The sequence below is a fragment of the Cibotium barometz genome, chromosome 57, assembly GCF_041138505.1.
Source record: "Cibotium barometz isolate CiBa-2024 chromosome 57, ASM4113850v1, whole genome shotgun sequence".
Lineage (NCBI taxonomy): Eukaryota > Viridiplantae > Streptophyta > Polypodiopsida > Cyatheales > Cibotiaceae > Cibotium > Cibotium barometz.
The window spans coordinates 9030939-9103027 of NC_141102.1; the positions used below are offsets into that span (position 1 = coordinate 9030939).

The 72089-nt window shown below is 43.6% G+C and overlaps 1 protein-coding gene across 1 annotated transcript; it reads right to left on the reverse strand.

The window, feature by feature from the left end:
- Positions 1-9006: 9006 nt before the first annotated feature.
- Positions 9007-44631, reverse strand: EMB3011 (RNA helicase family protein). Its single transcript, XM_086791713.1, has 17 exons — positions 44516-44631; positions 44195-44322; positions 43811-44032; positions 43633-43697; positions 43407-43545; positions 43030-43230; positions 42711-42856; positions 42409-42509; positions 42211-42319; positions 41949-42126; positions 41611-41840; positions 41228-41407; positions 41002-41073; positions 11244-11420; positions 11063-11124; positions 10817-10969; positions 9007-10732 (listed from the first exon to the last, which is right to left on the reverse strand). The coding sequence occupies exons 2-17, from the start codon at positions 44316-44318 to the stop codon at positions 9139-9141; spliced, it is 3753 nt and encodes a 1250-aa protein (XP_086647839.1). The 5' UTR covers positions 44319-44322; positions 44516-44631; the 3' UTR covers positions 9007-9138.
- Between the last annotated feature and the right edge of the window lie 27458 nt (positions 44632-72089).

Here is a 72089-nt window from a genome sequence, read left to right on the forward strand (position 1 = left end):
CCTCTTACTCCCTCTCTCTCGCCCCTCTCACGTTCCCCTCCCCTCTCACCTCTCTCACTCGCCTTCTCTCTTCCCTTCTTGTCTCCCTCACTCGCCTTCTCTCTCTCCCTCACTCCCTCTCTCTTGCTTGCCTCCTCTTTCCCTCACTCCCCTCTCTCTCTTAACCCTTCAACAATCGTCGTCTCAACAAGCGCACCAGCACCGGTGTGGGAAGCGGTCTCAACAAGTGCGCCTCAACGGTTGGAACGTGTCAAAAGAAGAGTTCTCAATCATCAAATTTCTCCATGTGGACTTCATATGGATAGCATAAGAATTTCAATAGCATCATATGTAATTGTAATAAAAAATTAATGCAGTTTAAATATTAATTTAAGAGATAATTGCATCACATGTTGAATAACAAAAGACTAATTTAAGAAGTATTGATGGTAACTTCATATGGATAGCATAACAATTCCAATAGCATCATATGTAATTGCAATAAAAAATTAATGTAGTTTAAATACTAATTTAAGATAATTGCATCACATGTTGAATGACAAAAGACTAATTTAAGAAGTATTTATGGTAACATGGATGTGTATTCAAGACAAAATGCCTCCACGGACTCGTCTGCAAACAAAAGGGTTCACTGGATCACAAGATGAGATCATTCTCTCGCAAGATGTGGGCATATCCCAAGTGCCACATCAAGCGAGGTGACAAACACCTCACAATTGCAGCTGACTATGGAAGTTGGTTCTTCAACGGCCGCCGACAATTGTGTGGTTACCAGCAGTGCCATGATTGTAGAAGAAGAGGAGTCTGTGAAAGAGAGTTTCGGACAAGTGGTTGATCGACACATCTCGACAAATTGGGTAGAGGACCACTTGGTCGACAATCAAAACCGCCTTCCTAGAGTGCTGCTTTGTTGCCTCCTTGCAAACCCAACAATTCGCACGAACAAGGATTCTATCGAGGGGCTGATCAGAAGCATCGAGGAGAGCAAGTACCAATCGACAATGGTGGCATTCATTGTCTCAGAGGGATTCCTAGGCAAAGCCCCTATCTGTCAAAGTGCAGTCGGCCACGATCTATCATTGTCAGGTGAATTTGACATGATATTGGAGGAGACCGAAGGATGGAAACACATGGTTGGCAAGATGTTCATTGTTTGGGATGGTAACCATCGACTCAAAGCTTGGCAAGAATGGATGAATACTAATCGAGTCAAAAAAGAGAGGATTCCCAAGGTGAATTGCAAAGTGGCCCAATTCCTTGAGGAAGAGGAGGCTGAGTTCTTGTCAGTGCTACGCATGATCAACAAGTAAGTGCATTGTACAATGTGTATATGAAATGAAGAAACATTGTGTATGTCATCTTTTGCCTTGTTTATAATGCATGCAAATTTTTCAGGGTCACCACCATTCATGTGCCGAGCACAATGGCACATGATATATTCATGATGCAGTGTGTGGGTCTTGTTGATCCACAATTGTTGCTGTCAAAATTTAGTGATGTTGATCGTGCATGGGCCCACAAAGTTCTTACTCATCAGGGACCCAACAGATCCAAGTGGTTGAAGCTTCCCATGGCACTCTTGTCACAATTAGTTTTCAAGGTGTGTGCGCATTGCAGTATGTTTTGATTTCGAAATATATTTCTTAATGTTTTCAATTCAAAGTATGCTTCTTAAATAATTATAAACACACTGCAGTCGGAATTCGATGCCACGTTCTAGGCCAAGATCAGTGGCTTGCCTGAGCAAGGGAGTAGATAATACATGATGGATGCAGAATTGTTCAACAAGAACTATAGGGATGCCCTAAAGGAGACGGCGGCACTCTTCACTAAAAGGGGACATGAGCTGGCAGCACAAATTGCCAATCTTGACTGTGGGAAAGAGTTCTTTAAAAAAGTGATCTCGTACCAAGGAGGGTGGGGTGAAAAGGCTAGCAAATTCACTACACCGAAGCTAGCCGAGAATCCTTGAGCACATGTTTCAAATGAAGAGTAAGATCTTCAGCTCTCTTGATGCATTAAATTTTTTAAAAAAGTTATTAGAAACCTAATGCTTGTTTACAATGCACGAAATGTAGGCTGCTTGACATATTGGCTGGTGGCGAGTTTGCTATGAGGGATGCGCAGATTCCACCATCCAACAGAGCCTTCTTCATGTGGATCCATCATCATGTGTACTGGTTCCAATTGACCGAGTACAAGCTCAAATTGTACGCAAAGCTAGAGGCGGACTCACCTGCAGTAGCTGGCATACATGAAAGAGACATAGAAGACTCTGGAGTAGGTATCACAGATGCCCTGAAATCTTACAGGAAGTCTCATTTTGAGAAGGCATTTGTTAGGTGGAAAGAACAAATGCGTGCTACCTTGGATCCTGACCAACAACCACACCTACCATGCACATCACGACGCCTCTTGTATAGGTATAAAGAACCTTAACTTTTTTTCTTTCCCCCTTGCATGGTTGAGAAGCTCTCCTGCTTCTTGTATTGGTTTCTTAGACCTTTCTAATCGCTATGTATTAGGTGGTGGAGAAGTAGTGTACGTGATCGAGTCTACATTCCCGAGCACCCTTAAGACGCATGGGTGCAGTCTGAGGTGGAGGAGACAGGATTGTACCCCGAAGAGTGGATCGACGAGCTTCGGGGCAAGGACACATGGATACTTTGTCTATGGTGGTTAGACTACCCAGAGGGGGAGTTTCCTCTCCAGAGGAGGCAGAGCAATTTCAGAGTACATTTCCTTGTGCTCAGTATTTAATTTGTACAAGGTATGAAGCCTGTTTTTAGCCTGTTTTTAGGGAGTTTACAGTTCTAATGTTGGTTGAATGCAGTGGCAAAAAAGGGCAAGAAGCCTACCATCGAGCAAGAATTGACCCTCGTGAAGAAAAAAGGTAAAAAATCCACACCTCCATCGTCCCAAAAAAGGTCACGACCAAACTGGGAAGGGGATGACTCAAATGAGAAATCTGAGGACAACCATTCCAAGGATGATGAGCATGAATATGAGTGGCAGTCCCATGCACACGGCAAAGAGCAGGTGACCCCTTTGCATGGCCAGACCCAAGAGTAGGATTCAGCGATAGGAAAAGCTTGTGAGAAAGCAAAGAGGGATTAAGCAAGGGTGGGATAGAGCATCTATATGTATGCTCCATGCTATGAAAGCTATATTTCAAGCAAGTGTACACATGTTTAATGAAGCACTATTCATGGTGTAACAGTAGTTGTGAAATAATTTAGGGCTCAAGCTATCCAAGTGATGAAAAGAGACCAGCATTTTCAACTTCATACTCAACCATACAAGCCACACCTTCTCCAACAACATAACCCCTGGCTTCTCCCACAACAGCCACGCACTTCAATTGGTACAATTAGGATTGTTTCCAAGTACATTGTCCGGATAGCCCAATTGCCACACCACCCGCAAGTCTAACAGTCTAACAAAAAAATCTCACTAAGACCAAACCCAAACCTGCTTCCTTTCAACCAAAGCCTAACAAGCTTTCGGTGTGCAATCAACCCTCTTCACATACAATCTTTCACCACCAGTAACACTTAGGCACATATGCCCGGACAGTCCTCCCCACCTTGTGATCTACTCAGCCTACATCCAAAACAACCATTCATTTTGCTCCTCACACCCAACCAATGGTCTAAACCACACCTTATCAAGGTACTCCGACACCAAATCCCACTTGCATGCAACATCCATGCCCCTTGCAACCACTCTGCATGTTTGCCTTCAATCCAGTTGCCTTGCCTTATCTTCTTGAGTCTCGTTCTTGCTGAAATGAACCCTTTTTTCTTCAATGAATTATTATTTCAGCGTCTACACACTTGCAAGGGCTACTAGGCTTCCATCTGTCCACGGCATGTTGGGACTTCATGAAGATGCCACCGGAGAATTCTCCATCTTACCCAATCACCTAGGCATCCTAATCACAGTCCATGCACACGTCCTTTTTTTCTCCATGAATAATTATTTCATGGAGATGCCACCGGAGAATTCTCCATCTTACCCAATCACCTAGGCATCCTAATCACAGTCCATGCACACGTCCTTTTTTTCTCCATGAATAATTATTTCATGGAGATGCCACCGGAGAATTCTCCATCTTACCCAATCACCTAGGCATCCTAATTATTTCAGCGTCTACACTCGCAAAGTCTACTAGGCTTCCATATTCCCACGGCACGTTGGGACTTCATTGACGATGCCACTGGAGAATTCTCCATCTTGCCCAATCACATGGGCATTCTAATTGCAGTCCATGGATTCGTCAAATCCATGCACCTAAATGGCAATCTTCACACATAAGAGTGATTCAATCAACCATGCTTTGCATATCCCTCCAAGGCACAAAAACTTGCTTATATCCATGATAATCAAGAGACGTAGAGATGCGCAAAAGGTCAAAGTACCGCCGCATGTCCAAGGTTAGCATTGCCTGGCAAATCAACAATTCGCCTCAAAGTCAAGCAAGCTCTATAATTTATTACTTCTTTTCACTAACTTCGCTATGCTTCACACAAGGGAGCCCAAGAAGCACATGTCTTATTTACTAGCCTTCTTAGACATCTACTACCAAATTCCTATCTCAAACCCATGGGTAAGAGTCAAAGAAAGAATTGTGTTAAAGTTTTCACCAGACGAAGCTTTCCACCTTTTGCCCATTGCCCATGCACACCACTTGTTGTAATATATCCATGGGCTCTACATATAATAGACACATAGGCATTGCTCTTTCATGAACCTGCATTAAGCCTCATCATGGACAGCTCTCTAAGTACAAGGGCTTCCATCTCAAAGTGAACAGGAACTTGAAATTAAAGGTGAAGTTAAGACATGCATGATTCCATTTAAAAAACCTTTTGTACTTCTTGAAGAAATAATTAAAAACTCAAAAATACATCAAAGATTAAACCATAGACTTGAATCAAATTGATATGATTGAGCGTAGCATAGCATAAAACAATAGAAAATAGAACAACATCACCATCAAGACACTATTAGGTGCAATCTCTTGCCCTCATGCATGTAGGGGTCATGTGTTACTCTATGCTACGCAAAATGAGGTCTGCATGTGGTGTTGAGAAACGTAGGGGAGTGTGATAACCCTTAAAGAGAGAGCGGTTGCCTATCACTCTAAAGAGAGGCATATAGGAGTGCAAAAATCTACTTCCGTGTAGTGTTTTCAGTCATTAAATGCAATGAATTGTGAGTTCCATGCTTGTCTCTTTTATGGACTTTCATGTGTAGGTGTGTATGTGTATGAATGGGGGAATGTCAAGAGCGCAAACACACTAAAGCCAGGATGTGTATGTGTGACAAAGAGATAGACCACTATGTTTTCTTTTAAGGCTTTACCCAATCTCATTCCCACTTGTCTTATCGACTAGCCTTGTTACACATCAACTATCAAATTCGTATCTCAAACTATAGGTAAGAGACAAAGAAAGCAGTGTGTTGGAGTTTTCACCAGACGAAGCTTTCCACCTTTTGCCCATGCACAGCACTTGCAATATATCCATGGGCTCTGCATATAATCGACACATAGGCATTGCCCTTTCGTGAACCTACATTGAGCCTCATCATCGACGATAGCCCTCTAAGTACAAGGGCTAGCATGTGAAATTGAGACATCCATGATTCCATTTGAAAAACCTACCAAATTTTGGCTAGATTTTCTTATGGGAGAGATTGTTCCAATGGAAAAAAGTGGTGATTAGTCCTAAAGCTAGTTACATCATCGTGTCTGAGAAAACTTGGATATCCTTGGGACAACCTACAAACTCCTAGACACATTGATGTGATAGATGCTAGTGGAAAATAGATGGAAATTTGGGACGATTTCACTATTCTTATTGAGAGAATTTGTCACAAGACCTTTTGTACTTCTTGAAGAAATAATTAAAAACTCGCAAATACATCAAAGATTCAAACATAGACTTGAATCAAATGTATATGATTGAGCATAGCATAGCATAAAATAAGAGAAAATAGAACAACATCACCATCAAGACACTATTAGGTGCAATCTCTCGTCCTCATACGTATAGCTTCACTTCCACGACATGAGTATTTTTTAGAATTATATTCAATATACAGCCCAAGGAGCTATTAATAGTTGTGCGTACAAAATTGGGCTTTCTTTTTCACTTTTACAAAAATAGCTCAAGTACTAGAGCTTATTCACACATTAAGTGTAAATAATCAAAACTCTTCTAACTTATGTGCTAGGAATATAGCAACGCCACATACAAGCGTGCATAAATAATATGTATAAATATTTGATAATAAAAATAACTCATAAAATAACCTTGTGCATATTCACATATCTAATAACCTCGTGCACATTCGCACATTCCATTTATTAAGCTGGTTTCTACACACATTTAATCAATCATATTTTTCTATGATTATTATGCATCAAAAATATGATAAAATATAACAGTCCTCCCGTTTGAAAAAACAATTGTCCTCAATTGTGTAGAAGAAAATGCTACAAGAACAACATCGTGCTCGTTCGCTATCGACGTCATAACCTACAAGGTAAACTCAGAGGTCCGAACATTGCTCACAGGTTCTTATGGACATGGAATACCACAAAGAGACTCAGAGGTTCATTGATCGAACATGGATCAAAAGCACAAAGGCATGGCTCAAAGACTAGGGTGAACATGGACTCTAACAATAAAACTCGTGTGACACCTAAATCGGTGACCCTCGCACTCATCATCAAATCACAAATAATAATACAAAATAATATGATATAGACAAGAGCCCTTATGTGCGACACGCGCACTGCTCATCACCTATCTCTCAAACCTAAACATATTAGTTGTTCCAATTAATTGTCCTTCTCTATATTTAATCCCAATATGAAACGTTAATAAGCACAAACACAACATACACTTACCACTTGTTTCACTACGATGAGAGTATCATTATACACATCATCTAACATGGAGTGTATTGCCACTTGTTACACTTTCAATTAGCATGGCACATCAATTATATAAACCACTTGTTCCACTTCGACCGTGTGCAATTGTCTAGCATAGTCCACTTGTTTCACTTTGACCACAATACAATTGTCAAGCATGACACTACTTGTTACACCTCAACAACACACAGCCATCAAGCATGGTCTCAAGCTATACCAATAGCACTAGAAAACTAGTATTTATTGTGGTGTCACCCACGATACCAACTCACTAGGATGTCACACTAGTGTCCAGGCATCCTCGTACAACTGAAGGGTGGACATTAGTAACATCCCTCCTGCTTGGATAAGTAACTGACCTTTTAGTTGCGTGTTTTCTTATTGTGAGTAAAGAAGATCAATTGTCGTATAATATATAAATTCAAGTATCTTCTCTAATTATAACAAAATACATTGTATTAAAGACTTCTATGTGTAATAAATTCTAGTGTCCCATACCACGAGAAATTCTCGTATCTCATACCATAAGACTAATACATAGTGAAAAATTCATAAAGTATAGTTCAAGATGGAAGGACAAATTTCTCCAAGAAATTCTACTTTTGATGCATAAAAACTCTCCTTAAAATTTACCCCAAAAAAAAGTCTTAAATAAAATTTAATGTAGAAATAATCCAATGAAATAAATATGTTACCTCAAGAGCTGAGTAGACGTCGTGGTAGTCTTGTTCTCATCATCATCAATCATCTTTATTCTAAGTGTAATATACTTTGATTTTCAAGAAGTTTAGACCTGGATTATCATAAATACCTTGATGTTGAGAATTTTCCTCTTACTCGAAAGAGAAGTTGTCGTCATCATGGTTGACTAGTGATAAATAGCAACCCTTGATGAAATCTGTAAAAAGAAAACCTCGACAAAACTTTTGAAAGACTCATGTTGCTTGTCTTGGATCTTTGGAATCCTTTGAATTTAGTTGGAGAGATGCTTTTGAATGGTTGGGGGTAGAAGATTCATGATTTTTTTTTTTTTAAAGATGTGAAAAAATAAAGGTTGTAAATTTTAAATATAAAAGTGAAAAATTTGTTGAAATAATGACAATACTTAGCTTTCACCCGCAATTTGTAAGAAGTTGGAAGCTCGTATGTCGAAGAACAAGTGGGAGAAATAATATTTGTTGATGTCAAAAAATCAACTCGTTGAAGATGTTAAAAAGGTTCATAAAACCTTGTAGAGGCACCAGCGTGTGAGTCTTCCGCAATTGCTAAGTATTTGCTTTGGTAAAACTTCCTTTCTTTTTGTAGGATAAAGAAGGCTTTGAAGCTTGTGTAAATATGAGTTTTTTAAAACTTATGTTATAGCTTAATCAATAAATTAATCTCCAATTAATGGAAAGAAAGCACTGTCGCCTTGTTTATTGAGAAGAAAAGAAGAGAAAAAAAATCTAGGAACACACAAATACATAAGTATTTGGGTAGAAATTTGAGATGATAAAGTTGGGTGTAGTTATAGAGATGCAAGTCCCAAGCGTTTTGATAACCTTTTATTGATGGTCCTAAAGTCTGGACCTTGGATTGATTAAGGCAGCCTTGCCAAGATGGATTAATCAATAGAAAAAATAGATGCTAAAATATGCATGTCTTTCTTGCTGCTGGGATAAAGGTGCTTGGCTTTTCCTAGAAGCTTTGTGCTTCCCTTGACTGTCTTAAATCAGAATCTGAGTCTACAATACAGTGGTATAAAGATCCAGGAAATCAACCAGACCTGTGCATGCCACTGACTGCCGAAAGCTTAAAGAGAGCTTAGTGAGATGCTACAAAATACCTACTCACGCCATGTATTGGAGTGTTTGTAGATCAAACAACACATGCTCGGTTCCTATGGTAAACGCTTTTAGCACCAAAGAGCAAAGCCAATGAAGTGTAGTCAATTTCCTCTCAGGATATACATAGTACATCATGGTTCCCTCATGTGATGCACAGGGAGGCCTTCGTGTATGTTTGCTCCTCTAGAGCTTGGCTAAGATGCACGGGACGCGACTTCTTATGTTAAATCATTGTTAACTTTGCAACTGCTAATATTTTTTACCACTTTGGTATGGTGCATGACAAAATTGTGAATGATGTAAAACAGTCACACCAATGTTCTAGTGTACAACATATAAGGGGGCTTCAAGGCTATGAAGTGTTTGTTACAGTCCAAACTTCTTTATTGATGGCGTTCTATGTTGCTTCATCCCAGGAGTGACTATGGACTGCCTTTGCTTAGAGCGAACCGCCTTTTCTTTCTCTTGCTTCTGTGCCAGCGCTTCCAACTGTTTCCTGCGAAGCTCTTCCATTTCCTGCTCCATAACTGATTTCTCTTCTTTTTGCTTGCGGCGCTGCTCAAGCCGTGAAGTATTTGAGTCTTTGATGGAGAAAAACATTGGTCCAAGCTCAGCCAACCACTGTGGTTCCACTGCAGTTACACACTGCATGTATTCCTTGGTTGTGAGAACTAGTTCATGGTAGACTATGTGTTCGGGTGTGTAGCCAAGCCCATACAGAGCACTGCTCGGATGCAAGTGGCAAGGCATGCCCGTTCTGCAATTGACATACTCCCCTACACCTTTCAACCGAGCAGCATTATGAAAATATGCAGAACAAATGGCCTTGCGTATAACATCCCAGTCAGACCCGCATGAAGAAAGAGGGATCTTTTGAGACTTCAGAATATCCAGGAGCTGGGAACGCACCTCACGGGCTTTCCTTAAACCTTTAACATGTAGAAAATGGTCATTACACCAGTCGCCCCGGTACTGATTTGCCTTCCACTGCTTGTATACATTTAATAAAGTGAGATGATCACTCTCTGGCACAAAAAACTTCTCTCTAGCTGCATCACTCTCTTCAGCTCGATCTTTAGGCCTGAAAAAGACAGAAGGTACCGACAGCATCGATACTATAGTCAAAACTTCATTCAAGCACTGAAGCTCGTCTCCCATTAACAGCATTTTGGCTAGAGGGGGGTCGAGTGGAAACTCCACCATTTTTCTTCCTAGAGGGGCCAAGCCGCCTACATTATCAAGGGCTCCTAGAACCCACAGCTGATACATGGAGTTCAATATATTATCCTGAGGTGGAGGGTCCATGAAGTCAAAATCCAAAAGATTGTCTATGTTCAGGGACTTGAGCAGCAGGACTACATTTCCCAAATTTGTTCGCTGGATTTCAGGGACAGGGTTGGGCAGCATTTCATTCAGGTAAGCAGTTTCTGTGTACAGACGGTAGCAAGTACCAGGTCCTGTTCTGCCTGCCCTGCCAGATCGCTGATTGGCCGCTGCCTGACTACAAGGAAACACCTGAAGGGCATCCATTCCCATGCGTGGATTGTAAACCTTGAACTTTCCATACCCAGAATCAATGACAAAAAGAATCCCATCAACAGTGAGAGAGGTCTCAGCAATATTAGTTGCCACAACACACTTCCGAACACCCTCTTCTGCCTTCTGAAAGATCTTGGCTTGCAAATCAGATGGAAGCTGAGAATATATAGGGAGAATCGCCAGAGGAGCTGCTGAGTTTTTGGCACTAGCCTCCAGCTGTTGCATGCGTTCCGCTAGAGCATAGCATGCCGTTTCTATCTCATCCTGCCCAGTCATAAATATGAGGATATCACCTGGGCCACATGTCATATGAATAACCATGGCTTGCTTTACAGCAGCATCAACATAGTCCTCAGAGGGAGTCTTGCTAAATAGGATATTCACAGGAAATGTTCGCCCAGGTATGTGGAAAACTGGGACACTGCATTGAAAAAAAAAAGGGGGCTTCAGATATCAACCATTTACTCTTGTGTAGTACTCCACAGAATGACAAATAACAACTTACCTTCCGAAGAAATCTGAGAATTTCTGGGCATTAAGAGTTGCAGAGGTCACAATCAGCTTGAAATCTCTGCGGCGGGCAACCACTTGTTTCAGAATCCCAAACAGGACATCTGTATTCAGAGACCTTTCATGTGCTTCATCCATAATAACTGCACTGCAAGTTTAGCATAGAAAACCTATTAAGCAACCAGCTCTTGCCAAAGGTCTATAGAATCCTTGCAGAAAAAATAAAAAGCAATAACATCACCTGTACTGATCAAGTTCAGCTTCTCGTAGAGTTTCACGCAGAAGAACCCCATCTGTCATATACTGTATGACAGCATTTACTCATAGTTTAGAAAGAACACATCACGATAGAGCACAATGTCTTACCAAAAACCACTCGAAATCAATATTATACAGACAAACTATGAATCAGCATGACATACCTTGATGATGGTGTTTGGACCGGTGACATCTTCAAAGCGGATGGCATACCCGACCTTATCACCCAGCTCACATTCCATCTCTTCACTCACTCTTTTTGCAACACTCATTGCCGCCACTCGACGCGGCTGGGTGCACCCTATCATGCCATAGGTTGAAAGTCCATCCTCGTGTAAGTACTGTTTACAAATAAAGATGAGAATGAGTGCTAAACTTGCTCATTCAAACCAATCCACGAAGCAAAAACCCATCAGTCTAGAAAACCAAAAGATGTCCCACAACTCTGACAAGCAAGCACATTAACAAATGTAACGGAAGGGCAGCTGTAACACGGAAATCTTATCAATCATGAAAACTGATTAAACACACAAGCATGCCAGATAAGAGAGAGAGAGATAGCTGCTCTGCACAATACACCACACTAGGGGCCAGAAGATGGGCTGAAACCCCCCCTCCCCCAGCGCGCTCCTTTTATACCAAAAAGGAGTCTGCTTCAGATACAACTTTGCGGTGCCCAAGAATTCTCCAATGGCTAGCACCTGCTTCTTCCAATACAATATGAAAACAAAAACAAAGCGTATGCTGAATTTGATGTCCCTTCTGTAACTATTTGGCCCTCCTAGCTCTTGTTCACATGATGAAACCCATGCCCGGACACCAGACACGTGGAAGAAGACACGGGGACAAGGTCCATAAGGTTTGATTAAGAAAAAGCACCAGTTTTGGTCAAAAAGCATGAAAAAGTAAAAAGTCAAACTAGGTTGACTGCGAGCCAAGGACACCATTTGAAAGAGGACACTTAGCCGGACCAAAAAGCTAAAAGCCGCTATTTCAAAAAGCAGGTCCAGGGCCAAAAAGCAAGGCCCTAAAGCTAGAAAAGCAAAACAAGAACTTTTGACTAAAGTTGAGTAATATTTTACTATTAAAAAGACCAAAAGCAAAGTAAAAGGCAAAAGCATCACTTTTTGGCAAAAAGCAAGGCTTCCCCAAGTATAAAAGAAGCATGAGCCTCTCTTGAGCATCAAGTTGAAGAAGAACCTCTTCATCACATTGCCATCTTCGTTGGAGCGTGGAGATCATCATCTACTTGATCATGAACCAAATCATGGAATTTTTCATTGCTGCCCACTAATTCAAAGCACCCCATCAACTGCAATGCCACATCATCTTCTACCCGTACGGTTGTACGGATTTGTACGGCCGTACGGGCATGTACGGGCCGAAAATTTCAGAAACCCTAAAAACTGCTTTTTCGAGATTTTATCACCCGAAAACCATTAAAGTAGGTTTTATATCAGTTTTCTTGCCAAAAAAAGCTTTTCTATGGTTTTTTTCATCAACAAGGCTGTAGGAGTTGTGGAGATTACTCATGGGATGAGCGAGTGACTCTTGGACTTGGATCTGGACTTGGACTTGGATTTGGACTTATCATTGGATTGGACTAGAACTTGGACTAGAACTTGGATTGGAACTAGAACTTGGACTTGGACTTGGACTTGGACATGGATATGAACTTGGATTTGGATTTATTGGACTTGGATTCATTGGATTTATTGGATTCATTGGATTTATTGGACTTGGACGTGGATATGAACTTGGATTTGGATTTATTGGACTTGGATTCATTGGATTTGGATATTGGATATGGTACTAGCCCGGTGAGAGATACTTGTGGGTCATCCTCGTGGTGTGCTCAACATCAGAGAACTTGTGCCTTGACATCGACTTGGATATCCCACATCGGCATATTTGTTTGTTTTGTATTCATTGATTGTATTGATCCTGGCCAACATGCACATGGATTGTTCTCGAATAAATTCATAAAAGGGGACAGGGCCTGTTCCCCTCTCAGTGTGGTGTACTATGCAAGGTCCCCATTGCTTTTTTCTCTCTCCCCTTTCTCTCTCTATCTCTTGGATATGTGGTTGAGTCTATCACGGCACGCCCCGCTGGGCTTACAGTGGTATCAGAGCAAGATTTCTCTTGAAGAAACTTTCTTGGGGTGACAGAGCCATGTCAAGAGAAGAGGGAAACCAAGGGATATCTACCAGATTTCCAGAAAGAGAAGAATTTCCGTGCCCCGGAATCACTCTCTACCAGCTTCCCAAGTATAATACTGAATAGACTGCAAGGGTGCAAGAGTGCCCCTACAGAGACAAGAGGGCCACGAAGTCTTTCCACACGCTCATGGTCGCCTAAACTAAAAGTAACCTCTTTCGAGGCGCAACAATAAGACGAGGGCTACCTCAGAATCCCAACCTTCTCTCACGGATAATGACTCCCTACAGCCATATCCAGCATCGTATAAGGCACAAGCTTTGTAGAAAGCCTTGCTCTGATACCAATGTAAACGGAAGGACAACTGTAACACCGAAATCTTATCAATCATGAAAACTGAAAAATACACATAAGCATGCCAGATGAAAGAAGGATGACAACTCTGCACAGTACACCACACTAGGGGCCAAAAGATGGGCTGACACCCCCCCCTCCCCCTTTTTATGGTTAGATTACCAAAAAGGAGTCTGCTTCCAAATACAACTTCACGGGTGGAGTTTGCCCAGGGATTCTCCACTAGCTAGCACCTATCTCTTCCAGTACAGTATGAAAGCAAAACAAAAAACATATACTTAATTCGATGCCGATTCTCAGCACGAGAGCATTCCCGGCATCAAGCACAACCATGGACAGCCCATAGCACTCCCACATCAGCCCGGGACAACCCTACATCTTCACCTTCCTCCTGTATGGCTCACATAGCAAGTCGACCAACCTTGAAGGGCTGTTTACAGCAGTCGACCGGCTCTCATTAGCCACAAAAGAAAGCGACCAGCAGCAGTACACAAGCCTGAAGGTCTCGAATCAGTAGAGAATCTGTCCAAATGAATCGACCAGCTCTTCTCCCTGTTGTATGACCTGACCAGCCGCTTTTCAGGGCTGTTAAACAGTCGGCCAGCAGTGGGGAAGCATCCAGTAGGAGTCGGCCAGCATCTCCCATACACTTGGTGGGTATCTGTAGTGGTAGATGGCTGTAACAACCTGTAGAACCAGTTGACCAGCTCCCATGCACACAGAAAAGCATGCGCCTACTCCAAATCTGAGTTTTCCTCCAGTAATAGAGCTTCTCCGCTGAAAATAGCTTAATCGTGTGCTTTATTGGTCCAAAAGGAGGCACCTACAAGTGGTTGGTACAAATCAGGTCTGGTGCCCGCCTTATGGCTGCCACATGTCTTGAATAAGTCCTGTCTAGTGTGTACAACTTATAAGTTGTCCGGTCACTTATAAGTGTGTGTGTGAACTTGCACCCATAATTATTAGTATGTAAAATCATAAAGCTGTAAATTGGGTTTTTAGGGACACTTACCACCTACAAAACACACGTAAACCACCTGTCAATCCCAAACAAGTGTGCACATACATGTCCACAGGGTGCCCAGGTGTCCCCGGTCCCATGGACAACACAAGCAGTAATCACAAGCATTGTCCATGCAAACAAGACAAGTCATCCAAATATAAAATCAAAGTCATGCACACACGAGTGCAACTAGACTGGAAGAAACACCCATCTACTCAATTGTATCAGCTAAAATGTCCAGGGCTCATGATCCTAGAACATAAATACAGAAGATCTCCAGGTTAGCTAGTCCCAGGGAATCACATCATGTCAGGCTCCATAAGCCATACATGTACACCATGTAGGCCCCACAAGCCACACATGTACTATCATGTCAAGCTCCATAAGCCATACAGACACACCATGTCAAGCTCCACCAACCATACATGTATGTCATGTCAGGCTCCATATGCCACACATGAGCAGTTGAAAACAGAAACTGTGAGGAATTTTGTGACAGCTCGCACAGAGATTAGATCCATACAGGAGAGGCGGGTGAAGTACAGGTATCATGACAGGGCCTCTTTTTGGACTCAGGTAGGCGACAAAGTCACAGGGGATTTCTTTGAGATAGCTGGACCCCACAAGAGGAGAGATGGTATTTGCAGGTTCCGTGGCCAAGATGGAGCTATTGTTTCAGATCCACGCCAGGTGAGAGCCATCGCGCACGGACTTTTTTTGATCCCTCCTCACTAGTGCCCCAACATCTCACGTGGTGGACGCACGCGAGAGGGTCTAGCGGCATACGATGGAGGTGGTTCCCCCTTCTCTTGGGTCATTCTTGACACCATTTACTGCTGAGGAGTTGGCGGAGGCATTGATGGCACTTACCAAGGGAAAATGCCCGGGGACAGACAGGCTTCCAGTCTCCTTTCTTCGCCCGGCTCGGCCGCAGGATCCAAATGCCAGAGATAAATGGCACACCGGCAGCAGCAGCACACTGGCAGTCTCAAGGCCTATCACAGCGCTTCCTTTCAGATTTCTCGAAGAGGCTTTGGGATAGCTTTCAGCTGCATAGATCACTCTTTTCCTTTGGCTGACGGCACACAGGAGTCTAGCGGTGGGTGGCAATCGGAGGTCAATCAGCAGCTTGCCCGAGGTGCGGCAAACCCCAAGAGTCTCAGCGACATTGCCTTTGGGATTGCCTGAAGGCTCAGCAGGTTTGGCAGCGGATTCTCCGCAACTTCGCTATGGACAGGGCATCGACCCGGATCATTACTTGGGGTATTGTCGCTTGGGCCACCGAGGCTACAGTGGTCAGGACTTACGAGGAGGATGGGGGAGGCCTTGCCCTTCATGTTTCCCACCATCGTATTGCAGTAGTACCAATCACAACCCCACCTGCAAGTGTCTAGCGACCAAGCTTATGCCAGCGATGGGAGATTTGCAATAGCATAGCAACCTGGCACATCTGGCATGCTAGATGTAGCGAGGCCATGGAGGGTACCCACACTCCGCCAGCTAAGACCATCAGGAGCATATGGCTCGACATCATTCACACCCTCCGCAATCAGTGGGGGAAGCTACAGGGAGGTTCTGACCACATGCGGCAGCGGCGGGAAGCCTTCTTGAGACTTTGGAGGCCTGGCCCTTTCCTCACACATAGAGGCGGCGACCCCATTTGGCATTACAGACCACCTGTGTGGTTGTTTCCCCCCCCCCTCCCCCTGCATGAGAAAGCCTTCTCCTCATAGAGGAGCCAACCGGAGAAAAAGCGTCTTTTCCCCTTATGATCACTTGTTTCCCGCCCTTATATGAGGCGAGCTTGTATTTAGCCCTTCGTGGTTGTACTTAGCTCTTTGTGGCTGTTTTTTCTTTAACGAACTGAAGTATCTTTTTCTCGGGGGGAAAAAAAAAGGAAAAGATTTACCAACAAGAATGTGAAGACCAAAATCGCCGAAGGGAACAACGTGAAGAAGAAGCAAGGCAAAGAAGAAAAGACGACGAAAGACGTGAAGAAGAGTATTGGAAAGAAATAAAGAAGCTTTTCGCCATGATGAGTCAAAGTACTCCAGTGGAAGCAAGTGTGGTAAAGACCAAGGAAGAGGAGAAGAGTACCACAGTAGAAGAAAGGACAAAGGGATACCAAAGAGGCACTAGAAACCGTGTCGGATCTGCAGGTCGAGGTCAACCAAGAGGTACAATTGTTCGAGCATGCAGAGCCACAAACAATTCCAGATTCCTTGTGAGTTCCCGATATCATCATAGCCATCGAGGAGGTCACAATTTGCGAGGTTCCCACAATTATCTCCGAATCCATTGACGAGAAGGAGAAGACAAGTACTTCGGTTGCTAATGTGTTCATGGAGTCTACCATGCCGATAGCGCTTCCAGAGGCAGAGAGGCAACTTCAATTGCCCACAGTTCTCGAGGAGATAGTGATGGAGACACCATATGGGAGATCCCGTCCCTAGTCAAATCGACAGCACGGAGCAAAGGCGCATCATGTGCACCCCAGCTCCATTTAGCAGGAGGGAATGTCACGTGCACACCTTAATCCGGTGCCACGTAGACATGATTATTCCTTACAATCGCCTTAAGGGCAAAGTTAGAGGTCGTATATGGTGAGTTTGGAGCCGATTTGGTGGCCCTATAGGTGCCCAGGACATGCACCAATGGTTGGGACATTATGGGCACAATATGAACACATTTTATGACATTTTTTATGACTTTTTATGACCTGAAAAGCGAAAAGCGACCTAATTACAACTTGTTATCACTTTACTATATAAAGGCAGCTCATGGGTCATTCATAATCATTCAAAGACAGAGATTGCAGAGCCAAAGGACATGCAGTCTAACACTTTGGATCAGCCAAGTACATCTCCAAATCAGCGTTTCCATTAATGCACAGTGGAGGACAGTAAGCATAAGTTCATTCATAGCATTCATAGTCTAGATCTACATTGGATCTATGACAATCATTGTAATTACTCATTCAGTAATATATAGGAGGAGTAGGTTAGATCAAGAGTCTCTCTCCTCCTCCTCTCTACTTCTCTCTGTCCTCAACATGTGATTAGCGTTGATCTTTATTGATTTGCGTTAACCATCATTAAGCATGCTTCCACATAGTAGTCATGTTACACATCAAGATCCAGCAGCCTAGCCGCACAATATATGCAAAGATGCAACCACTGAAATCCTCTAAGGGAAGCTCGGATCTCTCTAATCTGCCATGGGATCTAATAAAAAAAGAGGGCAGACCACTCCCCTCATCTACTCCGTGGACCGCCACGAGAATATCATGTCTGGTAGGCACACCTAGCCACACTGGGAGGGTCGGGTCTGGCATAGGAGTCAGCCACTCTTGAGGGATAGCTGAGTCAATGCCGATGCTAAGCCTGTCCCTACCCTAGATCCCTGTCAAGCCTCTCTCTTGCACCTTCAGGGGTAATTGCCTGAGTGCGATCCAATCTCCAAGGGACCTGGCTGGTCCTATGCTCAAGGCGCCCCATGATACATGCGGTCGGGCCCCCAACATGTGGCCACTGGGTAAACAGATCGGGGGGTTCCAAACCAAAGGCTGTCGAAGCCGCTCCTCTGAGGCTGCCAAAGCTATCTGCCTAAGGGCCAGCCTGAGGTGATCCCAAGCTCGAAGTAAGCTGGCTACAAATCTGTCCTCAAAAGCTAGACTAAAGCCGCTGGCCCACATCTCTGTGAAGATCCATCTGGGGCTCTGCGGCCAAGGGCCCCCTAGACTCGAGGTGCAGGCTGAAATCCGGGCCAAGAGGAAGTCCTTCCAAGGCTCACCACTGGGAAGGAGTCCTCTAACGATCAACTTGCCCAGTAGGGCACGCCTCTGAATAGTAGGGTCAATGAGGCCTGGCCCCCTCTACGACGTGGCTGAATGATCACTCTTTATGCCACCTTACTCTTTATGCCACCTTGGCCCTAGCTGGCCTCCTGTCTCACTGCCGGCCCATAAGAAGTTTTGGATCAATCGATGTTCCTAGCCAATACATGCCCAAGAGAAGGCCCAGCATGAAGTGATGTACAACATGGTGGCAATAAGAACTTGGTTCGCCACCACCACTCTACTTGCTAGGGAGAGCCTCATAGAACTCTAGTATAAAAGCTTCTTCCGAATACTCAGAAGAAGTGGGCATAGTAGCAACGAAACTCATTTCTGTCCATTTGAAACGACTGAAACGTTTCATTCTTTGAAACGCGTTTTTTATGTATCAAAAAAAAAAACATCTTATCACATATTCGCCCGACGTGTACTTTCACATAGCTGCACACGTTTCGACTTTCGAGCTGTCGGCTCTCGTTGCCGCCGCCTGTGCCAACTGAAGACTACTGTCCACGACTCCACCCGTGACCCGACTGCTTGGCGACTCCCGACTGCTCTAACCTATCTGCCCTGTTCACAACTGCTTATGACCTGTCCATTCGTGGCCAACTGTTGAGGAGCCTATGGCCGACTGTTGTGACGTGTTTGCCTTCACGACTGTTGGCCGAGTGTTGTGCCCTGTCCACCACCCACCTTCACGAGTCACGACTACTGTCCAGACTCCAAGCCTGCTGCCGAGTGCCAAGTCTCAAGGTAAGCCTAGCTGCCTAGGTGTTTTATGTTTCTATACTATTGTGTTTTATGTTTCTATATAGTATACTATTAACTATACATAATACAAGCTGCTCTAGCCTACTACCTGCAGCCTATATCATGCTTTTTTTCCCATAACTAAAATGAGGATTTTATCACAACCTATGCAAGCAACAGGTTACAGGGTATTTCTCTTGCTGCTTGCAACTTTGCAAGATGCCTCGCGCACAGGATCCCTTGTGGAGCAATGTCACATGGGAGAGCAAGTATGTAGGCTCAGGCTGCACGGTTGAAGGCACACTTCACACATACAAAGGGCCATGGGGTGGGACCTTGCAAGGCCGTACCAAGGCACATTTATGAAAGCCTTAAGGCTTGGAAGGCTAAGGAAGTAGGCCTTCCTGTTGAGGAGATCGTGGATCATGAGCATTTAAGAGAGGCTGCCATGACTATGGAAGAGCAAGATTCTACAATAGGTGACATGCAAAGTCAAGTATCATGGGACTTTTATTGTTGGGGGTAGCCCTAGTTCACAACCTCGAGCAAAGAGGACAGCTTTACTTTTGTTGAAGAAAGGACATGTGAAGGCAGGGTTTCAAAAGGCTGCCATGAAGGAGGCAACAAGAGAGATAACCAAGCTTTTTGTGCAGTGTGGATTGTCCTTCAATATTTTGCGGACTCCTCGATGGAGGACAAAAATTAGAGCAATCTCACGCATAGGTTGTGAGTGGGATGGTCCCTCATATGAGGCCTTATGTACTATAGAGCTTCGGAGAGAGAAGCTAGCAATTGAGACAGAGATGGAGCCTCTTAAGGCTACTTGGGTAAAGTATGGCAATTCCTCTACCCCATTGGTCCCTTTATGCAGGCTGATTCCAAATGAAGCCATACGTACAGTTTCTAGCCAACTTGAGGTGTTTCGTGATTCCTTTGACTGCCATGGCTATGTCGAAGCATCTCCTCCTTTTTTAGTTTCACTTACACGTCCCGGAAGCTCTATGTATTTTGTGGTCACACAAATAGACTTGCAAGAATGGGGACCATACTGGGTGGTACAACATGACAGATTTGAGGATGAAATCAGAGGAACTGAGTGGGAGGATCTCAGTGGTAAGAAGTTTCTTGTTTGGGATGGCAATCATCGTGTGAAGGCATGGATGTCTCGAGCGCGCGAAGGTATGTTCTTTTGAATGTCATAGAGTGATTTTATGCAACATTAAAAGTAATATATTGTAATATCTTTATTTTGTTTTCTCTAGCTTGGTCTCAAGAAGCAAGAAGGAGAATTGCTATTGGCTTTGCGATCTCAAAATGAGTAAGTGATCTCTCTCTACTTAATTACGGACATTGTGAAGTCATTGTGAAGTTCTTGGCTCATTGTGACTCTTTACAACAGATTGGTGCGCACTAGTGTTACACCCACATTGTCACATGAGTGCTGCATCATGCTGAAGTCCTGAGAATCCTACTGTAACAAGTGATCTAGGTTGAAAACCATACATAAGCATGAAAGGACTAAAACCTGTACTCGTATGCTTAGTACTGTTATATGCAAATTCTAACATAGGAAGATAATCCTCCCATGACCTCTGTCTTTTGGATACATATGCCCGAAGCATATACTCCAAAATCTGATTCACTCTTTCAGTCTGGCCATCAGATTAAGGATGATCTGAGGAACTCAAATTCAAAGTTGTTTCCAACTTCTCAAAAACAAGTTTCCAAAAATCACTCGTAAACTTAGAGTCCCTATCACTGACTATGTCTTGCGGTAACCCGTACAGTCTAAACAATTGCTCGATAAACTGTCGTGCTAATTGCGTAGCTAGAATAGTCTTCCAGGTCGGTAAAAATCTAGCCATTTTTGTCAAGCGATCTACCACAACCCAAATAGAATCGTGGCCTTGATGTGTTCTTGGCAATCCAGTAATAAAATCCATGGAAATACTTTCCCATTTATTACCTGGGATTTGCAAAGGATGCAACAACCCAGCCTGTCTAAAGCGTTCAGCTTTATTTGCCTGACAAATTTGACACTTGAGAACATAATCTTCTACATACCCTTTCATCTTTGGCCAATAAAAAGTGTGTTTCACTAATGATAGCGCGTTCTACGAGGAGATCCGGTGGGATTTTGACACCTAACAACCAAGATAGCGAACTGGAGTGCCCCTTGAGATCCACTGGAAAGTCTCAACGGGACGCCAAGTCAAGGTGGGTGTTGAGCCTACCCAAAAACCACACGACTTGTGCCAGTTGATCTGTGCTCTTGATGCACGGCAAAAAACCTTGATCGCCTCCGCGAACCCTGGAGATTCCCCACATCTCCTCAAAGGAAAGCTGCTGTGTCATCTACAAACTCTGAGTCAAGCAGTTCCTCCTACGTGCGGAGGGGAAGACACAATCCTTGAAGCCCGGTCTCCTGGGCTGAGAGAAAACTACTCATGGCCTCGGCAACGAATAGGAAGAGGTAAGGTGCCAAAGGACAGCCTCAAAGCCTCTGAGAGCCTCTCTGGCATGGCACGTGTGATCATAATCTCATTGAAGGCAGCTCGAAGGCTGCCTTCCATGAGGTCCCAATGACGAAGAAAGAAAGAAAGACTAGAAGCCCTTCCGCCCCCGGGCATTTGTCCCTAGGTAGTGCCGTCACCGCCTCCACCAGCTTCTCCGCCATGAATGGAGTCAATAAGGAGGAGGGGGGAACCACCTCTCTCATGTGCCGCCAAACCCTCTCACATGCGTCCCATCACCTGTGGGGATAATGGGACACCTGTGAGAAGCGACTCAAAGAAATCAGTGGCAATGGCTCTCACATGGGGGGGTAAGAAACAATAGGTCCATCCTGGCTACGCAACCTACGAATACCATCTCTCCTCCTGTGGGGGCCGGCTATCTCAAAGAAATCCCCTGTGACTCTGTCACCGGCCTGAATCCAAAATGAAGCTTTGGCATGGTACCTGTACTCTGCCCTCCTCTCCTCAATGGATCTAATCTCCGTGCAGGCGGCAACAAGCTGACTCTCAATCCATGGGCTATCTGGGGAACTCTTCCGAAGCTGCTGTAAAGAGGCCAGACCCCTCCTTAGGCTCCTCTCCTGCTCTCGAAATCCCTCCAATCTGCTCTGCACTGCCTAACCGTTGATCTCCCCTAGGCCAACATCGAATGTGCACACAGCAGAGCCTGAGGTAAAGTCTAGTCCCGCCCATATCTGCTCTATCTTGCTACAGATCTCGGGGTCCTAAATGAGGCTATCCAAAATCCTAGAGCTCGCATGCATGCTTCGCCTTACCCATAGGCGTTAGATTATCGTAAGGAAGTGGCTTCACAAGATTGCTACCCCCAGCATTCATGCCCATCATAGGGTCAACATTTCCAATTCCCACACCTGGCATGCCATACATTCCAGCCATGTTTCCAAACATACCATTATGCATACCGGGCTGCATGCCCCAATACATATTTGCTTGCATTCCACGTTGCATGCCCCCAAACATGTTTCCTTGCATTCCAGACTGCATACCACCATACATATTCCCCTGCATACCAGGCTGAAAATTTGCTCCAAAAGTCCCTAGCATACCCATGCCTCCCTGAGGATAACCCCCAGTCATGGATTGGAACATAGAGCCACCACCAAAATAGCCTGGATGCATAGTCTGCTGAGGGACAGATGGCTGTCCGAAAAAGGAACTCTGAGAATTAGCACCAAAAGTCCCTGGCATACCCATGCCTCCCTGAGGATAACCCCCGGTCATGGATTGGAACACAGAGCCACCACCAAAATAACCTGGATGCATAGTCTGCTAAGGAACAGATGGCTGTCCGAAAAAGGAACTCTGAGAATTAGCACCAAAAGCATGTTGCATGTTCGGAAACTGTCCAAAAGATGGATCCTATGGGAAGGCAGCACTATGACCCTGAGGAAGGTTCTTAGAACGCACCTTCTTCTTCTTCTTTTCAGGCTCAGAACGGGATCTCATAAATTCAGCAAACTTCTCACTTTGTGTGAGCTGCATAAACACATCCATGACACCGGCCAAACGATTTTTAAACTGAGCATCATCTTCCTCTTTACTAGGCATATCTTCTAGCTGTGTTACATCCTCATATTGCTCATCATCTGCAACCTGTTCTCCTGCAAGAATATCCTCAGATTCATTTCTCTCAGGAGAGGTCTCTTGATCTTCCTCTTCATGATAAAAAATATTCGTCTTCTGTATCAGACATGCTGCTGAATTTTTCAGCGATGACTTTCCTCGAGTCAACCACGAGCTAACCCCCTTAAGAAAGTTGATGATGGGTCCCGGCCTCTGGTAGAAACCAAAGTGCGGTAGCCTAGCAGTCACCCCTCCACTTGTAGTCCAAATATAAAAACAAATTTAATTGGAGCTAGAGTGCCCCAAAACTGAAATGAGAACGACACCTGTTGACCCCAAAGCTTGGCGCCCCTTTCGATATTTCTTTATTCAAATTCAAAGTGATGTAAAACTGAGTACAACACAACCAGCCAGGAGAATACACCTGTATGTCCAATCTGGCAGCCCACAAGACCTCTTAGCACAGAGGATTCACACACAGATCTGTGTCCCACAAAAGCAACACTCTGTGTTTCCCTCTGATCAGCCAAGACCATTCAGCAGGGCAGCCTTGAGCACACATCTAGCATATCCCAAGTACATGGTTCCACAATACAGTTCACATATACATCCACTGTCCAATCTCTGTTTCCACCCTTTCAATCTGCCATACCCCTCCTCTCACAAGGGGCCAGATAACACAAGTCTGGAGCAGACATAAGCTGGACAAGTTCAGAGCTTACCAATTCAGTGCGTGGTTCTGCACTCGCGAAGCCAATCGTACCAGTTTGTACTTGCAAGAAACTGTCTGTACTTTCCTCCCTGCAACCACTTGACTGATGCACCAACTGTGCTCTAAAAAAGCTCTGTCTGCAGCTGGAGATGCACCGCCCACTACTGTTCAGGTCTGAACAGAACTGAAACCAGCTGTACCTGTCCGTACAGGTCAGTAAAACCCTAATGTACCTGTCCGTATAGTCTCTGCAGCCACCTATACCATACAGATCAGTACCTGCACAGCAGCCGCCTGCTGTCTGTTCCTGCCAGCGCAGCTTGAATCAACGCCGCATGCACCTGTACCTGTCCGTACACCAGTACCTGCAGTCGTACAGCTGCCACGTGGACTGTACCTGCAGCTGTCGACTGTACCTGCCTGCAACAGAACTGCAGCCGCCTGTACTCTGGTCGCCCAGCGCTGCCTGCAACCACAGCCGTCACCTGTTCTATACGGCCTGCAGTCTTTAGGTCTGTACGGCCAGTACTGTACGGGCACTTCTGTATGTAGTCAAAAACCAGCAGCAACCAGTCGACCTACTTCTCCTCAACGCATGAAGCTTGCACGTAATCCCAAAAGCAAGAGAGAGAGAGATGTGAGGGAGGCGTGTACCAAAAGTGGAGTTTCCTCCCTCCAAAAATATCTAGGCCCCTTACTTTAATGTTTATTAAAGTTTCCTAGGGGCCACCCATGCTTAGAACATTAAAATTCATTAATGTTCTGGTCCCCCTTCACACCTGAAGATGTCCACACATCATTCTCTTTGTCCGGGCACCCCAAATGTGAATCATTTAATATTTATTTTGCTCAGCAACCACCATGCCCACACTTGTGCTGTTCCATTTTCACAGGGTCATGACAAACTCCTTCAGCTTCAGTGGCTCAATCCTTGATGAAATCTGCAAACATTTGAGCCCTTCTTTGCTCCTGTTCTCTTTTGGTTCTCCAAGAAATAAATTCTTCGTCTCTCATAGGTCATCTGAACTGCTGAAAGTCATGGTACTCCTCTCATGTCATGGCCGCGGTTCCCATCAAGAATTTCTGTAACCACCTCATGGTTGTTCCCTTCATGAGGCCCATGGTCTCCCTCTGCTCTCGACATGGCTCTGTCACCCCAAGAAAGTTTCTTCAAGAGAAATCCTGCTCTGATACCACTATAAGCCCAGCGGGGCGTGCCGTGACAGACTCAACCATGTGTCCAAGAGATAAAAATATAAAGATATAGAGAGAGAGGGGGAAGAGAGAAAAGGGAATGGGGATCTTGCACAATACGCCACATTGAGCGAGGAACAAGCCTCGCCCCTTTCAGGAATTTATTCAGGAACAATCCACGGGCACGCTGGCCAGGATCAATACAATTAATGAATACAAAACAAACAAATATGCCGATGTAGGATATCCAAGTCGATGTCGTTGTCGACGTACAAGATCTCTGATGTCGAGCACACCACGGGGATGACCCACAAGTATCTCTCACCGCGCTAGTACCAAATCCAAATATCCAAATCTAAATCCAATGAATCCAAGTCCAATGAGGCAAATCCAAGTCGAAGTCGAAGTCCAGATCCAAGTCCTGTTAGAAGTCATCTCCTGTCTAGATTTACATACCAGGGCCTTTGTTGTGGGTGTGCCCACCCTTATCAGGTGTTTTATCATTTTTCCTCACTCCCCGCATTTTTTCCCCTATTTTTTCCTATTTTTTCTATGGCTTGGGAGGCAGTTTTGAGTTGGCAGGAGCACTGAGTAGCTGGTCGACTGACCCAACGGCAGTCGTGGACCCCTGTGCTGCTGGCCGACTGGGCATATTCAGTCGTGGGCTTCATTCAGTGCTGGCCGACTGATGCTACAGTCGTGGAGGTCTTTTCAGCAGGCCGACTGCAATTCTGGGGGGCAATAGGCCCCCAGCCCCCATACCATATTTGTATCATATTCGGGATCTTCTTGTATATATCAAAGCAGAGTTACACGCCTACATCTCTCTCTCTCTTGTGCTGTTTTTTCTGCCTGCGTTTTTGCTCGTGTTCCCAGATCTAGTCATCATCTCCGCTGCGTATTCTGACATGGTATCAGAGCCCAGGCGTGTGTGGTCCTGGGCGGCTCAGGTGTGTGTGGTCCTGGGCGACCCCCTCGCGCCTCGGTGGCTTGCGGAGCTCGAATCGAGGAAGGGTGTTGGAAGGTTGGCGATTTCGAGCTTGTGATCTATGGCTAGAAGGTACCTTGGATTATCCCATAAGTGGAAGCATGGGAAGTTGAAGAGCCATATATAGCCTAGAGTGGCACCTTGTCATAGTCATCTCCTCCGGCCGGTGTTTTGGGAGGCAGCTCACCGGGAGATGGGAGCCCGGTGGAGGGATGCTGCAGTGCCCGTTGGGGGTGTTCGTGGTGCTCGATGGTGATGCGTCTCCTACGTGCGTTAGTCTTCCGCTGCACATTCTTCTTTGTTCCCACCCACCCACCCTTTTCAGAGTACATCCCCGCAATGGCAGATCTGTTTGAGATGGTCGAGAGACGTGAAGATCCCGACACTCCCCGCGTTCCCGGTGGACTGTCAGTTGGACGGGAGCAACTACGGCATATGGAAGGTGATGATGGAATCTGTTCTGGAGTCTTACGACCTCGCCGATTTCGTCGTTGTTGGTGTTCCACGGCCGGAAGTCGAGGAAGGGGAGTTACCGTCGATCCGAAAGGACCGGGAGGCCCAGACACACATGTGGGATCGTGTCAACGCCAGGGTCCGTTCGTTTATTTTCCTCAACTGCACACCGCAGGTAATCAATCATGTGAAGCATATGACGCTGGCCAGAGGTATATGGCAGCATTTGGCCTCACTTTACAACAGGGTATCGCCCATGAAGAGGATTTCCTTGGAAGTACAGATGCGGGTTATGAACCCTGCAAAGTCGTCGACGATGCGGGAGCATATTAACAAGCTGCAGGCTCTTCAGCAGGAAGTTCTTCAGGCTGGGAAGGAGATATCGTCAGAGGACATGGCCATAACATTGCTGTTGCACTTGCCCTCTTCGTACTCAGCATTTTACTCGTCTTTGATTACCAGTGGCAGGCTCAGCACTATCACGTGGGAGGAGCTTGTGCCCATGGTCCTGGACCAGGAGGAACGATTCACGAACCCTCCTCAGGGTGGAGGTTCGGAGGCCTTTACTGGCCAACGGTCGAAAGGCCGTAACTCGGGCAAAGGGAAGGCTTCATCGGAGAAGTCTTCTGAGAAGAAGTCTGACGCTGACCGCGAGAAACTAAAGGCAGAGAGGACCTGTAATGATTGTGGCGAGAAAGGCCACTATTGGAGGCAGTGTCCCAAGCGGAAGACCGAGAAGGGTGAAGACTCCTCAGCAGCAATCATGAAGACTTCGGCTTTTGTGCACCTGGAGGTGGTGGACACCGATGTTTCATTTTCGCGGATACTCCGGAGTGGATTCTCGATAGTGGTGCTTCCAGGCACATGACTCCTTCCCGTTCCGGTTTACAGGATCTCTGCAAGCTTTCTGGTCATATTCTTACTGGTGATACGTCCACTATCCCAGTTCACAGTGAGGGCAGGATGGAGATAGTTCCCGATGGCAGAGGGGGGAAGCATTCCTCCCAGGTGTTGTATGTTCCGGCACTTGGTTTTCATCTGTTGTCAGTGCATCAGGTTTGCAAGACTGGCGTACGGGTGGAGTTTGATGAGCATTTTGTTACTCTCCGAGATAAAGCAACAGGCCAAGTGGTTTGGGAAGGTGGAGTGGATCATCAGGTTTGCAAGACTGGCATACGGGTGGAGTTTGATGAGCATTTTGTTGCTCTCCGAGATAAAGCAACAGGCCAAGTGGTTTGGGAAGGTGGAGTTTACAGGCTTTCAGCACTCTCTCTCCCAGGTCCTCAGGTTTGTGATGAGTGGCAGTCTGGTAATGGCCACTTAAGTGTGGATACGCTGCAGGTGCGGGCTTTCCGGGACCAAATGGTGGATAGCTTGCCAGTAGATGGCAGCAGTAGGCAGGAACTTTCCAGTACTGATGTTGGTAGTTCTTGTGTTCATCAGTCAGAGGAAACTGAACAGGTAACTTATGCTTTGATGTCTCGTCGTGTTCGGGACAAAGAACCTCCAGTAGATGAGGATGTTCTTTCCACGGGGACCTTTCGGAAAGCCAGGCAGGTGGCAGGTGCTTACTTGCAGAAGGAGGTGGTTTCTCCAGGCTTTGTGGTTCCGGATTCAGAGGGGGTGGTTGACAGGTTTCATCAGGTTTCCAGGACTTGTTTGTGCACCGAAACAGGTGTTGATCCTTGTGAGCAGTATGATGTCTCTGTGACTCAGAAGCTGTATGGCTCATTGATCTGGTTGATGGACACCAGATTGGACGGGAGCTTCCTAACGAGGCAGTTGAGCTCATGGTTGCAGATGACTCTTTGGGAGGCAGGATTGCGTTTCCTGTGATTTCTGCGGCATGCGAAGGATCATGGACTCTTGTACACAGGAGGGGGATTGTTGGATGGAGTCCGACTCCGCGGTTGGAGTGACTCGGTTTGGGGAGGAGATCCGGACACAAGGAGATCTACTTATGGCCCAGGAGCAGTTTTACGGAATACAGTGGTTGGGTCGTTGGCTACTAACCCATGGGATCGGATGGGGTTAGGCTGGACTGATGGATCCGTAAATCGAGACTCAACTTTTGTTATTACGATAGATAAAGTAAATCCCGGGCAGTAATTGTTCTATGGATAGGAATCAACGGCTGTGCCTCTTGAATGGGGAAAAAAGCGTTGATCCCAATGATCCAAGTGCAAGTTTCTTCCTTGATCTGATCAAGTATCTTGAAGATGCAATTGGATCAGCTTGATCAGAAATGATCTTGACTACGTTAGAGTAAAAAGTTTTCTTGGTGGAATCACCCGTGCTTTCCGGTAAAGGAAGTTTTTTCGGGTTCGGTTTTGGAACAACCGATGGATTAGTCTCTTATCCGGATATCCGTGGGTGAGGCCCGTATGTGGGACCCCTGTCTCCCGCGCGAGAAGTGCTACTTCCGCTGCAGCAGGAGGTTACATTGCAGGTTTGGGCTTCCACTGGAGGAACCCATGGTCATCCAGAGGCACTTTGTTCGTGAACAGATCGTTGCTGATGACATCTTGCTAGAGTTCTGTTCGACGGAGGACAGTACGGTGGACCTCTTCACGAAGTCGCTCTCTCAGGATTTGCTCAAGCGGCACCCCAGCTCCCAGTGGTTGGTTTCACAGCCAAGAGCTGAGAGGGGGTGTTAGAAGTCATCTCCTGTCTAGATTTATACACCAGGGCCTTTGTGTGGGTGTGCCCGCCCTTATCAGGTGTTTTATCATTTTTCCTCACTCCCCGCATTTTTTCCCCTATTTTTTCTGTGGCTTGGGAGGCAGTTCTGAGTTGGCAGGAGCACTGAGTAGCTGGCCGACTAACCCAACAACAGTCGTGGACCCCTGTGCTGCTGGCCGACTGGGCATATTCAGTCGTGGGCTTCATTCAGTGCTGGCCGACTGATGCTACAGTCGTGGAGGTCTTTTCAGTAGGCCGAGTGCCTATCTGGGGGCATATAAATAGGCCCCCAGCCCCCATACCATATTTGTATCATATTCGGGATCTTCTTGTGTATATCAGAGCAGAGTTACACGCCTACATCTCTCTCTCTCTTGTGCTGTTTTTTCTGCCTGCGTTTTTGCTCGTGTTCCCAGATCTGGTCATCATCTCCGCTGCGTATTCTGACAAGTCCAAGTCCAAATCCAAGTCCAAGTTCCATAACCAAGTCCAAGTCCAAGTCCAAATCCAAGTCCAAGTTCCATGTTCATGTCCAAGCTTCATGCCTAACCTATATGTCCAAATTCCATGTTTATGTCCAAGCTTCATGTTCCATGTCCAAGCTCTATGCCCAAGTTTTCCATGTCCAAGTCCAAGAAACACTCGCTCATCCCATTAGTAATCTCCACAACTCCTATAGCCTTGTCCATGAAGAAAACCATGGAAAAGCTCTTTCTCGCAAGAAAACTGATATAAAACCTGTTTTAATGGTTTTTGGGCAATAAAAACATCCAAAAAGCAATTTTTAGGGTTTTTGGAGCAGTTTTAGGGTTTCTAAAATTTCTGTCCGTACAGTTCCGTACATGCGTCCGTATTGCCCATGCATATGCCCATACAAGTCTAGGGCTAATCGTACATCTGAAAAGCAAGTTGGAGAAAGTGTTGATGGCGAAGAAGAAGCTCTCCATGATCATAATGATGCCCACACACTCTCCACAATCTCTTTCAATCTTCAATGATCTTATTCATGGTACTACAAGAGAAGTCCAATCCTTTTTATACTTGTAAGAGACCCTGCTTTTTGCCGAAAAGCCTTCATGCTTTTGCTTTGCCTTTGTCTTTTTATTAAATATTATTAATAATAGCCAAAGTTCTTGATTTCTGCTTTTACAACTTCAGGGCCTTGGTTTTTGGCCCTAGGCTTTTAGCTTTTTGGTCCGGCTTAGTCTCCTCTTTCCAATGGTGCCCTTAGCGCGCAGTCAACCCTGTTTCACTTTTTGCTTTTTCTTGCTTTTTGACCAAGAATGGTGCTTTTTCTTAATCAAACCTTATGGACCCTGTCCCCATGTCTTCTTCCACCTGTCTGGTGTCCGGGCATGGGTTTCATCATGTGAAATACAGCTAGGAGGACCAAATAGTTACATTCTCTGGCATAGAGAGTCTAGAGTGGTGAAAAACCCCACATATCCGAATAGGTGCTACTATCTCCTCAAACATATCTATCCCTTCCGCCGGAAGACATCGGAAGAAGCTATAATCCACAGGCTTCCCCAAGATCCTGGGAGGCCCACCTTGGGACTCTAGCAGGAGAGCCCTCACCGAGGAGGCGGCATTGGTCATCTCAACTGGCTCAAAGAAACGGTGAATCAAGCGGCGAACGGAACTCGCCAGCTGCCTCTGCTCCGGGTCGGGGGCTGCTAGGGGCTGATGGGAATGCTCTGGAGAGGCGGTTGAAAAGGGGGGGGGGGGGGGGGGGGGGGGGGGGGGGACTGTTGCGAGAAAAGTCCGGGGCAAGGATGGGGGAGGGGAGGGGGGAGGGGAGGGGGGAGGGGGGCAAAGAGGCTAGAGAGAATCGCTGCTGGGAGATATCCACCGGAGATGAAGACTGCTGGGAGAGGCTCGCCGGGGCCACAGTGGGGTCTACTGGCCTCACTGGGCACTAAGAGCACGGAGAGGAGTCTTGACGAGGAATCGGCCGCCAAACCAGGGGATCAAAGGGGCCCGCACTGTGACTGGAGGGGGCCCATCGCCAACGAGTAGGTGCTATGATAAATGCTCAAAACGGTTCTCTGACAGAACTGAATCCTCCTGTACTCTGCCAACCTAGCGCGCACAGTGCCATGGTGCTCAGCTCTGGTGATCAGCGGCGCGGGCCAACCGTCCGCCACTCTCCGACAGTTGGGGTCGTCCATGGTCGGGACCTGATGCTCTGCTGCCTGTGAACTTGCCTCCCTCTCGGCCCCTGGTGAGGATCTGAACGAGGAACGGGGGGAACCACCGGAGGCAGTCTCCTGGACCGACATCGAGAGCAAGCTTTGGCAAGATGTCCCATCTGCCTGCAAATGAAGCATTGACCTGGAAGACCTGAATACTCCACGCGTTGCATTGTGGGGTGGCCCTGAAGGCAGGGAATAGATATAACGTGAGGCATTGAATCCAGCGAGGCAACACAGATTTGGAGGGATGGAATCTCAGCTGCCCATGCGAGGGCCGAGGCAACAATTGGGGGGGATTCCATCACTTTCCCGATGGTACCACCAATCACCGGGAGAAGAGGAAGGTATTCCTTCCTAAGGCTTGGGAAGCAAACTGTCACTGGGAAGCCCGACACGCCAACCCCAGAGGGTCAGACACACGGTCGACCGTGCTGCCACCGTGCAAAGGCGGCCTCTGAAACCGGCCTCTGATAGAAAACCAGAGTGCGGTAGGAGCAATCACCCGTCCACTTGTAGTCTAGATGAGAAACAAAACACAGATTGGAGCTAAAGTGCCCAAATCTGAAAACACAGCGACACCTGTTGGCCCCAAAGCTTGGCGCCCCTTGCGGTATTTCTTTATTCAATTAAAATAATATGGATGGCTGAGTACAACACAAAGACCAGCCAAGAGTTTACACCTGTAAGTCCAATCTGACGGCCCACAAATCCTTCTCAGCACAGAGGATCTATGCACACAGATCTGTGTCTTCAAACAACACACTGTGCCTCCCTCTGATCAGCCAAGATCACTAAGCAGGCCAGCCATGGGCATACATCTGGCATAACTCAAGTGCATGATACATCTTCTCAGCTCAAACATACATATGCTGTCCAATCTCTGTCTTAATCTCTTGTCAATCTGCCATACCCCTCCTCTCACAAGGGGCCAGATAACACATATCTGCAACAGACATCAAGCAATAGAAAGAGAGATAGATGAACAGAAACAAAGCTTACCAAGTTCAGCTCGTGAAACAACACTGGAGGAAGCAACAGCACCAATCTGTGCTTGCAGGCACTTGAATCCACAACCCTGCTTCACACGTGTGCTTGCACTTGCCTGTATCCTCCTCCTGATGCTCACTCCTATGCTGTCCTTGAAAGTACAGATCTGAAAAATCAGCACTGTACTTGCTTGTACTTGACGGTACTTGCTTGTACTTGACGGTACGGGCTGTTTCTGCAGAGAACCAGAAGTAGCCGCCTACTGAGTTTTGCTGTTTATGGCCTGTGCTGTCTGCTACAGAATTATCCAGCACCTGTACTTGCCCCAAAACTGGCCGTACAGTGTACCTGCAGAAAGTACAGAGCTGTACTTGCAGTCGTACAGCACTGTACAGCCTGTTTTCAACAGTCGCAGCCACCTGTATCTGTCCCACAGGTCTGCGCCTCTCTGCCCACAGCAGTTCCTGCTGGTCGTACAACACTGTACGGTGATTGTACGGCCTGTTCCAGCATACAACACTCAGAAAACAGCAGCTACAGCCCTTTCAGCAGTCGCCCCCTTCTTCCACAGCTTTTCCACGCTAGGATTCAAGCGCATGAAGGAAGCTCCTCTTTTGCTACACGATTCCCCAAAAAGGGAAGAGAGAGAGAGAAGAGAGAGAAAACTCCTCCCCAATTTAATCCCTAGGGCCCCAACTTTAATAAGTTCCTAGGGCCACTAAGGCCTAGGGGCAAACTCCAATAAACATTAAAAATTAATGTTTCTAGTTCCCCCCTTCACACCTAGGGATGTCCACACATCTTAAACACTGTCCGGGCACCCCCCATGTGAATCATAAAATATTCTGACTCTGCAACCACCATGCCCACACTTGTCCTGCTCCATTTTCACAGGGCCATGACATACCCCCCTCTTGAAAGATGGCAAGCGTCCTCGATTGCATTCTGGTGATGCATCAAAATATCCAAAGTGAAATATACAATATGGCAAGATCAGCGTCCCAATCTCTCTGAGCCATACACATGTATCAACATTCACTGCAAACCAATGGCATAGTAAAAGTCCAAGTTGTATACCACTGCGAACCATACATATCCACAAAAATCTCCATGTGACTAGTACACATATATCATAGAAGTCCCATAAACAGATGTACTGTCAGCCTCAGTACCTTCGGATGAGATAAAATCTGCACCAAGCGACCTCTAGATGTCATCTGAGCCTGTCTGTATCAAGGGAGTGGAGGTGCTACCCCCCTCTTGAGCATCAGGTAATGCTCCAGACCCATGCTCTGCTGAACCTGAATGAGCCACAAGAAGAGTCGGCTCTAACTCAAAGGCATCGAGATAAAGCTGCAAAACTTGAGGTGAATCTGTTAAGTCACCTTCCTCCATCCACTTCGCATCCATCGGTGAATAGTTCTTGAACTTCACAAGATAGCGACGGGAAACTTTACCTCGTACCTTCCTTTCTTTATGTGCCAGTATCTGCTCTGGGATCAGAACCTCATCAAGTTCCTCAACTTCCGGCTGAGCCTCATCTGATACATCCTCAGGCACATCCCCACGGAAAGGTCTAAGAAGACTCACGTGAAAAGCATTGTGAATCCTCCAGTGATCTGGTAACTTCAAACGATAGGTTACCTCACCAATCTTTTCCAAAACCTGAAAAGGCCCATAATATCGCATACTCAACTTAGGGAATAAGCACTCTTTACCCTTCATCTTCTTGAGTCTTGCCTTTTCAAAGCGCAAAAGAACCCAATCACCCAATGCAAACTGTAAATCACGTCTATACGGTCTGCGGCTTTCTTTTGCTTCTGCTGAGTTTTCTGGAGGGCCAACTTAACTCTCCGATAAGCTTCATCCAAGCTCTCCACATACTGATCAGCCTCAAAGATCTTATCCTTTGTATGCAAAATGGGTGGTACCTTCTTCCCTCCTTCTACAATCTCAAAAGGCGCCTTGCCTGTCGAGCTATGTACAGTGTTGTTATATGCAAACTCCACCAAAGGAAGATACTTTTCCCATTGTTGCTTGTGCTCTGACACATAACACTTGAGAAGATCCAACACTGTAGAGTTAGCCTCTTCTGACTGACCATCTGTCTGTGGATGAAATGACGATGAAAACTTGAGAGTTGTACCCATGTTGTCAAACAACCCTCTCCAAAACAAACTCGTCATCCGTGGATCACGGTCACTAATGATAGACGTAGGCAAGCCATGATCCTTGAAGATGTTCGCCATGAACAACTTCACCATATGATCCACTTTAATTGTCTTCCTCACGGGAATGAAATGAGCCTGCTTACTGAACCTGCATATGATAGTCCAGATGCCATCATTTCCCGTTTGTGTCCGTGGAAGATCAAATACAAAATCCATGGCAATGCTCTCCCAAGGTCTATCCGGAATAGGTAAAGGCTGTAATAACCCTGGTGTCTTCTGACGGTCAAACTTTACCTTCTGACATACGATGCATTGCCTCACAAAGGCATCAACATCTCTTCTCAAGGTTGGCCAATAAAAGAAAGTCTCCACTGCTTTGACCGTGGCGTCAATCCCTCTATGACCTGCATACGGTGGAGCATGACTTTCAATCATAACCTTGAGTCGCAATGGCCTGGTAACACACAGTCTGCCATGCATCAATAAAAACCCATCTCTGAGAGTGTAATGCTCATGCCGCTGACCCTCAGACATCTGATCATACAACTTTTCAAAGTCCTCATCATGGGCATACTGCTCTTTCATTTCATCAAGCTCATGATGATAAGCAAGTGAAACGGCAGAGACCTATGGCTTGCGTGACAAAGCATCTGCCACTACATTCTTTTTGCCTTCCACATGCACAATCTGGAAGTGAAACATTGACAAAAAGTTTGCCCAACGCATATGCTTCTCTGAAAGCTTAGTCTGCGTGAGGAAATATCGCAAGGTCTGATGATCTGTCTGCACAGTGAAATCAGCCCCAAGCAAGTAGTGTTTCCATGTAGAAAGAGCGTGAATTACAGCCAACATCTCTTTCTCATACACCTGTAAATGCTTCTCGGCATCTTGCAAAACTCTACTCTCATAGGCTATCACATGTCCCTCTTGCATGAGAACTGCACCAATGCTACTTCCACATGCATCACACTGGACAACAAAAGCCTTTCGGAGGTCCGGTAACACCAATACTGGGTCCGAAGTAAGCTTTTCTTTGAGCTTTTTGAATGCTGTAATTTCCCGATCAGCCCATCTAAACGGAGTTGCTTTCTTCGTCAAAGCATGAAGAGGCGAAGCAATTTCAGCAAAGTGCCGTATGTAACGCCTGTAATAGGAACACAATCCTAGAAAACTGCGTACATCATGCACGGTCCTCAAAGCTGGCGAATTAAGTATTGCTTCCACCTTTGCTGGATCCATACGGACTCCATGACCAGACACAATATGCCCCAAGAAATGTATATCCTGCAAGAAAAACTCACTCTTCTTGCCATTAACCACCAACCTATGGTTTCTGAGTTCTGCAAACACAATGGCCAAATGCCTTCTATGCTCTTCCTCATTTTGTGAATGCACAATCATATCATCAAAGAATGTGCCCACAAACTCTCTATGAGGCCTGAAAATCCTGTCCATCATTCTGTTAAATGTGGCAGGCGCATTTGTCAAACCAAAGGGCATAACCAAGAACTCATACAATCCAAACGTGGTTCGGAATGCTGTCTTATGCACATCCTCGGGTCTAATGCGTATCTGATGATACCCGCTTTTCAAGTCAATACGACTGAAAACTGTGGAGCCCTGTAAGCGGTCCAAGATGTCATCGATCCTCGGTATGGGGAATCGATTCTTGATGGTATTCTTATTCAGCGCCCTGTAATCAATACACATGCGCCAAGAACCATCCTTCTTCTGCACTAAGAGCACAGGTGAGCAAAAGGGTGATGAGCTAGGCTGAATCAACCGCTTATTCAATAGCTCCTGCACCTGACTCATAATCTCTTCCTGTTGGGCTGCACTAACACGGTACGGCGGTCTATTCGGTGGAGTACTACCAGGAATCAGATCTATGGCATGATCTTCTGGCCTCTCAGGAGGTAATTCTCCTGGCAATGACTCGGAAAAACAATCTTGAAACCCACTTAAGAAATCAGCCCTGTCCTTATCTAACATTGACAAATTAGACTTAGACTCATCATCCTGTGCATCCTTTACATAAATCAAGTACGCGGAAAGATGCTTTTTCATTACTGATGAAATCGCCGAAGCGGATACAATAGGAACAGATTCCCCTTTGAGTTTTACATCCAATACATGCTCTTTCCCTCTATGAGTCAGAGTAATTTTCCTATTGTAAGTATCCACCACCGCATGTACCCTGTGGCACCATGGCATCCCCAACAAAACATCACAGCCATCCAAAGGCATGATGAAGAACTCCTCGCTGTCCACATAACCCTGCAAATGAAGCCGAAGCTTCCCAATGATAGGAGTAACGGGTTCTGCATACCCTGGACAAGCCATATTAGCCTCATGTAACGGCCCCATCTCCTCTGCGCGAATCCCCAATCGGCCAGCCAAATCTGGTGAAATGAAGTTGGCTCTAGCACCTGTGTCAAAGAAGATCAAAGCATTCTGATCTCTCACTTTGCCCCATGCCCTGCACAACTCTGATGCTTCACCACTTAGCTGCTCCCCCACAAGATCAGGAACTAAGCCTGCAGAAGGCTTTGGTTTCTTTGGCTTGGGCTCTCCTTTATTGTCAGGGTCCTTCTTGGACGTTCTTTTGGGACAATTGAATGACATATGCCCCTCTTCAGTACAGTAAAAACACTTTTGAGCATCTCTCAAAGCCTGTCTTTCCTCAGAAGTCCTTTTGGGCATTGGCAACTTCTTATACTTTGTCTCTAAAGACCCTTTAGCATCACGAGAAGCATGCCCAAATTTTTCAGCTTTCTTGCTCAATTTCTTACTGCCTTTAAACCCAGATGAACCACCTGTAAGTAACGCATTAGCTGTCATAGCATTTTCAATCATCTGTGACATGTTCGTTACTCTTGTCTTTATACAGTAATCTCGTACCTCTTTGGGCAGCCCACAACAATACTTCTCTACCTGCTCAGATAATGGCACAGCACGATAAGAAGTCACTGGGAGTAGAGCTTCCCAAAACTTCTTGTTATAATCCTCCAAACTATCACACTTTGAAGCATCCAGCTTGTGCCATGCGGTCATAACATCCACCTCAAATGTAGATGTGAGCCATACGGAAGAGAAAACCTGTTTAAATTGGACCCATGTGGTGGGTGCTATGCCCTGCAAAAGAAGAGTAGACCACCACTGCAAAGCATTGCCCTTGAGAAAAGTGGCAGCTTTCCTCACCTTCGAGGACTCTGTGTAATTTCCACCAGAAAAAGCAGCATCAAACTGCTGTAAAAAGGTAAGTGCCTTCAATTTATCCTTGGCCCCACTGAAAGTGTCAAACTTCACTGCAGCTCCCCCTTCCTTGTAATCCTTCGCCTTTCCCATAGGCGTTAGATTATCATATGGAAGTGGTTTCGTAAGATTGCTGCCCCCAACATTCATTCCCATCATTGGGTCAACATTTCCCATTCCAACACCAGGCATACCATACATCCCAGCCATGTTTCCATACATTCCATTATGCATACCTGGCTGCATGCCACCAAACATATTGCCTTGCATCCCAGGTTGCATGCCTGCAAACACATTTCCTTGCATACCGGACTGCATACCACCATACATATTCCCTTGCATGCCAGGCTGAAAATTGGCTCCAAAAGGCCCGTACATACCCATGCCTCCCTGAGGATAACCCCCAGTCATGGATTGGAACACCGAGCCACCACCAAAGTACCCTGGATGCATGTTCTGCTGAGGAATAGGTGGCTGTCCATAGAAGGAACTCTGTGGGTTAGCACCAAAAGCATGCTGCATGTTCGGAAACTGGGCAGGAGATGGATCCTGTGGAGTGGTACCACTATGACCCTGAGAAAGATTCTTTGAACGAACCTTCTTCTTCTTTTTCTGGGGCTCTGTGCGGGGCTCTGAGCGAGATCTCAAAAATTCAGCAAATCTCTCGCTCTGTGTGAGCTGCATAAAAGTATCCATAACACTAGCCAAGCGATCTTTGAACCGAGCATCATCATCCTCTTTACCATGAACATCTTCTGGCTGTGTTACATCCTCATAAGGCTCAACATCTGCAGCCTGTTCTCCTGCAAAAATATCCTCAGATACATCTCTCTCAGGAGAAGTCTCTTGCTCTTCTTCTTCATGATAGAAGTACTCTTCCTCTGTATCAGACATGATTGCTGAATTTTCAGCGATGGCTTTCTCCAAAGCAACCACGAGCTCACCCCCTTCAGAAAGTTGATGATTGGTCATGGGGACGGAACCTTGAAACCGGCCTCTGATAGAAAACCAGAGTGCGGTAGGAGCAATCACCCGTCCACTTGTAGTCTAGATGAGAAACAAAACACAGATTGGAGCTAAAGTGCCCAAATCTGAAAACACAGCGACACCTGTTGGCCCCAAAGCTTGGCGCCCCTTGCGGTATTTCTTTATTCAATTAAAATAATATGGATGGCTGAGTACAACACAAAGACCAGCCAAGAGTTTACACCTGTAAGTCCAATCTGACGGCCCACAAATCCTTCTCAGCACAGAGGATCTATGCACACAGATCTGTGTCTTCAAACAACACACTGTGCCTCCCTCTGATCAGCCAAGATCACTAAGCAGGCCAGCCATGGGCATACATCTGGCATAACTCAAGTGCATGATACATCTTCTCAGCTCAAACATACATATGCTGTCCAATCTCTGTCTTAATCTCTTGTCAATCTGCCATACCCCTCCTCTCACTAGGGGCCAGATAACACATATCTGCAACAGACATCAAGCAATAGAAAGAGAGATAGATGAACAGAAACAAAGCTTACCAAGTTCAGCTCGTGAAACAACACTGGAGGAAGCAACAGCACCAATCTGTGCTTGCAGGCACTTGAATCCACAACCCTGCTTCACACGTGTGCTTGCACTTGCCTGTAATCAGCACTGTACTTGCTTGTACTTGACGGTACTTGCTTGTACTTGACGGTACGGGCTGTTTCTGCAGAGAACCAGAAGTAGCCGCCTACTGAGTTTTGCTGTTTATGGCCTGTGCTGTCTGCTACAGAATTATCCAGCACCTGTACTTGCCCCAAAACTGGCCGTACAGTGTACCTGCAGAAAGTACAGAGCTGTACTTGCAGTCGTACAGCACTGTACAGCCTGTTTTCAACAGTCGCAGCCACCTGTATCTGTCCCACAGGTCTGCGCCTCTCTGCCCACAGCAGTTCCTGCTGGTCGTACAACACTGTACGGTGATTGTACGGCCTGTTCCAGCATACAACACTCAGAAAACAGCAGCTACAGCCCTTTCAGCAGTCGCCCCCTTCTTCCACAGCTTTTCCACGCTAGGATTCAAGCGCATGAAGGAAGCTCCTCTTTTGCTACACGATTCCCCAAAAAGGGAAGAGAGAGAGAGAAGAGAGAGAAAACTCCTCCCCAATTTAATCCCTAGGGCCCCAACTTTAATAAGTTCCTAGGGCCACTAAGGCCTAGGGGCAAACTCCAATAAACATTAAAAATTAATGTTTCTAGTTCCCCCCTTCACACCTAGGGATGTCCACACATCTTAAACACTGTCCGGGCACCCCCCATGTGAATCATAAAATATTCTGACTCTGCAACCACCATGCCCACACTTGTCCTGCTCCATTTTCACAGGGCCATGACAGCCTCCACCGTACACAATGCAAGGAGGCTCAGTTGCATGCAGCATGACTTGGTCTGACACCGCTGGCGAGTAGAACTCCACTTGGTAGTAGCCACACCCCATAGGATGAATGTCTGTGATCTTCGCAGGCTCACCAATGAAGGGGGGGGGGGGGGGGGCGGCACAGAGAAGAAAGGGGCGGGGGGCAGCACGGGCTAGGGAAGGAGGGTGTGGCAGGCGCAGGCGCAAAAGACAAGGGGGGCAAGACAGCGGCGGCGCAGCAGCAAAAGGGTGGGGGGGGGCAGGCAGGCAGGGGATGGCGGGCGCAGGGGGACACACAGAATAACGCGAGGGGGGGGGGGGGGGGGGGTAGGGGCAGGGGCAGGAAACAGCCAGGACGGGGGGGAGCTCAGGGCGCACGACTGAAGTTCATTGGGCATGTTGTCAATTGGCTGCTTTTGGTTAAGAACATTTCATCCTAGTATGATAATGCCTTTTGTGTGCGGACACCCAGGCCTCTTGCCAACTATCTTCAGCTTCCTACTAGAGATATCCTCCTACTTGTTTGATGCAACTCTCTTATAATAATCTCGTCATTATGATGTACCCTAGAGTCCCTCATCAATATAATGTAACCATAGAGCCAAAACACACAGAAATTGAACATACAACAATGTAGTTACATGAGTTAGATGCAGCACTTTTCTTCACAAAACATAAAAAGACAGATAAGTACCTGGGTGAGTTGAGTAGTCTTTCCTGAGCCCGTTTCTCCAACAACTACCACCACCTGATTCTCTCGAACCACCTGATGATAGCCACATTGATTAGCAAAAAAATAATAACTATATTGTAACTTGTTCATCATCCCGATTCCCAACATCAACATAACAACATGCTCATACCACTAATGCACTAATGAGACAAACCCACTTGCGTAAAGTTAGTGAATCGGAACTTACTTGAAGTAGTTCATCCCGAACAGAAAAGATGGGAAGATACTGGCGTTGCTCTGCTAAAGTTTTTGTCTTTGCAAACTCACTCACTGCTTCCCCCTTCTCCTTCATATGCACCGCAAATTTGGCATTCTCCTTGAAGTCCACTTCTCCTTCATCCCCCACTGCTTCCTTGTCAGCGTCCACCTACACTTCCCCAAAACACACTTACGTCAACAAACTAGTGTGATTCAGGCTAGTTAAACAACCACATCCAAGGCAAATCCATGCAGCCTCCTGTCAGGGATGGATGCGCGATTTGTCCATCCAATTGCCAACCTGCATTGCACGGGCAGGATTGCTGTGTGACCATCCTCAGCCAAAAAAAAAAAAAAAATCTTATTCTTTACCTGTTCGGATGTTTTCTCAACTCCAAGAATATCTCCAAGCTTTGAACCAGCCAATTCCCAAAAGCGTTGACGGGATTTGTTCATGCTCTGCTTCTCACGAACTTCCCGGACTAGTGCTGAACCTTTCCGTGCTATAAGAGCCATGTCTGAAGTAGGATCTTTGACTGGCATCACTGGCTCTGCCTGTTTTGTGTAGACAACTCTTCCATCAAGAAAGGGTGGCTTTGTATCTTCAACAAACATAAGCAAATGCATAGGTTAGAGGATAAAAATCACATAATGAAGCAACAAAAAAAAGCACTTCAGAGCTACTATAAGCCTTCAGACTCTAAGCTCACCATGAACAAGAAGAATTACGCGTGCTTCTTCTTCGTCGTCTATCTCTGTCTGCACTTCTGTTCCTCTGACAGCTCCGGACCTCAATAACTGACGGTCTTCCCATTGTGCATTGTCTGCACTCAGTTGTGACATCTTCTTGCTTTGTGCTAGGGTCATTCTTGTCCCATCACGGCGTGTCTGCCATCCATGAAGCCAAAAGTCAGAACCTTAAAATTCAGAAGGTAATCAGAATGTAAAATCACAACCAGCAAAACCACACACCAGACGTTTAGCCATGTCTGCCTCCCTTTTCTTGAAGGTAGCTTCATCACCAAGAAAAGGTGCCATGTTGTCGGACTCCATCACCAATCCTCCCTCTTCTCTATCATACCTGGTAAAATCAGCCAGTTTGATGCTGTTAGACAGGTACTCACTGCTAAGACTCAAGAACATCAGGAAAAGAGAACGGCGTCTAATCACCAAGAGCGATCTGCCTCACGCTCAGCTTCCTCCATTTCTGCTTGTGAGAAACTATGCAATTCCTCCCTCTTCTGCCACGTATCAGCACCAATATCATCCTCCTGACCATGGAACCACCAATCCTTGTCATGGACACTCTAAATACTTTAAACAAGTGCATTGATCTCCCTTTGAAGAAAGGCATCCATGAGATGCATCATGTAAGCTCACGTTAAAACAACTACATCGATGGCCTGAATTCCTGATAATATAACCCCGTAGGCTTTGAGTCAACTTCACAAGAGCAGTGTAAAAATTCACACCTCTTCAGCTTGAGACGTTCTTTGAGCTTGAAAACGTAAACGCTGAGATCTTGCGCTGCCTTGAGAGTTAGGTGTTCGACTAGATGCTCCACCTGCTCGAATAGGTTCTGGAGAGGGGGAAACCATGTCCCATGGGGAAGGTGATGCTGCAGAGCTCAAAACAAATAAAGAAGCCAGCTTGAAGCTGATGCATGTGATAGCAACCCGCACCTTAATGTATGGAAGTAAAGCCCAAATCAAGGTGATAAATGCGATGGCAACCAACATTTGATGAGATAAATTTATGACAAGAAAACTATGAATGAAGAGCCAACTTTACCTGTGCCATAAGGAGTATCGCCTCCTTCCCAGGGAGAGACCAACCGAGACTCCGCAGGTGATGGGGGGATGTAGGGTGATCGAAAAGAGTATGATTTTTCATGCACAGGAGTTTTTACTCGATTCGGAGAGTCACGCATAGGTGTCCTTCTATTCGGCGTGTCATCCCACTCCCACCTTCCATCATCCCAGTCTGACTTGGCTGCAAAAGAAGGGAAGGATGGAAAGCTTTGGTTTGCTTATGATTGTGCAGTTCTTAACTGTGCTTATTTGACTTCCACTCACAAGCTTTTGAGTAGTAATCTTTAATTAATTATTAATTCACATGCCATAACAGTTCTAAGCAGGTCTTAAGTGCCTAGAAGGAGATGCACAAACCTGATCTTCTTTGTGGTGTAGGCTCAGTCCTGTAGCTTCTTCCTTCATAGTCTCTGTTATGCCTGCGGGTATCCCTGTAGGATCTGTCAGAAGGTGGAGGCATGTCTTTCGCTCTTGAGCTGCTGTGTGAGGCAGAATTCTGGCAGAAAGGGTCAGAAACTCAGATAGGTAAGTAGCTAAAGTAAAATCTTACATATTTCGACTTGGCATGACGAAAAACCTATACCGTAGCATTTCGGCGATCTCTTCCTCCATCTGAGATAGTCGAGGAAGCTTCTTGATTCACTCCACCTATCCATTTGAGCATAAAATGCCGTTATTGAGACATGTTTCATCGAGTGTTTCTTGCATCAAGTGTATTAAACATAAACTGAAGACAAGCATAGATTAATCAGTAGACTAACCAGGGTGTGAGGGTGAGCTTTCTATTCGGGAAACCCTGTAATTGCGTGAACGTGCAGGATCCCTTTCCACAGGGCCATTCCCCTCATCTGATTCATCTATTTCATCATCCACTTCATCATTCGTCGCAGCCATTGACGACGATGAAGATGTAAACTGACGCTTTCTAGGTGTGGCTCTAACTTCTGCAGCGTCCCGTTTGGTTTGGGCTAACACATCAAGCCCTGTACATGGAAGAGAGCAATGATTCAGAATGAATGGGATGGCAAGGCCCAGACCAGTATGGCATGGCCTCGCCCAGCATGACGTGGGCCGGGCAGGACCGGGCATGCATGGTCTAACCCTTCACATGAAATAGCAAGAAAACTTGAATAATGGGCAATTACCTAGAGTAGATTTCCGTGCAGCAGGTGCTTTAAAAACGATTCTGCTGCCGGTGTCCTGCAGCCCTCCTCTACTTTCCTGGGGAGGGCCCAGCAAAGACTCCGAATGCCGAGTGAACCCATCCATGGTACTGAAAATTAGGGTTTTTTTCTTAAACACACACTCTCTCTCTCTCTCTCTCTCTCTTTCTCTCTCTCTGTGTGTGTCTGTGTGTGAAAATTAGAGCTTGTTTCTTGAAATCTCTCTCTCTCTCTCTCAAAATTAGAGCTTGTTTCTTGAAAACACACTCTCTCTCTCTCCCAAACCCAGGCGTCTACACGCACCTCAATACGCCACGATGAGGTCGGTCTGCGAGAAATTTACAAGCATCCTACAGGATGTGATTCAGAGGCATTTCGGGTTTACATAACAATCGCTTTTTTTGTGTGTGTCTGAGTGTTTTTTTTTTTAGGTCGGCTTTTATATTAACTTAGAAAAAGAAAAATATATCCATAAAAAGTTTAACATGGAATTCAGAATTGCCTACATGTCCTCTTTGAGAAGATTAAGGGCCTTTAATCTCCCCCAGTGCATGCTCATGGTCTGGGCATGAGTTGGTAGTCTTCAATGGGCAGGGGGTTTACACACCACCCAAGCCAGAATCTTTCAAAAGGTTAGTATTCAATGCATTATTGACAAAAGAATGCAAGTGTACTTGAATTTGATTGGTGGGATGAGTGGGTGCCCAAGTTTGGGCAGCCAACATTGGTTGCCCATGAAAGTGATTATCATGGGCGCAAGTCAGCTACCACCTCACCTTTTGAAGTCTGCCCAATTTTGGCTGTGTGTAACGGGGGTGCACCCATCCAGCCCAATTTAAGCATCCGATTAGCTCCCACAGCATAAACAGTGGGCAGAGAGACCTTGGTGCATAAAGGCCCTAATATTCCTAATAAACTGCTTACATGTCCTCTTTGAGAAGATTAATATTCCTAATAAAGAACACAAATACACCATCTTTCCTTATTAGCCAGTGTTCTTCTTCAACCACTCTCAATTCTTGGAACAAATACACCATCTTTCCTTATTAGCCAGTGTTCTTCTTCAACCACTCTCAATTTTGGAACATAATTCCTCATTGGCCAGCAACTTTTTTCTGTGATAGTTTCGTTCAAACGATTGATATTTTTGGGGGGCAAGATTTGGATGAAACTTTTATAAATAGCCATTTTATAGTGATGTTTTTGGGGGGCAAGATTTGGATGAAACTTTTATAAATAGCCATTTTATAGTGATGTTTTTCATTTTACTGAATGAAGAAATTTTAAAAAAATCTGACTATTGATCTCTAAAGGTATACCTTGCTCTTGGGATAGAGCAAAGGTTGGGATTTGAACCCTTAGTATAACAAGTTGAAATTCATGCACTCTATGGCAGATCTACGCAAGCTTTTTATAAGCACTCGAGTGTTTCTGAATGAGCACGCTCACGAGTTTGTAACACACAAACCAAAAAGATAGTGAAAGAGAAGGATGACGATGATTCTTCTACGCCAGGAGTTGTTGTAAACTATGGTATTTTGTCCTGTCAACAAAACATCATTAAAAATAAGATGCCGAGATAAAGGTAGCTTCAATTGCACCAAAGTTTAGCTTTATAACCACTTTGTTTTGGATGGTTGAAGCAAGGTAGACAATTAGTGATAGAGCATCTAGACATTACCTATTTCAAAATACATGGAATGCAAAATATATGTTGGTGTGAGATCCATGCCCCCTCTGCACATCATCTCTGGAGTGCTGGCAACGGAAGTAGCAACCTTGCACACAGGGCAGAGCTTCCCACTCGGGGCCTCGCCCACCATGAATGTTCGGACAAGAGACTAATCCAACAGTTCTTCCAAAACTGAACCCGAAAAAAACTTCCCTCGCCTAGTATGCATAGGCGATTCCTCCAAGAAAATCTTCTAACGTAGTCAAGGGCCTTATCTATCCTTTGATTCTGACCGAACCCGCGGGTCACATGGCCGAATCAAAGGAGGAACTTGCACTTGGTTCATAGAGACCAACTCTTTTTCTCCCATCAAAAGAGGCACAGCCGTTGATTCTTTTCCATATAACAAGAATTATCCTATGACTTTCTTCAACTATCGTTATTTGAACATAATTGAATTTTATTATAGGAATCCATCGATCAAGCCTAACCCCAATCCCATGGGTTAGCCAACCGCCCAACCACTGTATTGATAGGATCCATTATAAAATTTTGGTTATGTTTTATCCCGGGTACCAGGGACAAGAGTTCCCAGGCCCCCTAGCCGGCACTCATGCAAAAATTAAATAGACACACCGCTTACGCACCCAATATGAAATTACCTTTTTCTTAGACTCAACTATTTCCAAAACAGCATTACAATAAAACTGTAACGTACCCATCTTCACTAATAAAGAAATGTCCATGTAATTATGAGTTTTTATGGTATAAATATCAATGATTTTATTATTTGAGTCATTTCTACTTAGAATCTTCAAATTCTGAGTCCAAATTTGGAATCTGCGCGCGATTTTACCCTAATATAGGATTTTACAGCATCCAAAACGGACACCGGATCAAGCCTATACGCTAATTTCAATCATTTTAGTTAGAAAACGGCGACCTTTAAACCTTAATAAATGCACGACCGCACGTCCGATTGACGAACGGTCTGAACCCCTGCGACCAGGAGAACCTCCCGGACAAAAAAAAAAATTTCGCCCCCCTGGGTGGTCCGGCACGCAAATCGAGGCGGGCGCCCCAAATTTGGGTACCCCGTCCCACAATTTGGTCCGTACACACTTACTAGGGCACCCGTACAATGGCCGCCCATGAACCAAAGGACGGTCGCCCACTGTATGGTCCACGCGTACCCTTAGGTGGACACCCAGACCAGATAAGGTACATGCGTACCACTCCTTTCCCAGACAACCGGCACCGTACCTTTCCCGTAGACCCATGCAGGCCACTGATCCATAGCCTTTGAAGGTACACCGTCCTTTCATCCTTGCTTTGCGCAGCGCTCGTACCCCCACCCCTCAGCTATATAAACCCCCGGGGTGCTCCTCAGTCGGCACGCACTTCTGTGTAGCGTATGCCCTGCTGTACCGCTGTCTGTCCCTGTGTAGCATACTTGCTGCAAGTACAGCCGCCCTTGCAGCCACCCCTCTCACACCCCCTCATTTGGCTCTTTTCAGATAAGCCAATTTTCCTCCATCCCCCTCTTGCCAAGAGCCAGTGTCCTTAACTCTTCTCCCCCCCGTGTGAATAGACTTACAGAGAGGCTTGCAGCCACCCCTCCCAGCCCTCTCCACGTTTTTGCCTTTGGCCTTAAGGACATCTCACAATTCCCCCCCCCATTTGCGTAGACTTTGGTGAGGGTTTTTTGACTCAAGCGAGGGTTCGTGCGCCATATTCTTTTGCTCATACGGTGAGCAAACGAGCTCGGAATTCAGATCCGACTAAAGCGTTTCGATCGCAGCAGCGAGCTCTACAAAGCGACGCCTAAGATGGCCTCATCCCGGAGACGGCAAAATATTGCCTCAAGAGACGCACGTAACAACGAGATGGAGGGAGATGCGCCCAATGCGCCCTCCCTTTTCAAGCCCCTCAAGGAAACGGTGGCCAGGTTAGCTTGGTTAATTTTCAAAAGAAAAGATTTTTTCTTAAATTAGTATTAATGAATGGTGTCTTTTTCTCTTAAAATGAGGACATAAAAATTATATGAAATTACGAATTATGTGATGTTGTTTTCGATAAATTGCGTTGAAATTGCTATCTTCATGAATTGTGAATGCTATACTTAGAAAATTGCATTGAAGTTCTTATCTTTGGAATTCAAGATTTTTTTGGCTTCAACGCTAACTCCGTTCCGTGCTTGTGTAGCCGGGCGGCGTCATTAGCAAAGCCCGGGAATGGCCCAAGGTATCCCTCATACCTTTGGGAGAATAAGGATCGCCGATTGATTATGAGGCTGCCTAGTTCTGAGGGCCCAGGCTAGTGCGGTAAATAAGCCCACCCTAGTGTGCAGACATCCCTCTGAGGGGCGGGAGGATCGAGCGATGGAGCCTGAGAGGGCGACAGGCCGGCTTGAGTCCTCGCCAGCGGCCGACGATGAGGTGTATGGTCCCATAGGGTTTTGCCCAGCATGTAGAGGCTGGAAGGCCGAATTCTAGATTATCGACAGAATAAGAATAAGAGAGCCGGATTGGCTTGTATGGAAATGGATTCATGTACAAACTTTTTATATAATTGCATCTTGTCTTTGGTATGATTGTATTGTGTAAGAAGGCTGTTATAACGAACCTTGTGAAGAAGGGCCCTAATTAAGGAATATGTTTATTTATGTCAAACAGTGTGGTAGTATTAATTAGAAAACAAATTGATGCGTGAGTAGGGTGGAAAGTGGGAGGATGGAATGCCCTGACGGCACCATCCTACGGATGGGTGGACCCGATTAGTCGGGTAGCTTTCCAACAGATTAAGTGAAAGCCCTACGTTAGATAGTTAGGTTCTTGGGCAACTCTATTCTAGAAGACTAGGTCAGCGGCTGTGCCTTGCATAAGATGAGGAAAAAAGCGGTCTCTAGAAATCAAGTCTAGTAGTTGCCCAATTTTGATCAATTGCCCTATGGGTGATTTGATGTTTAGAAAATCACGCTCCCCCTGCCGAATAGAGCTAGGTCATACCTATGAATCGTATCCTTGAATCTCTACAGGGTCAAGGTGTCGATGAATAGGAAATTTTTCCCAAGATAAGACTTAGCGGACTATCTTAAGTGTTTCTCCCATTTTTAAAGGGAGGAACCTTACAATTGGTATCAGAGCAAGTTTGGCTCCTAGGAATTACAGTTTAAGGACTGTTTTGTAATAAATGTTTTACCTAGCACAATGCTAATTAGTAAAGACATCCTACTAAAACAAATAAATTAAATTGATGTTTGAATGATTGTAGGAAGAGGAAGATGCCTACTCCAAATTTCTAGTTTTCCAATGCATCTTCGAGACTGCTAGTCATTCCTCGAGTTTCGAGTTCCGCGACACCATGGTGCAGATATTAGAGAAGATATCCCTCCCTCATTTCTCTCGTATTCAGAGAGGATGGGGCAGAGATTTCTGGAGTCGTGGGCCGAGATACTTCATCATCCGAGCAGATCAGATTGGGAACCTCACCACCGACCTTAAGCGGATTCGTTGGATTGAGAAGCTGAAGATGATCCGCTTATTTTGGTTTGTCGGTACCCCCAGGGCCGACACCTCGGTGACTATAGATGGGGTTCGCATACCTCAGGATCGTTGGGTGTATGACAAAGTGATGCAGGTCTTACCTGCTGATAGAGTAGCAGTGTTGGGACCTACCCCAATCCAGAGTTTACCACCCTTACCATCAGTTTTTAGAGTCTTAGAAACTACAGCGGAACCCCCATATTTCACATATGTGGACCGCTCTACCCTTATGTCACAGTGAAGCCTAGGAATTTCCCTTGATGTCAAATAAGACTAATTATATTAGTCTCAGATCTTTGTAATAAAACTTGTCCTTGTAAATATTTGGAAATAAAATAATTTCAATGTTTTACTCTCCAAAAATTAAGCGTTGTGCAAATATGAATTTTGTAATCTTAGAAATTATTTTTACAATGATGGCCAGGACGACCACCCTCCACTTCCCAATGCGCTTTATACCGATACTCAGGAGAAGAAGCTCCTGCTCAAGCAAATGCAACCTCCCTCCTTTAAAGGAGAAGATTCAAAGGTTGAGAAGGATGTTGAAGTCTGGATTGAGGCGATAGACGATTATTTCTCTGCTGCCGGTACTGGAGTAGCAAATCAATCTATGCTCGCACGGTTTCGCCTCACTGGAGATGCTAAACTCTGGTGGAAACAGTGGTGCCGTGACAAGGAAGTCATCGAGCATTCTCAAACGTGGGAAGACATCAAGCAGGCAGTGAAGGAAAGATATCTTCCTCCATCCCATGAATCCATAAAGATGAATGAGTTTTTTAGTCTTAGACAGTGCAGCTTAACCCTTGAGGACTACTATTCCAAATTCATTACCCTTCGGAAGTATGCCCCAGCTATGACTACTTCCCAGCAAGTGGCTCGTTTCTGCCAAGGGCTAAATGAACCCCTAGATTCCCGCCTTGAAGCACTGAGGCCAAGCACATTACAGGATGCTCTTATACGAGCTAAGCCCCTTGTGAAAGAAATGAAGGCTAACAAACCGAAGAATCAAAAGAGATCTTACCCTGAGGCAAACCTTAGAGATCAACTCTACAAGAAACCTCAACAGAATTTTCCCTACTACAACAGAGGGCGACAAGGCAACTCTTTTGCCCCCCGCTCGTATGCTGCTTCTTCCAGAGAAGGCCCTCTGTGTTTTGAGTGCAATGAGCCGGGACACTTTAGAGCCAACTGTCCCAAGATGGCAACATCATTCCCCCAAGGTAACAGAGGAAATCAAGGCCGTGGAACCCCTACCCACCAAGGTGCAAGAGGCAATGGCCGTGGCAGAGGCCGCGGAGGAACAGTTGCTAGAACTGCCTGTGTTATAAGTGAAGAACCGACCTTGGAAACGGCTGAAGAAGAGCGCGCCACCGTCCATGCGGCAGTAGAACACCAAGGTCCGAATAAACAATTTGGTGTAATCCAAGCCCCCGCCACTCATCACGGTAAGCCATTTCAGCTTTTGATTGATTGTGGCAGTACCCATTCATTCCTTTCTCCTAGGTGCTTGCAAAAATTAAACTTGAGTCAAAAAACAGCTAGAAAAATGATTGTAGAGTTAGCCAGTGGGAAAGAAGTAGTATCTCGCCACTCTATAGGAAACCTTGATTTTGAGCTGGGTAATGAGCAAACTCATGGTCACTTTAGAGTCTTGCCACTAGGAATTTATGATGGAATCCTTGGGATGGATTGGTTAATTGCAAACAAAGCTAGCATTCATTGTAACCAGGGGAGTATCACTTTTGAAAATGAGCATGGCCAAGTAATATCTGTTCAGGGAATCACAGGAAAACCTAAGTCTAGGGTAGTCAAGGCAAAACATCTTCTCAAGGGGACACGTAAGGGTCAGCAAGTTTTCTTAGTCAAACTCAACAAAGTCATTGAACCTAGTATGGAGACAGAACCCTCTTGGCTCCAAGAATTCTCTGACATCTTCCCTGACGAGCTTACAGGGTTACCGCCTCCTCGAGAAGTCGACCATGAAATCGAGGTGATCCCTGGAGCTCAACCCGTCTCAAAAACTCCCTATAAAATGTTCCTTCCTGAAGCCATTGAACTTAAGGAGCAACTTTCCCAACTCATTGAACAAGGATTTGTACGCCCCAGTAGCTCTCCGTGGGGAGCACCTGTTCTTTTCCAAAAAAAGAAGGACGGGACTCTCCGCCTCTGCATAGATTATCGAGGGCTAAATCAAGTCACTGTCAAGAATAAGTATCCTATCCCTCGCATCGATGAACTTCTTGACAGGCTTCATGGGACCAAAGTCTTCTCAAAAATAGATTTGAGGTCTGGTTACTATCAGATCAAAGTCAAGGAAGCAGATATACCCAAAACAGCCTTCAATACCCGTTATGGCCACTATGAGTTTACTGTAATGTCATTCGGGTTAACCAATGCTCCTGCAACCTTCAACCGCCTAATGCAAGATATATTCCGTCCTTACCTGGATGAATTTGTGCTTGTTTTCTTTGATGACATCTTAATCTACTCCAAATCAATGGAAGAGCATGAGGAGCATGTACGTAGAGTTCTGCAATTGCTGCGCAGACACAAACTCTATGCCAAGAAGAGCAAATGTACCTTCTTTACTCATCAAATTGAGTATCTTGGATTCATCGTCTCCAAAGATGGCATCTCAGTAGACCCCGCCAAGGTCAAGGATATTTTAGAATGGCCACCCCCTAAATCAGTTCGTGAAGTTCGTGGATTCTTGGGAATCACGGGTTGGTATAGGATTTTTATCAAAGATTATGCTGCACCCTTGACAGATAGTGTGGCTGCCAATCCATCAAAACAGCTTTGATCAGCTGAAAGTCATTATTACTTCTGCCCCAGTCTTAAAGCTTCCTGATTTCTCCAAGGAATTTGAAGTGGTTACCGATGCTAGTAGTCTAGCACTTGGTGGTGTCTTAGGCCAAGAAGGCAAACCAGTCGCTTATACTTCCCGCAAGCTGAAGCAATATGAAGCAAACTATGCCACCCATGATTTGGAGCTCTTAGCAGTTGTTCACTGCCTCAAATTATGGAGACATTATCTCTTGGGAGGCAAATTCCAGCTTGTAACTGACCACAAAAGTCTAAAGTGGATCTTCACCCAGCCTAACCTCAACATGCGGCAAAGGAGATGGATTGAAATTCTACAAGAATATGATTTCGACATCAAATTCCGCCCTGGGAAAGATAATGTGGTAGCTGATGCACTTAGCCGCAAATCTTTCTTGAATGCAATTTCAATGCCAAATAATCCCATACTGGTCAAGGTGGAAGAAGTCTCATCTCATGACCCAGATTATCAAAGGATGATAAAGTTAGTAGAAGAAGGGGGACATTCAGAGAAAGAGAAGAATCTAATCAAGGGATACTCCACTCATGAAGGAAGCCTCTACTTCAATCACAGGCTATGTATCCCTAAGGATCCTGCTTTAAAGAAACTAATCCTCCATGAAGCCCATGATAGCCCTGCTCTGCAGGACACCCAGGTTATGCAAAAACATTAAATGCGGTAAGAAGAAGCTTTCATTGGGCAGGCTTGAAAAATGATGTGCTTCGGTACTTGAAACAATGTCTCTCATGCCAAAGGATCAAAGCTGAAAGGGTCAAGATGCCTGGAAAGCTTCAACCCTTAGATATTCCCCAAATGAAGTGGGAGTGCATTAGTATGGATTTTGTCACAAGTCTCCCCACTATTCAAGGAGGATATGACTCCATTCTAGTAGTAGTGGACTTACTTACCAAAGTAGCTCACCTTATACCAGCAAAGAAGACCTTCAAAGCTTCTGATGTTGCTCGAATATTCATCAAGGAAGTCCTCAAACTTCATGGTCTCCCAAAAAGGATAGTAAGTGATCGGGATTCTGACTTCACCTCAAAATTCTGGCAATCTCTATTTCAAGCTCTGGGGACTCAACTTTGCTTTAGCACAGCTTATCACCCAGAGACCGATGGCCAGACTGAAAGAGTCAATCAAGTAATTGAAGACATTCTCAGAGCATACTGTGGACGGGAACCCAGAAGGTGGATTCAATACCTTCCTCTGGTGGAATTCGCCTACAATGCGTCTTATCATCAAAGCATAGGAATGTCACCATTCAAAGCACTCTATGGGCAAGAATGCTTGTCTCCTCTAAATTTCTCTGATCCGACCATAAGAGTTGAGGCATCCAGGAAAATGCTCGAAGAGATGGAGGAACAAACCAAAGCTATCCAAAGGGATATTAAAGCTGCCCAAAATCGACAAAAGCATTATGCTGACAACAAGAGGTCTGAAAGGATCTTCAAGGAAGGAGACAAAGTTCTTCTACGGGTGCGACCCAAACGAAGTTCTCTATCACTTGGGAAATATAAGAAGCTCAGCCCTAGGTATTGTGGTCCTTATACAGTTATCAAGTGTCTAGGTAAAAGTGCCTATAAACTCCAACTCCCAGCCCATATCAAAGTCCATAATGTATTTCATGTAAGTTTATTAAAACCATATGTCCCCAGTCTCGATCATATACTTGATGATGAACAAGTTGTAATCCCTACTCAAGGAGTCCTTGAATTACAGCCCAGTAGCATCATAGATTCTAGGGAAAGGCAACTCCGAAATAGAACTCTTGTAGAACATCTAGTTCAGTGGAAAGATTACCCTGAAGAGGATGCAACTTGGGAAGATAAAGCTACACTCTTAAAGGATTATCCCCAATTCATGACGAGATGAGGAAATCTCGATTTCTTTAAGGGGGGAAGGATGTAACGTACCCATCTTCACTAATAAAGAAATGTCCATGTAATTATGAGTTTTTATGGTATAAATATCAATGATTTTATTATTTGAGTCATTTCTACTTAGAATCTTCAAATTCTGAGCCCAAATTTGGAATCTGCGCGTGATTTTACCCTAATATAGGATTTTACAGCATCCAAAACGGACACCGGATCAAGCCTATACGCTAATTTCAATCATTTTAGTTAGAAAACGGCGACCTTTAAACCTTAATAAATGCACGACCGCACGTCCGATTGACGAACGGTCTGAACCCCTGCGACCAGGAGAACCTCCCGGACAAAAAAAAAATTCGCCCCCGGGGCGGTCCGGCACGCAAATCGAGGCGGGCGCCCCAAATTTGGGTACCCCGTCCTAAAATTTGGTCCGTACACACTTACTAGGACGCTCGTACAATGGCTGCCCATGAACCAAAGGACGGCCGCCCACTGTATGGTCCACGCGTACCCTTAGGTGGACACCCAGACCAGATAAGGTACATGCGTACCACTCCTTTCCCAGACAACCGGCACCGTATCTTTCCCGTAGACCCATGCAGGCCACTGATCCATAGCCTTTGAAGGTACACCGTCCTTTCATCCTTGCTTTGCGCAGCGCCCGTACCCCCACCCCTCAGCTATATAAACCCCCGGGGTGCTCCTCAGTCGGCACGCACTTCTGTGTAGCGTATGCCCTGCTGTACCGCTGTCTGTCCCTGTGTAGCGTACTTGCTGCAAGTACAGCCGCCCTTGCAGCCACCCCTCTCACACCCCCTCATTTGGCTCTTTTCAGATAAGCCAATTTTCCTCCATCCCCCTCTTGCCAAGAGCCAGTGTCCTTAACTCTTCTCCCCCCCGTGTGAATAGACTTACAGAGAGGCTTGCAGCCACCCCTCCCAGCCCTCTCCACGTTTTTGCCTTTGGCCTTAAGGACATCTCACAATTCCCCCCCCCCCCCATTTGCATAGACTTTAGTGAGGGTTTTTTGACTCAAGCGAGGGTTCGTGCGCCATATTCTTTTGCTCATACGGTGAGCAAACGAGCTCGGAATTCAGATCCGACTGAAGCGTTTCGATCGCAGCAGCGAGCTCTACAAGGCGACGCCTAAGATGGCCTCATCCCGGAGACGGCAAAATATTGCCTCAAGAGGTGCACGTAACAACGAGATGGAGGGAGATGCGCCCAATGCGCCCTCCCTTTTCAAGCCCCTCAAGGAAACGGTGGCCAGGTTAGCTTGGTTAATTTTCAAAAGAAGAGATTTTTTCTTAAATTAGTATTAATGAATGGTGTCTTTTTCTCTTAAAATGAGGACATAAAAATTATATGAAATTACGAATTATGTGATGTTGTTTTCGATAAATTGCGTTGAAATTGCTATCTTCATGAATTGTGAATGCTATACTTAGAAAATTGCATTGAAGTTCTTATCTTTGGAATTCAAGATTTTTTTGGCTTCAACGCTAACTCCGTTCCGTGCTTGTGTAGTCGGGCGGCGTCATTAGCAAAGCCCGGGAATGGCCCAAGGTATCCCTCATACCTTTGGGAGAATAAGGATCGCCGATTGAGGCGAGAGATTATGAGGCTGCCTAGTTCTGAGGGCCCAGGCTAGTGCGGTAAATAAGCCCACCCTAGTGTGCAGACATCCCTCTGAGGGGCGGGAGGATCGAGCGATGGAGCCTGAGAGGGCGACAGGCCGGCTTGAGTCCTCGCCAGCGGCCAACGATGAGGTGTATGGTCCCGTAGGGTTTTGCCCAGCATGTAGAGGCTGGAAGGCCGAATTCTAGATTATCGGCAGAATAAGAATAAGAGAACCGGATTGGCTTGTATGGAAATGGATTCATGTACAAACTTTTTATATAATTGCATCTTGTCTTTGGTATGATTGTATTGTGTAAGAAGGCTGTTATAACGAACCTTGTGAAGAAGGGCCCTAATTAAGGAATATGTTTATTTATGTCAAACAGTGTGGTAGTATTAATTAGAAAACAAATTGATGCGTGAGTAGGGTGGAAAGTGGGAGGATGGAATGCCCTGACGGCACCATCCTACGGATGGGTGGACCCGATTAGTCGGGTAGCTTTCCAACAGATTAAGTGAAAGCCCTATGTTAGATAGTTAGGTTCTTGGGCAACTCTATTCTAGAAGACTAGGTCAGCGGCTGTGCCTTGCATAAGATGAGGAAAAAAGCGTTGTCTCTAGAAATCAAGTCTAGTAGTTGCCCAATTTTGATCAATTGCCCTATGGGTGATTTGATGTTTAGAAAATCACGCTCCCCCTGCGGGATAGAGCTAGGTCATACCTATGAATCGTATCCTTGAATCTCTACAGGGTCAAGGTGTCGATGAATAGGAAATTTTTCCCAAGATAAGACTTAGCGGACTATCTTAAGTGTTTCTCCCATTTTTAAAGGGAGGAACCTTACAATTGGTATCAAAGCAAGTTTGGCTCCTAGGAATTGTAGTTTAAGGACTGTTTTGTAATAAATGTTTTACCTAACATAATGCTAATTAGTAAAGACATCCTACTAAAACAAATAAATTAAATTGATGTTTGAATGATTGTAGGAAGAGGAAGATGCCTACTCCAAATTTCTAGTTTTCCAATGCATCTTCGAGACTGCTAGTCATTCCTCGAATTTGGAGTTCCGCGACACCATGGTGCAGATATTAGAGAAGATATCCCTCCCTCATTTCTCTTGTATTCAGAGAGGATGGGGTAGAGATTTCTGGAGTCGTGGACCAAGATACTTCATCATCCGAGCAGATCAGATTGGGAACCTCACCACCGACCTTAAGCGGATTCGTTGGATTGAGAAGCTGAAGATGATCCGCTTATTTTGGTTTGTCGGTACCCCCAGGGCCGACACTTCGGTGACTATAGATGGGGTTCGCATACCTCAGGATCGTTGGGTGTATGACAAAGTGATGCAGGTCTTACCTGCTGATAGCATTACAATTTTTAAAACAAAATTCCCATCTTTCCTCATTATTCCACATCCTTTCATATCGTTCCTCATCATTCCACGTCATTTCTCATTATTCCACATTTTTTTACATCAATTCACATCACATCATTTCACATTCATTCACATCATTTCACATTCATTCACATCATCCCACATCAATACACATCATTCTCACATTCATTCACATCATCCCACATCGTTCCCACATTCATTCACATCATCCCACATTGTTTTCACATTCATCCACATCATTCCACATCGTTTTCACATTCATTCACATGATCCCACATCATTCCACATCGTTTCCACATTCATTCACATCATCCCACATCATTTTCACATCATCCACACATCTATTTTCACATCATCCACACATCATTCACATCATCCACACATCATTCACATCATCCACACATCATTTTCACATCATCCACACGTCATTCACATCATCCACACATCCATCCACATCAATGCACATCAACCACATCAATCCACACATCACTTCTCATCACTCCACATCATTCCACATATTACCCACATTATTCCACATCATCCACACATCATTCACATCATCCACACATCCATCCACATCAATGCACATCAACCACATCAATCCACACATCACTTCTCATCACTCCACATCATTCCACGCATCACCCACATTATTCCACTCATCACTACACATCACTTCTCATCACTCCACATCATTCCACACTTCACCCACATTATTTCACTCATCACTACACATCACCCCACATCACTCGACATCATTCGACCCTCAGTCAAACTTCCACAAACAAGATGGTCTCTTTTTGCTTTGAGCGAATTAGGTTTGATTATCAACTTTCCTTGATCTAGTTATCATAACTTTTGTTCCACAATCAACCAGGTTAAAAGTACAGTTACTCTACTTTTCATACTGACAAAACTTTCTAAGTCTTCGCTAATTACTTGGCTTAGTTAAAGGTAACTTTTTCTCGACTCAAGTCCATTAAATCTAAATTTTCGTTCACTTTTGGATCCTCGATCCTTTCAAGGATTCCAAATTCCTTTCCCAAAGAATCTAGGAATAAATCAGTCACACAAGTATTCACGTTTATCCAACTCAGCGTGTTTCTAGTCTTTTTCTAGGAAATCCTTTTTCCATTCAGAATGTGCTTAAGATTCTATTTCTCGAGATTCTAGACGCATTCCAAAAGTTAATTATGTTCGTGTTATTCCTCTTTCTGATTAAAATTTATCCATGTTTTCTTGATGCATTCCTATGAATATTTTCACATTCTTATCTCAATTTTCCCAAAAATAAAATATGCTCAATATTCCTCTTGCAGCATAAAATATTTAGGCACACCTACTAATCCATTTTTATCTAAATGAATTATATTTATAATAATTTCCATATTTCTCATAATTTGAATGAATCTAGAAAATTTGTGCATAACCTTCTTTATTTTTCTAGTAAATCAATAATACTCAAAACTCCACTTTCAGCATGAAATTAATTATGCATAAATTCATTCTCTAATGATATAAAATTTTCCATAGCTTCCCCACATTTTCTATGAAGTGATAATACTCAAAATTACACTTTTAATATAAAAATTATTTATGCATAAATTCCATTTTCTAATGATAAAGATTTTACCATAACTTTTCCATATTTTATATGAAAAGAGAATGCTTAAAATTCCACTTTGAGCATAAAAAATAATTATGCATAAAATTCACTTTCTAATGATAAAATTTTTGCCATAGTTTACCCGTATTTTCTATGAAATGAGAATGCTTAAAATTACACTTTTAGAATGAAACTTACTCTATGCATAAACTCATTCTCTAAAATGATGAAATTTTTGCCATAGTTTTCCCACATTTTCTATGAAATGATAATGCTCAAAATTACACTTTTAATATAAAAATTAGTTTATGTATAAGCCTAAGCTTAAACATAAACATTAATTAATCATAATTCAAGAAAGCATGGTTTTAAGAGAAAAAACCATAAAATAAAATGCTTCCCAAGCATTAGGGAGGTTGGGAAGAAGATTACCATTCAAAAAGAGAGAAAAACACCATTGTTTTAGGCTTACCCTTGGTTTTTGGCTTGATTCTTTAGGGAGAAGTGAAGCCCTCAAAGAAGAAGCTTGGCCACCAAGTAGAAGAAGGTAATCTCCAAGAAAAGAAGAGGATTAGTGAAGCTCCAAAGCTTTACAATGGAAAGGCAAGGTAGATAGATAATGGAGACTAAGCTGAAAATTACACTAGCATAGAGTTACGCTAATATGAAAATACAAAGGATTGGGGGTTTATTTATAGGTGAGGGAGGCCACCAACCAAGTCCAACTGGGATCTAGAGGCTTCCGTATGTGTATGGGCAACACATTAGATACATGATATCCATTTAGGGATCACTCGGTGCCTTTCACATCCTTTCACATCCTTTTAACTATCACATATTTTTTAACTACATTAAATCTTGCTTTGCATCATGTGTTTGTTTCCATCTTGTACTTATATGCTTGTTTCTAAACATGATACGGGTACTTATCTACTTGTTTCCATCTTGTACTTATACTTGTTTCTAAACATAAATTGGGCAAGCATTGTTCTTATTATTTGCTAATTGGTTTACGATTTATGTAAGATTATGTTTGCTTATGGTTTTATGATTTATGTAAGATTATGCTTGTTGAGTGTCTTCTCCCCTTATATGGGTCCCAAATGCTTTTCCCAATAATTAATTAACCCTAAATAAAGGAACCTTAATAAGGGTATAGGTAATTAGTGAGGTAACAGAACCTTAGAGTACTTCCATAAGAGTTTCCATCCCTGATTTGATTTTTGTTTGATTCAAGGAGAAGATGTGTGTATAGGGCTCCTTGGATTTGAGGTGATTGTTATGCACAATGAATACATACATTGAGAGATGTCATGATTGCAAGCCTTGAAATGACTATAATATAGAAAGACTAGATTAGGGTACATGTAGTCCTTCTATGATTCATTGGGGGTGGTGACACTGGCAATGTGCATGTTACATGTAGTCCTTCTATGATTCATTAGGGATGCTTGATGTTGTTGAAAGTACAAGTGAATAGGGTGTGTGCGGGAACAAGCCCTTGGTTAGAGGTTGTAAAAGAGAATGTGTAAATGTGAAAGAACCAGTGAAAAGATGAGAAGAATCTACTGGGAGAGAATAAAGGGTAGCATGAGAAGATTTAGGAAGTGTGGAGATATTCTGGGAAAAGTGAAGAGGTGGAGAGAATCAAGGAAAAGAGGTGGAGATATTCTGGGAGAGGTGGAGTGAATCAAGGAGAAATCAGTGGGATTAGATGCTTTGATGTAAACTCTATAATTTGAGGCATTGGCCTAATGAGAATTTGCTGGTTTTTGATTATCCATGCCTACATTAAGCTATTTGTTAATTACTCACTAATCACATCTTAATTATTTACTAATCACTTTGTTAATGATGTTGATTCTAGTATTTGATCCACCATAGCTCATCACATTGCTCTAATTTCAACATGGTATCAGAGCCATGCCTAGAATCCATCATTTTGTGAGCTCATTATCTTGCTAATTATTTTGCTAATTAGGATTAGTAGAAAATTATAATTTTTCCTCTTTTTTCAACTAGCCTCTGTACCCCCAACCAGTGGAGGAGCTCTAGCTCCTTGCACACATCACATTAGGCCAAACCCTTCTAGCCACAACCAGCCAACTCATTGCTCTTCAAGCTCATCAAATCAGCGCAGCAAACCACCACTTGACGAGGGAGAATTCACGAATTTAGCAGGTGCCTGTTTCTGGGAGAAATTTGCAGATCTCTTCTTCATCAGTTCAAATGGGTCTAATTCCTCTTGGCCCCAAGTGTTTTCAAGCATGCTCTACAAGCTGGTGAAGAGACAGAATTCAATTTGATCAAGTCTACAGTGAGATCCAAGCTCTTCATCAAATCTGCAGGTGACTTTTGTAAAATAGAGATTAAGCTTTCAATATTTGGTCAAATCTTGTGTTTATTGGCTTAATCCTCTATTAGACTCATTGCTATTGATGGCCTTGAAAGCATTTGAGCTCATTTGAAGTCTAAGGCCCCAGATCTGGACTCCCCGCATACTCTGTTTTTTACACATAAAACAGTGGATTAATTTGCTAATCAATGATTAATCAGTACTAATCACTATATTTTGGTGCAATTGAGGGTTCAAATTAACCATTAGGTATCTGATACAGATCCCTATAACTTCAGATTGCAATTCAGAGTTGGTTTGATACTCCAACCATTAGGTATCTGATACAGATCCCTATAACTTCAGATTGCAATTCAGAGTTGGTTTGATACTCCAACCATTCTGTACAAATTGGATACCCTTGATTTAATATAATTTCTGGTAAAATTATGCTGATAAATTTGTGATAATCATCATTTTGTATTTAACCCTTGGTTAATGCATATAGATCTCACTCAAATTCAAGATTATTCACAGCTAGAGTTACATTTGGGAATGTGCATAAGAATGGATGCTATACGCATTATGTATTGTGGGCACATTACATCAGTGTAAAAATGGGATCAAACACTGCCCTTGTCCAGAATAAGGCAAGAGGTAAGACCTTCCACATAAATTTGGGTTTGCATTGCATAATGATACAAGATAAACATAAAAAACCCAAAGGAACTGTCAGCAAAACATTTAAACATGCTCACACGGAGCAAGAAGACCTAACGGACAAGCTCATGACCCCAGCCATGAAAGAAGAAGACCTGACGGACAAGCTCATGGCCCCAGCCAGAATATCTCTTTCCAAGAAGAGGATCCACACCGAGAAGAAGATCTAAAGGATGCATTGAAGGAAGACATGGACACGAGAAGAGAAGCTGCCACAAGAAGACTGAAAGAAGAGGAAGACATGGACGCGTGGAGAGAAGCTGCCACGACAAGAAGACTGAAAGAAGAATATCTCTTTCCAAGAAGAGGATCCACACCGAGAAGAAGATCTAGAGGATGCATTGAAGGAAGACATGGACACGAGAAGAGAAGCTGCCACAAGAAGACTGAAAGAAGAGGAAGACATGGACGCGTGGAGAGAAGCTGCCACGACAAGAAGAATGAAAGAAGAGGAAGACATGGACGCGTGGAGAGAAGCTGCCACGACAAGAAGACTGAAGACGAGAGAAGATGTGAGGCTCCAAAGAGTGAGGAGCCATGTGAAAATCTCTGAGAGAGAGAGAGAGAGAGAGAGAGAGAGAGAGAGAGAGAGAGAGAGAGAGAGAGAGACCCATAACCCAATGTAACCTGCCCCAACAAAGTAAAACCACCTCTCAGCCACTGATGATGTAGGCCATGTGGTAGATAGATGTATCTGTGAGCACTTTAGTCAAGGTTGCGGGCAACTATAGTAAGCCTTGGACACATAGAGAGAGAGAGAGTGTCAAGGACTATGAGTTTAGGGACTTGAGGCACTGGTCATAGGAGGCTATCAAGTAAGATAGAAACTTGGTATAGGTCCAGGTGTGCTAAGATAACTTGAGGGGAGGTGTGCTAGACACTAGTCGCGGACTATCAAGTAAGGAGGGAAACTTGGTATAGGTCCAGGTGTGCTAAGATAACTTGAGGGGAGGTGTGCTAGACACTAGTCGCGGACTAGGGTCTAGGTGTACTAGGAGTATTCACTTGAGGGGAGGTGTTGAAAATACAAGTGAATAGGGTCTAGGTGTACTAGGAGTATTCACTTGAGGGGAGGTGTTGAAAATACAAGTGAATAGGTTGTGTGCGGGAACAAGTCCTTGGTTAGAGGCTGTAAAAGAGAATGTGTAAATGTGAAAGAACCTATGTTGAAAAGGTGAGAAGAATCTGCTGGGAGAGAATAAAGGGTAGCATGAGAAGATTTAGGAAGTGTGGAGATATTCTGGGAAAAGTGAAGAGGTGAAGAGAATCAAGGAAAAGAGGTGGAGATATTCTGGGAGAGGTGGAGTGAATAGGAGAAATTAGTGGGATTAGATGCTTTGATGTAAACTCTATAAATTGAGGCATTGGCCTAATGAGAATTTGCTGGTTTTTTATTATCCATGCCTACATTAAGCTAGTTGTTAATTACTCACTAATCACATCTTAATTATTTACTAATCACTTTGTTAATGATGTTGATTCTAGTATTTAATCCACCATCACATTGCTCTAATTTCAACAGATGTGCCATTATACTTAGTAAGGGTATCTTGGGTGACACCAATTTAATACTTATTGTTGAGTATATGCTTGCACACCTACTGACATTGACAAAGTATCATGGGTGAATCCAGTTTAATACTTTCTATCATGTGTGGCATTGTGTTCGTGTTGTGAGAATTGATTCTTGAGTGAGTCCAATTGATTCTAGAATTGATTGTTAAGTGAGTCCAATTTATTCTAGACTTGATTGTTAAGTGAGTCCAATTATTATGTGACACATGCAGTTGTGAGTGAGTCCAATTGTTAAGTGAGTCCAATTGTTAGCACATGTTAGAAATAATTATTAAGTGAGTCCAATTGATTGAAATCTAACATTGTGGATTTTATGAGAATAGGCTATGAAATGGAAGATGATGGGGCGACGGTTATTGGGTGAGAACACCAACTTAGGTGTTTACCATATTATTATTTATAGCCACGTGCATGCGAGCTACATTTTGATTTTACATTGCTAGCCCATTTGTATAAAAGTTTGGGCAAAGCATTTATTTACAGTTTTGAACATTGGACTAAGGTTAATTTTTGTACAAGCCCAATTTTGGAAGCAACAACTAATTATGGCTCCAAGGGCTAATTTTGATGAATACAACTTTAAAGACCTTATCTCTAAGTTTTTCATGGCGGTGTTGATTATCTCAGTTTTTTCCCCTTTTTCACGCGTGATTATCTTTGACCTTTTCAAGGTAGCGTGATTATCTCAAAAAAAAAAAGTTTCTCATGGTGTGGTTATCTGAGTAATTTACATGTGATTATCTTTAAGTTTTTCACGATGATGTGATTATGCCTTTAAAAAAAATAAGTTTTTCACAGCGTGATTATCTTCGTTTGGTTTTTCATGCATGATTATCTCTAATTTTTGCAAGGCCACATTATCTCATTTAAAAAAAAATAGTTTTCATGGGATGAAAAACTTGAAGTTTCCATGGCATGATTAACTTTCTAGAGAGATAAAATCATGCATAAATTTGAGAGAGAGAGAGAGAGGTCTTTTGAGTGCTTTTTTAATTTCAAATTAGTGTGTAGATGCCCAAAAAGGAAAGTGGGAGGCAAAAAAGTCATTTTAGAAACCCTCTTACACATGTTATAAATGACACCCAAACGTGGATATACTACCCAACCCACAAGATTTATCTTCTCATTGAATGTACATTAATGAGTTATGAAAAATAGTTGTTAAGACTTAATCTAAGATTAATTCTTTCACTAATTTATTCCCTTTTTGAATGATTAAGATTCTCTATTTAATCACTAATTACTAATTAATTCACACAATATTATATTAAGCAAAAATTGATAAACCATGTGCATACCTGATGTAAATTAATAAATAGTTAAAGATAAATCAAGTTGCTAATTATGAGCTCATCTTTTATGCATAATGATACAAAAAGAGAGCTAAATTTCTTAGTTTCTTGAGTTTTTGGGTTGATTTGGTGCAATATTACATCAAAATGCACTCAACCACTTTTTCTCTCAGTTCACATTGGCCCAAAAACCACTTAAGTTATTTTACACTCTTTATCTTCACTAATCACTCTCTTATACAAAAAAACAATCCAATTAGCGTTTTTAGTGAAAATTAAGATTTTTACCATGTTTTAAAAGATTTTTTTAATGATTAAGCTAGCTAAAATGCATGCTAACATTTGACGATTAAGCTAACTAAATGCATGCTAACACAATGATCTAGTCAAATGCTAACACAATGATCTACTCAAATGCAACAAAAAAAAATTAAAAATATAAAAATTAGAATTAAAACTCTGTAAAAAATACGAAGGAGAGGTAATCGTTTACTAAAATGCAAAGAAGAGATAATCATTCACTAAAATGCTTCTTAATGCATCAGTGATGCGAATGATGTAATCTAAGCATAGATTAACCTATGTGGATGCTAATTGAATCATTAAAATCAATCTAAACACAACAACAACAACAATAACAAATCAAGCAAGAAATTAAGCTAAATTATTAGAGAACAAGAAAGAGTAAAATCATCATAAATATCCATCAAACCAACTCTTATTTATGGGAAAACCACTATTAGAGAATGTGGGTAGCAAGTTAAGCATAGATTTTAGGAAAAAACAATAGAAAAAGCCAAGGGATTGTTCCTCGACAGTGGGGCCAAAATGTGTGGCCTATTCTGATCACTCCTAGAAACACATTTATAAGAACTTACCTTCACTAGCTATAATTAGCATGGGGATCTTTTCAATGGCTAAGCTTGAGCACACACAAGAGCTCCACACCTCCATGGTTGGTAGCAATTTTCGTCACCATTTGCAAGCGTTATCGTACCATTGTGTTGGACTACGGGTCCTCATCCCTCCTCTCACCTCAAATCCCTCTCACACTCACTAGTATATGCATTAGAGAAGGTAATTAACAAGACTATTAGTAAGATCAAGACTCTATTGCACAATGGGAGAGAGAGTATATTGCATTATGAGAGAAAACGATTCTACACCTAGAGCACGAGAATCTTTCCAATGGGTGAGCTTAAGCACACATAGGAGTATATTGCATTATGAGAGAAAGTGACTCTGCACCTAGCATGGGGATCTTCTCAATGGCTGAGCTTAAGCACACACAAGAGCTCCACATCTCCGTGGTGGGTAGTAGTTTCTATCACCATCTCCCACCACAAGCATTTTCACACTGTCACATTGTCCTCGTGCCTCCTCTCACCTCAAATCACTCACACACACTAGTATGCATTAGTAAAGGTAATTAGTGAGATGAAGCCTCTATTTGCACAATGAGAGAGTATATTGCATTATGAGAGAAAGTAACTTATATACAAGGCCATAAGTGTTCACACACACTTAAAACTATGGCCCTGACCGGGCACCCAAGGCTTATAAGTGGCCTATTACTAATGCAATGCTTAATCTCATAATACATGCACTCTTAGGCAAACTCCCCGATGTCTACATGAGTCAAATAGAGTCTCTATCCTTTAAGGACATCAAAATATATCTACATCATCTTGCAATATCTACATCTTGTATATCTACGTCTTACATGTTATACCATTCTTCACCAGTGATGTCCATCAAAATATATCTACATCATCTTGCAATATCTACATCTTACATGTTATACCATTCTTCACCAGTGATGTCCATCAATGCATGTTGTTGTTCTCCCCATCAATTGAAAATTTTTGGAGAGGAGAAGAAGAACAAGACTCTTCTTATATATATAAGCATATTTTATCTTCTTTATTTTCTTATGTATAATCATAATATATTATCTTCTTTATTTAATGTGAATACAAGTATTTTTTTGGGTGTCTCATGTTGCTCATTTTTATCCCTTCCTCTTTCACTCTTTTTGATACAAAAATGAGAAGAATGCGGGGGAGAGGGCGAGCTTAACCTTTTACAAGCAAACACACACATGTAAGAGAAGACAAGTAAACGACAAGCACATAAGGGAGGTGGATTTTCTTCTTTTCTCTTCTCTTCTCTACAACTCCAACTTAAAGATAAGAGTACATACTACAAGGGAAAGTACTCTCTTGCTAAAACATACAAGGTCTATCCATAATGTAAACCTGACTATATGAGATGGTGTAACTCTAGTAAACCAAAGTGACTATCATATGGCCTATAAACCAGTGGCATATTACCCAATAATCTCACCCACCATGCCATTGGCATAAGTGCAGAGCTATCATCCTCGTGTATCATCCATATCCACACAAAGCTAGATATCTCAACACTCCCCCTCGATCTCAATTCTCCCTTGAGTGTTGAGCTTGATATCTCAATACCCTACACTCCAAGTAAGGTCTTGACCCTATGGAATGTCTACTTCAACCAATGCCTTTGTGAATATGTCAGCAGCTATCTGATCCTTTGTGCTGACATATACCAAATTCACATAACCTATTATATCCTTCTCCCTCACATAACCTATTATATCCTTCTCCCTCACAAAATGATAATACACCTCAATGTGTTTTATCTTAGCATAATACACTATGTTACTAGGCAACTGTATGATTGTCATGTTGCCAAAGTAAATGACAACATCCTATTGATGGTGGGCTCACCCATATCTCCAAGGAACCAAGATGCCTCACATGCTGCCAAAACCATAGTAGCACCCCTATACTCAGCCTCTGTGCGCAATAAAGCAATTGTTGCTTGCTTCTTGCTCTAGCTAAGAGAAGCACTCCCAAAAGGAACATAAAGTCGCTAGTAGATCTCTAGTTTTTGAGACACTACCATCCCAATTTGTATTTATATATCGATGTATACATGTACTTATACTCAAGCCCAATCTGCATTTGTATATCCATGTACTACCTATCCTTATATTCCAACCTAATCTGCATATGTATATCCATGTATACTTGTACTTATACTCCAGTCTGATCTGCATCTATATATCCATGTATACCTATACTTATACTCTAGCCCAATTTGCATATGTATATTCATGTACCTATGCCTATACTCTAACCCAATATGCATCTATATATCCATGTACTAGCCCAATCTACATATGTATATCCATGTACATGTATTCCAACCTCATAGAAAAGTACACATTGTACTATGTACTTTATGTACCTGAGAATCCTCCTAGCTACATCCAACCAAGTGTGGCTTCCTTAGGGTCTACATAAACTGACTCAACAATCCAACAACGTAGCTCAAATATGGCATAGTGATAGTCATGTAGATCAAACTCCCCTACAATGTCCCTACTATAATAATGCACTTGTACGTAGTAAGGTCCTCCAAAGGTCGCATGTATATCTGCAAACCAATTTTGTGTTTTTTCTCCAATGTCCTGCTCTAATGGAATTGAGATATGCCATTCCATACTTAGACATTATGTCTAAAGCATACTACCTCTGTGAAAACCAAATCCCATCACATGATCTAATCATCTCTATACCACAAAGTATTGCAGCTCACCCAAATCTTTCATTTCAAACTTCCACTTAATAAGCATCTTCACCTCATGAATGTCAACATCATTGTCCCTTGTTGACAATTACATCAACAACGTAGATGACTACTAGAACAATACCCTTGTTAGTTTTTTTTCACATAAAGTGAAAAATCAATTATAGGTATTTGATACTCTCCTATCTTGACCATGCTCTAGATGCCTACTTTTCAAGCCATACAAGGCTTTATATAACCTATAGGGTGTGCACCTCATACCCTGGTGGCTGCACCATGGAGACCTCCTCCTATAAATCACTATGTAAAAATGTATTCTTTATATCCATATGATGTAAATATCATCCCTTAGCTTTGCAATCATAGCAATGATTGCTCTCACGATTGCTATCCTAACAACTGGGATGCCATCTTAGCAATCAAGTTGAAAGTCTCCTCATAGTCATAATGCCATAAGTATGTACATATCCCTTATTGGTCAATCTTTCCTTGTTCCTATTTACACACCCATTTAAATTCTTCTTTACTCTATAGAGACCCACTTGAATCCACCATTTGCATCCCATTATCTTCTTCTTCTTAGGTAGAGGCACCAAATTGCTTGTCGTATTTGCATCCAATGCAACCATCTCTTCATCCATGGCATCTTCACAACAATGCTTATGTCAAAGTGCCTCCTTGAACTATGTGGGCTCTATCTCTTATATTGCTTTGACCATATAAGCATAATGATGGGATGTATACCCATGAAATCTCAACTTGTCTACTAGATATCTAACCCTCATAGACATGCATACACTTGGATCACCACCATGTGTTCTCAACACTACTTTGGCCCTTTGTATACCAGGTGTAACAATAGTTAGATTCCAAAATCCTCATCAAGGCTCTGCTTTGAGCCATTATCCCCATCAATAAGGAATGACATGATATAAACATTAGGAATTATGAAAGGTTGATCCACCTTCTCTTTTCCCTTTCCTGGTACATGTGAATTTATTGAACTTTTAGCATGTGTAGTATCACCAAATAATGTGTCTAAATTCCTAACAGTTTTCCTCAACCTTCCCAACCAAGGTTTGATAATAGACCCTGTACTAGAGGAATCTCTTGGTCCACTAAGCACATGTAATTGTTTCTCTCCATTTGTTTTGCAACCTCATTGTTGTTTACATTAGCCTCCTCTATGGAATCCTTCATAGGTGTATATACCAGTTACTTATCTCATCAAACAAAACATCCTTGTTCATATCTAACGAGTAGTGGGGTTATAAATCTATAACTTTTTTTGCTGAAGGTAATATCCATTAAACATACATTTTTCTACCTTGGGATATCCAGTATACAATACACTCAAACCCTTTCAAGTGTGCCAAATCTTGTTTTCTGCTAGTAAATTTTTGTTCAAGTGTCATGTCATAGGGGTCGTATTCATAATAATATAAACTACAGGTACTATTGCTAAACCCAAAAATAATGAGGCATTCCTTTCTCATTCATCAACACATGGAAAACTTTTGTAATATGCCTATATCTCATTTTACTGTGAGGTATACCTATCTCTTTATCCAATGCTCCCTTCAATAATCACTAAATTCATTGTAGAAATATTCTCTTCCACCATCTGATCTTAGAAATTTTATGTGCATGCTTTGTCTTTCTTCTTAACCATAGCCTTGAAGCTATGAAAGTGCATAAATACTTTGCTTTTCTCTTTCATGAAGTATACTTACACCTTCCTAGTTTGATCTATTAATGAAAGATACATAATAGTGGCATCCTTTAATAGTGACATCAAAATGAAGCACATCTAATGGTCTTTGACTTATATTCTTATCATATGGAAATGCATTCTTAGACTGTTTTCCCAATTAGCATGCTTCATATACTTTGTGCATTGCATCCAATTCGAACTTTAATACCTATTTTTTATAAAATTTTCATGCTAGCGTTTCATCCATATCCTCGCTAAGGAGCTCGATATCTTAACACTTCCCCTCGATCTCAAATTTTCCTCAAGTGTTGAGCTTGATATCTCAACATCTTCCCTTGACTTAAACTCCATACCCTACACTCCAAGTAAGGTTTTGAACCTATGGAGCTTCTGTGTACCCAATGCCTTTGTGAAGATGTCAAGTGTACCCAATGCCTTTGTGAAGATGTTGAGTGTTTGATCCTCTATGTTGACATATACCAAATTCACATCACCTCTGCTAGAACCTTCTCCCCCTTGGAGAAATGATAATGCACCTCAATGTGCTTTGTCTTAGTATGATACATTATGTTACTAGTCATGATGCTCATGTTGCTAAAGTAAATGGCAACATCCTATCATTCAATGGTGGGTTCACTCATATCTCTAAGTAGCTTTTGCAACCAAGATGCCTCACATGTTGCCAACCATAGTAGTTCCCCTATATGCAGCCTTTGTACACTCAACAATGTAATTGTTGCTTGCTTCTTGCTCCAATTAAGAGCAACACTCCCAAAAGGAACATAAAGCCGCTAGTAGATCTCTAGTTTGAGACCAATCAACATCTGTATATCCATGTACTAGCCCAATCTCCATATACCATGTACTTGTATTCCAACCTTATAAAAAAAGTCCATAGTGTCCTATGGACTTTATGTGCCTGAGTATCCTCATAGCTATATGCAATCAAGTGTGGCTTCCTTGGGGGCTACATAAACTGACTCACTAATCCAACAATGTAGCTCAAATATGGCATGGTGATAGTCATGTAGATTAAACTCCCTATAATGTCCCTACAATGCACTTGTATATAGTAAGATCCTCCAAAAGATCACTTGTATATTTGCAACCAATTTTATGTTATGCTCCAATGGCCTCCTCCAATGGAACTGAGATTAGCTTACAACCTATCATTCCATACTTAGACATCATGTCCAAATCAAACTACCTCTATGAAAGCCAAATCCCATCATGCGATTTAAACATCTCTACCAAGAAGTATCGTAGCTCACCCAAATCTTTGATTTCAAACTTCCACTTAAGGACCATCTTCACCTCATGAATTTTAACATCATTGTCCCTTGTGACAATTAAGTCAACAACATAGATGACTACTAAAATAATACTCCTATTAAGTCAACAACGTAGATGACTACTAAAATAATACTCCTATTAGTCTTTTCACAGAAAGTGAAAAATTAATTATAGGTATATGATACTCTCCTAGCTTGACCATGCTCTAGGTGTCTACTTTTCAAACCATACAAGGCTTTACATAATCTGCAGACAAAATTTAGGTGTGCACCTCATATCTTGGAGGTCTACATGGTTGCACCATGTAGACCTCCTCTTGTAAATCACTATGTAAAAATGCATTCTTCATATCCATATGATGTAAAGACCATCCCTTAGCTATGTAACTATAGCAATAATTTCTCTCATGATTGCTTCCTAGTAACAATCAAGGTGAAAGTCTCCTCATAGTCACAATATCATAAGTCTATGCATATGCCTTGTTGGTGGCTAATCTTGCATTGTTTGTGCTCACAGACCCATCTCTATAGGGATCCACTTGCATCTTGCATCCAATTGCCTTGTTCTCCTTAGACAGAGGCACCAAATTTCTTGTCTTGTTTACATCCAATGTAACCATCTCTTCATCCACCATGGCATCTTCCCACTGCTTACGTTGAAGTGTCTCCTCGAACTATGTGGGCTTTGTCTCTTGTATTACTTTGACCATATAAACATAATGATGGGACGTATACCCATAAAATCTCAACTAGTCCATTGCATATCTTACCCTCGTAGATTT

Excerpts from the sequence above, each read along its gene's own strand:
- EMB3011 (XM_086791713.1), bottom strand. The coding sequence starts at position 44,318 with ATGGATGGGTTCACTCGGCATTCGGAGTCTTTGCTGGGCCCTCCCCAG. Across the intron at positions 43,546-43,632 it reads GAGATCGCCGAAATGCTACG|AATTCTGCCTCACACAGCAG; the intron begins GTATAGGTTTTT and ends CCTTTCTGCCAG. Across the intron at positions 11,421-41,001 it reads AGACTACTCAACTCACCCAG|TACTTACACGAGGATGGACT; the intron begins GTACTTATCTGT and ends ATTTGTAAACAG.